This window comes from Diadema setosum, chromosome 6, assembly GCF_964275005.1.
Source record: "Diadema setosum chromosome 6, eeDiaSeto1, whole genome shotgun sequence".
Classification (NCBI taxonomy): Eukaryota; Metazoa; Echinodermata; class Echinoidea; order Diadematoida; family Diadematidae; genus Diadema; species Diadema setosum.
The window spans coordinates 36,121,529-36,193,617 of NC_092690.1; the positions used below are offsets into that span (position 1 = coordinate 36,121,529).

Genomic DNA, 72,089 nt, shown 5'->3' on the forward strand with positions numbered 1-72,089 from the left:
CTCAATGCCAGAAAAAAGGTAATGAAATCCATTTCACAGACCCAAACTCGTGTTTTAGTCTTCAATATTAATCCAAATCTTTGTATTTGTAACAATGATTGAAAACTCTTACATCAAGGGATTAAAAAAATCAACAAATTAATGATAACAAAAAAGAATGGACATTTCAATAACTACATATTGTATATGCAAATGAAGTTCAAACAAAATTTACTGTAATTGGCAGATAACAACTAAGTACATTTAATACATACTCGATAACTTTTCAGAAAGAAAAAAGATTCGAAAATGTTCAAGGGCATCAATAGTTTTGAAAGCGACTGTATTTTGATTAATTTTGATTAACTAAGTTACATTACATAGCCCCGAAACCCTCCCGCTCACATCGTGAGTGGGCTGATCGTCGCAACATTACATGTATAATAGAGTGTAGGTATTCTATTAAGTTAGACTAGGCCTAACTTTAGATGTATCATCTAGAGTGTGTTAGTCTGTATGGTTGTTGGGTCCTGGGGAAAATAGTGATTGTCAGCCTCCTTAGTGGAAGTATTTTACGTATAAATTATCTGAAATTTATCTCAAAATGTGCTAGATCTATCTTGGCTGTAGATTGACATCATGTTGTTGCACTGTCGATCATAATGATAAGGCTTATTTTACACGTTGCACGCTGCAGATACGTTGTTCTGCCTTGCTACTGCTCAGTGTGAGGTAAGATACGTTGTTCTGCCATGCTACTGCCATGGTGCGCAAAACAACTTGCGTTGTTTTGTCTAATCACACACGTGACCCGAAGTTTGGGTGTTTTGGCAAAACAACGTATCTACGCTGCACGCTGCAGATACGTTGTTCTGCCATGCTACTGCCGTGGTGCGCAGAACAACTTGCGTTGTTTTGCCTAATCACGCACGTGATCCGAAGTTTGGATGTTTTGGCAAAACAACGTATCTACAAAAATTCTTTGATATTTTGAACAAAAAATCTCTTTTTGACTTAAATTTTAGCTAGATACTAGAAGAATGATATAAGCCATATTTTAAAAAAAGTGTCTTGGAAAATTATTCGACTGGAGAGAAATGGGAACAATTCTAGTACTTTGTAGCTTCAAAATCTAAAATCGCGAATATCTCGAAAGTACCAAAACGCAGATACGTTGTTTTGCCAAATCACGGCCGCGAAACCAAGAACAGAATCCCTAAAGAAGTCTTTCAAATATCGAGGTGCGAAGGCGTACAACGCCTTACCTTCTAATATAAAATCTTCTACTACAATTGAGAATTGATATTTTCAAATCCAAAATAGCATTAAATCCGTAAGAGTTGAATTTAAATTTGTTCATATGTTTGTTTGTTTCTTTGTTATTATCCTTTCAGCCCAAGAGGTAAAATTTTCAAGCTATTCAACTACTGTGCAAATCTTCACCATAACCACTTCATATTTCCTACTAGCTAACAATTACTGTAATTCAACCCTCGTATTTGATTTTTTAATTGCGTTTTTTTTTTTCAGATTTATGTCATACTTGTTATTCAAGTTTCAGTCAATTGTTTTCGTAAAGTTATGTTTTGATTTCGATGTGTTTTTACTGTTCTTATATATATTTCGTACTTTTTATTCAAATCTCACTAAATAGTCTTTCATTAAGTTATATAAATATAATGTGATATAATTTGTTTTGGTGTTGTATTTTCTGAACTTGTTTCTTTTCATCGTAATGTTGCGATTGCATGCCCAGTATTAATTTTCAATTGTTTTATCTATTCTTTGGATTTGCTTTTGAATTTTTGTCATTTACTTATGATTTTAACCCCATGTAAATAAGTATATATGCAATCCGTATCACTTAATAATATCTTATTATTTTCGTTTTTCTAACAACTCATGACATCTGAAATTTAGAATCAGCTTTTCAACTTATTCCATATTTGAAGATATTTCTTAAAACTCTTTACAAATTGTACCTGTTTTTATCCATTGAATTATCATTCTTTGATTTCGATACAATCATTATATACCTCACATTTAATTTTCCGTGATTGACATATCACTTGCCACAAATTTTACTTTTCTTAAATTGTCATAGATTCATTTAAGCATTTTACTCAAGTCTCCAGTTACTTTTTGTTCCGTTACTACGTATTTTTATCTAAATTTATCAAAGTAATTATTTTACAACAATCTGGGTTTTTTTTTCTTTCACTGCATAGATATGTTTGAGGATTTTATTTTCAAGCACTCCATTTTATATCTAAACATATTCTGATTTGGTCATTGTTATATCTAATTGCTTTTAAGACTTTTCTATTATCGGTTGTTCTTTTTACTCTCCCTCATTTCACTGTGTTTCCACCTGCATGTTTGTATAACTCGTTTTGCACGTGTCCATATTGTACTCATTGTATGTGGACCCCATGGAAGAACAGCGTTGCCATGTTGGCAACGCTGAATGTGGGCAATCCACTCGTTGTTTGTTTGTTTGTTTTTTTTTAATACGGAAATAAATGCCATGCCATACCATATGTCACCCAATCTTTTTCTCTGTCTTGCTTTCATCTGACTGCGACTCATTTTTTTTTTTCTCTCTCTCCCTGACCTTTGACGGATGATATAGGTTACTTCGACGCTGTTTATAGCGTTGGTTGTTTTATCCCCGGACATCTAAGCGGCGACAGCCTTCCTGAGATGATTCGCCTTACGAAGTCTGGTAAGTGGAGATCGGCACCAGTCACGTGTTTAAAACGTCCATGACGCACATCCCATTATGACTGCATTCTTTAATTATCATGGATCATTAATCAATCTCAGGTGTAAAAGAACACAAAATAATCAGTGGTCATTTTGACAGTGTTATGGCCCATCTTGGAAAGCATCCCACTCAATTCTTGGTATCAGCACTCCCATTCGGATGTATAACTGGAACTACCTGTGACCGCGCATCACAAAACGAAGAAAAAGTCGCACACCTTGATTTTACGGGATGATTCAAAAAGGAAAATTGCCAATTATTAGTTCCTTATATTTCTTCAAAGAGCTATCCTTCTTCTATATTATTTCATTTTAATTTGGGATGATAATATGAATGGGAAACTGTATTTTCAGGAGTTTTTCTTCAGCCCATTTTTGGGGGAGCGAATAGAATGATCAGGTATGTCTTAAAATCCCTCTTCATTTCTTGAAATCGTTTACAAACTCTTCACTTTCAAGTCTGATAACTTTTGAAAGGACAACTCTACCACTGCTTTGAAAGTTGGCATCAATCCTGAACAGAATGTGTTAATAGAACATGTTCAATTTTAGCTTAATCTGATAATCCATTATTGTTGTTGCTTCAGTGGTTTACATCCTGTGTCTTCTCCCTTTCAAGACACAGCTAGCATGGCTTGGTAAAGATTGAGCGCTTGAATAGACCCTGTACTTTAGAGCCTCTTTTTTCAGTTCACACTTTTGAAAAGTATGTGATTTCCTTCTGGTATTTAGGTATGTTAGGAGAGTGTATTTGAATTAAGTTATGAATCATTTTAAAGCTTAGAGTCTGCTCTTTAAGAATCTGCTCTCAACTAAAGATCTACATCTGGCGACTTTTTATCGGTTTTGTTGTGCAGGATCTCATTTGTAGTTTTGAATACAAAGTGGATGAAGAATTCATTTCATGATGGAAGCTGGCTTAGATAAAAGATTTATTCTGTCAATGTTTACCTACATATTGCTTACTAGAACAAGGTCTAGAATGCGTACATTCTTCGGGAATTTATCGCAAATAACTTCACAAACGACAAGGTGACGTGCAATATTATACAAATGATGCACAGGATAGAGTGCGTTAGTGTAGGCGTAGCGCACTCGAGGGTATTTACAATTGTGAAACATGCACGAGGCGAAGCCGAGCTAGTGCATGTTGCACTACATTGTAAATACCCGAGAGTGAGCTGCGTCTCCACTAACGCCACGAAATAATCCTGTGCATCATTTGTTTTATAAAATGGGTCGAAAACTAACAGCATTTTCACGTACCTTTGTGGGTCAATAGTCCAGTCAGCTACATGTAGCACTCGCTCGAGAGAGTCGAGTCAAGCACGTCGCACTCGGAAATCCCGCACATGTAAGTACCACTGTACGTATCGAGTACTGTATACGTACGCCACATAATATGCTATGCACACAAGAAAGGCCGGCCGGCATACGCAGACCGAACTAGAAGTTGTTTACAGGTATTGGCAGCGCGTATAGTAGCGCGCGACGCACTTGTAACAACTGATTGAGTGCGCACTGGTACTGCAGTGCAATGGTACTAAAGTAATCAAAGCCCACGTGACTCATTTCAGCGCTTCCTATTGGCTACGTTCTTGAACCCATATTATAAAACATTATATGCTGCAATTTTAACTGAAGCATTCCACCGGTTCGTGTGAAGATAACAGTATCACATCACCCTCCACGCTGGATATTTTCTTATAATTTCAATGTTACATAGTGAATGTACAAAAATATTTTACAGGATCATCATGTATGCTACATAAGATTTTGTACCTTAACTGCCTTGGGTTCTTTAATGTAATGTTATGATAATGCAATATCAATGTCCTTTTGAAGGGATCACCATGAAAGGGTTAAACTGTTAAGTTAGCTATATGCTTTGGTTATTTGTTTTCATTAGGTGTTTAACTACAATTCCGTTCAACTAGTAAATTTTTGTTACTATTATTACCATCATTATCATTACAGCGGTGAGGACAACAATATTACAAAATGTTACAAATTATTCGTGGCAAAGATAAAAATAATTTTGGACATTAATTGAATAGAAAGCAGAAAGAATATCTAACAATGATCGCCTCGAAGCCAACTCTAAAAAAAATCTTTTGTCCTCTAATTTTCAGGAGGGCAAATCATCATAACATTAAGAGAGAAAGTTTTCGAACAGGAGAAAGGTGGAATGGACTTAAAGAGCGCCCTCGTCGAGTCAGAGAACAGCGGAGTGATCGTGAAAAAATCCCACCAGAAAACTTTGTCCTACAAAGAAGAAAGTGAAGAAGTCCATGATTTGAGTTTGGTATACTGTGCCTTGTAATTAGTCTGCCACACTAACATATTTGAATTCAGTTCAATTCAATTCAATTCAATTCTATGTCATTTTTCGAAAACAGCGTCTTCGCTTTTATTGGCAGCAGAGCATAAGGCGTCATAAGCAACACAAAGTAAATTGAAAAGAGTAAAAAAAAAATGTGAACCTTGTGGTAACAATACGTTGTCATGAGAACTGAAGTGATGAAGATGAAATAACAACACGCAAACTTAAAAAAAAGGAGAGACATACACAGGCATGATTACATCAAAGATGATATTTAACGCAGACATTATTTTTAATCATCATGAGCTACTTTACAAATAATTGTAGAATTCTTATTTTTGCTGTTGTTCCTTGTATCTTCTTGGGATTTGTTCAGAATTCCATTCAAAATGATTAATTAAAGTATTACCAGTTTTATTGCGTCGTAAAATAAGCCTGTATTAAAATGTTGCTGTCAATACAGACTAATGTGGTTTTCCACTTTTCTTCGACAAATGTAAAGCGTGGCTTTTGTTTATTTCATTTTCTGTTTATTTGTTTGGGTCTTTGATTTATCTTTGATTGATTTATTTTTTTTGCTGATACCTGGTATGTGTCTTATAATTATTTCCTTACATATTGAAGTTTTTGTGAGTTTGCGATTATAGAAAGAATTATTTGTTTACTTCATACTCAATAAAGATCTGGTGTAGTTTTAATTACCAGCGCGAAGAGTGAGATTGATGACTGAAGGACTTTGATAAATAAATGTGTTAAATCAGTAAACCGTCTGGGCAACAATTCAGCAACTTTATGTCCTGTCATAGTGACAATATATACCAGTAACTGCAAATAGAAAGAAAGAAGAAAATGCATGATCAGATTAATATGAAACAAGTCACTTACATGCTGTATTTCACGCTTTATCACAAGACTATCACCAACCCGTATAAGGATCATTTCCGATAGATTTTAGATTAGCATGCATTACCCTCCAAGGCCAGCGGTGTGCCATATATTGTGACTAAGTTATCTTCATTCAAAGTCATATTATATATATATTTTTTTTCCTTGATTTGCAGGCGCATGTGTTCCCTTCTCAATACATGCAATGTACAACTTTATACTAATGTCTAAACCGTATCATTGTTATTATACATTGACTCATATTGTTATTATTGCCAGAACGACAATGGTTCATCCGCTTACAGCATGTGGCTTATCCGTCCCCCAAACCTGCATTAGAAAAGAATTTGCTATATTCCTATATATTTGTATTTTTTCTTTCTTTTTTCTCTCTATGTTTCAGTCATTTGTTGAACCCGTGCTCTTAATCTCAATCTTTAGTTCGATTTTAACTGGGACTTACGCTTAACAAGCTCGCTTTTAAGTAGGTTCCTTCATATTTCTTTAGCATTCATTCTCAGATTCCAACTTTCATAGATCGACCACTATGCGCTTTATATATTTGCAATATTCTATTTGTGTCTCCTAGCTGGATATCGTGTATTTCATATAATTTCGTTAAATTTGATGTATTCTTTTTCATCGATATGAATATAAAAACTACATGTATTTTCAATCGCATGTTTGTTATCATGTGCCTTACCACATTAAAACGCTGTACTCACATTGCTCACTTTTCTCACCTGTTTCGATCTTCATGAGATATTGTCTGAACTTGTCTGACAATAATTGTCTGAAGTAAGAACAGAAGGGACGAATTACTAGGCACTTATATATATATATATATATATATATATATATATATATATATATAATAGGAATTTTGAACGATGTACAATTGTCATCTTTATGACACTCTTTCCCTTAGAACACACCAGGATGATCTTGGAAACCAGTTTCTTTCCTGTCATCTCAAAGCCTGGTAAATTTCCTTTCAGGAAATGTACGGGTTGGTTTACTTTTGATTGATATTTTGCATTTGACAAGGACTTAACGCGTAAGTATGCGGTAAAAACGCTATTTTCACAATATTTTTTTTTCAAACCAATGATGCACCTTTTTAAGGTGCGTGGCATCTATTATCTGACCCTGTTCCTCTATCTGATGTATCATGGGTATGTACCACAAAAATATAAGAACACTATGAGCACTTACTCTCTAAAAAAAAAAAAAAAAAAAAGAAGAAGATTGAGTGAAAATATTCACTCCTAAAAGAGTGAATACAAAAAAGAGTGAATTTAAAGTTAAATTGGAGTGAATTTTGATTAAAAAAATGTTCATTTTCAGCCGTTTTAGAGTGACCTCAGGGATCACTCCGAAATCTTTGAGTGATCCCTGAGGTACCTCCAAAATTAGTGAAAATGAACATTTTCACTCAAAATTTACTCCAATTTCACTCTAAATTCATTCGTTTTTGTATTCACTCTTTTAAGAGTGACTATTTTCACTCGATTTTTTAAAGAGAGTATGAAATTACAGAGAACGATTCAAAAATCAAAGTCCTAAACAGACGAACGTGCGACATGCTTCTTTCTCTAACTCTGCTCCAAAGTCTACTTTGTTGTCCCAACTGTAATGTATACGAAAATTTGTTGTTCCACCTAATGTACATTTCCAGGAAGAATTGTACGTCTGCTGGCTGTACATAGGACGTAACATTCTTTTATACAAGATTATACTCAGTTTTCGTCACGGACGTGCGTCCGCTATTTACTAGTAAAGATCAATTTTTAGACGAACCTGCGAGAAAAAAAAAGGCCCAAATGATTAAAACGTTATCGATTTGGGCACCACAAGCAGGTACATTTCAAATTTCAAATTCAAATTCAAACTCTGTTTTCACTGTATTTTTTCAACAGAATGAACAAGAAGCAATATTGCGAATTTGACATGCGAGTAGTTGAAAATATGCATAACCAGACAGGATTATATCAACATGTTCATGTCTACATGATTAGTACAAAAAAGATACAAACACTCTATATACACTCTGCCAAAAAAAAAAAAGAAAAAAAAGTGGAGGTACCCACTCAACAGGCTATGCTTGTATCATGGGGGCACCTCTAAATCTAATTTGATTTAAATCTGGCTCTCTTGCCGAGGAGGTGCATGCCATGTTTGGAGCGGACTCGGGAGTCTCTGCAGTTTTTGGACCATACGATTCACCGAAAACCAAGCAAGTAAAGAATATTTTCTCTGAAGAACCTCCCCATACTTGCTCTCTGAGCAATGCTATGTTTGAAAGGTTGTCAAATTTCTTACAATTTGCATTGAAAATACCTGTCAAATGCAGGAAGGCTGCGTACTCTCTGTCGATCAATTATGCGTCCTGGAACATGACCGTAGTGGTAGAATGAACGTCCATCAGACGTAAACAATCCGACCAATTGGGATAACGTGTTTCGAAAGTGTCCTTTATTCTTTAAACTTTCAGCTCAAATAACAAAAAGTAAAGTTGTACAAAGGAAACAATGAGCTTAGAGCAGTAGTTTCAGAATTTTTAAGGCGGTATGTGATCATGAGCAACAAACGGCTCAAAATGTACTCGCTATTTTACGCTTGTATTTCCTCTAATTATATGAATACAGCTAAACACAAAAACCAAGTTATAGGTGGAATTTTGCGTAATCTGTAATTTCTGCGCATTTACATTTCTTTCTGATGAGGTTTTGGAGACAATTTGCACTGTGATAGGTTCTGTAAGGTTCTCTCACGGACCTTCGGTCTTAGAAAGGAAATTTCTGATAATTACAATTACATATCGCTGTAAGGTAAGTTAATGTTATTTGAAAAATATTACTAAATTACTGAGTCTCTCATACCCAAAAGTGAATAACGTTCAGCATTCAATTTACCTGTAATAATAACAACAGGAAACGGTTTTGCTCACCGATGTTCGTTGGTGGAATAAGTTCATGAATTACATAGTGTATAGGAGATAGACGAACAGCGCCACTTTTTAGTGATGAATACTCCTTTGTGTATATCTTTTGAGCTGCCATCTCAAACAGAACACATCCAATTTTGGTCTCCATTACGGACGTTCACTGTAATTGTTATATGTTATATGACCTTTTTTGATATACATTCTTATTTTTCTTTTTCGCATGAATATGTTGCGACCAAAAAGGAAAAAAAAAAGAATACAAAGAAAAAAACCGAAAAGTGCTACGCTATCACATTCGGAATATACTGAAACGAAAAGAATGAAATAGCAGAAGAGGTCTGTAATGGGCATGTGGCAGGAAGAAACGTAAAAGTTTAAAAAGAACATGGAAGCAGTTGAATGAAAATGAGAAGAAACGGAAGAGGGATTGAGTTCCAACATAATACAGAGAAAATACTTGCCAAACCCTAGTGCAATTCCCTTTTACCGAATTCCTCTTGAGGGGCTGTTTTTGTTTATTTTTTTATTCATCGAAATATTACTCATATTAGTTATACGATTAAATAGTCTTCATGGTTATGGTCCACCTCGTGATTTTTTTATTGTATCATACTCCCGTCATTGAAATAATGGTCTGGTTTAAAAAGGAACCATCTCGTCTAGTAATGTCAGCGACAAACAAAATGTATTAGATTTGTCATACACTGTTCAGGAAATGGGTATGCTTTTATGACATGAATTACTAATTGTGTCTCGGAAATGTTAACATAGTGATTGATAATTCAAGGTAACGAGGTGAGTGTTTACTCTAATCCTACATTATTGTAAGAGATTTTCACGCAATTAAAGGTGAAGTACACTTTTCCCCTGAAAAAAAAGCATAAAAAGCTTACACATGTGGGGTCCTATATAGACCAAGTAGCAATCTTGTGGTCAAAATGGCTAGATTCTTCCAATCTTCAACTTTCCTTTGCTGTTACAGCTGGTAGCCGTACTTACAACATATATTACGTTTTGTGCACGTGAAATTTGTCAATTTTATCCTTCACTACAACCTCATGAAACAAGTAAAAAGAATATTCTAATTTCATAAGAATAATGTGATGAACTTTCTAGGTTTCATCGAGGCGGAATACTTCAAGAGTGTGACCATTAATGGGCTAGGTGACACTTTTAAAATCTTTTTAAGTAAGTGCACCATCAGAAACAGAAAAAAATAAAGCCTTTCCTATGACACCTATAACTTGTTGCATAACAAAGAATATTCCTGAAATCATGGTTTTAAAGATCTCCCATTTCTTATAGTTTAATCGTAAATATTTCAAATTGGCAAAAATGGAGTTAATTCGTCCTGCAATCACAGTCTGCATTTACATCCGGGGAGTTCAGTAGCAGTGATGATAACATAACAGTATACGACCTAATTATTATCCGTGAATGTTGTCATAGAGGGAGAAATTGTAATTTTTCAACATCGTAGGATCTATGCTTCTACAGCAATGTATGTATAGGAAATGATGTGTCTTTGGGACAAAACTTTGATATTAATATCATATGACGTGGTGATACAGAATCTTGTCAGCATTTAATCTCTGGTGAATTCAGTGACATTCGTCTTTCTGTTTAAAAAGGTCAACTTTTTTCAAACATATCCATGAAAACAGTCAAAATTTTGTCTGAGAAAAAGGAATGAAAATGATTGTGGTCGAGAAACTTCGAAGGAAATGGTTTAAAGAGATGATACAATTTAAGCGCATAATGTAAACTAGAAATGCCGCTATAATGCATGATTCTCCCAATGTGTATAATGTGTATGGTACGATGTCTTCACAATGTGTTATGACAGTTTTCCAAAACTGACAAAATATATTGAACGTTCACTTTCCTTGAACTATGTTTGCTATTGTCTAAGAGTGCAGGTACCTGTATTTGGGGAATTGAAAAATTTTACTTGACTTCTAATTACAGTATAATTAATATATACATATATATATATATATATATATATATATGTATATATTTGCAATTAAACCTGGCTTTTGACCCTTAACCTTTGACCTTCTGGCTGGAAATTTCCCAGAGAATCTCCATTAGGGAATACATGTATATAATCAACTATATCAAGTAAAAATGGTAATGCAAGCATTGCATATAATAGTATGTGAGGGAAATTGTAAAATTTTGCGGAGTTGGCCTTGACCTTTGACCCCCTGACAATTGACCCATGACCCCTACATTCCCTAGAAAATCCCTGCCAGTCGTACATGCGTATGTACCAAGTTCCATGAAGATACATTGAACCATTTGCAAGAAAAGTGAAATTGTGACATATTCACCTAACCTTTGACCCAATGACATGAAACTCTCTCTGCAGAATCTGTCTGCAGTAGTACATGTCTACACTAAGCTTCAAGAAAATACCTTCTGGCATTGCATGGATATGGGGGAAATAGCAACGTTTTTAGCGTTTGACCTCGACCTTTTGACCTTTGACCTCTTGCCAATGTCACCAAAATCTACTTAACTAATTGCTTCATCATACATTATCCTTGGACCATGTTTGGTGAAAGCTGCTTCATCCAGTTTTGAGTTATCACGTAAACAGATAAATCTTAGGATTTGACCTTGATCTTTCACCTTTGACCTCTGTCCAATTTCACTCAAAGACTAATCAAGTAATTGTCCCATCATACATCATCCTCAGACAAAGTTTGGTGAAATTTGCTGAATCCAGTCTTGAGTTATCGCGTAAACAAAATATACAATTTAATGATTTCATCTTGACCTTTGACCTTCGGCCAATTTCCTCCAAAATCTAATCAAGTAGTTGCCCCATCATACTTCATTAAAATTCCAGTCTATATTACTCAAGTTATCGCGTAAACGAACGCGGACGGACGTACGTACGTACGGACGGACGGACGGGTAACCCGAAAACATAATGCCTCCGGCACCACTTCGTGGCGGAGGCATAAAAATAGGCTGAACTCATAGTGGATTGGCTGCAAGCCATATACAGTTCTTATTTAGATGGGAAAAAAAAATATACAAACAAGAAATTACTTATGGCTTTCCATACTACTAATTTTGCCAAAAGAAAAAAAATCGTAGAAAAGAACCTTAGAAATAACAATCATCACACGTTGCAAATAACGCGAGCAGCGGACTGTCACAAGTCAGAGCCACGCCACCGGAGAGAGGCGCGCTGTAATGCCTATGTCAAGAGGTTCCATGACTTTACCTGGTGTCTCAGTTCTATCGGAGATGGTCTGTACGTAACATCAATGGCATTTTTCTGAAGTGTAGTTCTGAGAAGTTAATTTGAGCATGACACATTTCCAAATTAGTCCGTCATTGACATCGGTGAATATCACTTAAGTTTGCATCCAATAACCAGTGGAGCTGGTTGTTTATGAAAAGCCTATTCGCTTATTTTGTTCTACGGACCAAGGCATTGTCAAAGTCAGCCAAAGTCAAAGCTAGAGACGGAGCCAACACTTGCAAAGAGAGGAGGTCTCAGGATCAGGTGAGTGATATTATTGTCATGATGAGGTTGATTTATCGTTTTTTACCTCTTCAATTTATATACGATGAATAAATTGCGAAGTTTAAGATAAAGTCAAGACTGGTTATATTTAACTCAGCTGTGTTCTTTAGATTATGGATTTCAGTTGCAGAAATTTGAGTAACTTATCGTCAGAAAATGTAGTTGATGATGTATTATGTTTGTGCGTACTGAAAGCTCGGCATGACAAAAGACATTTTCCTGATCTGTCTTGACTCTCATTCCGCCTTTATTTTGTTGATATCGGTATCTTTATTTCTTTCTTTTCATTTCTTGAAGGTAAACAAATTGTTTATGTTATGGATTTTGCTTTAATACATGTACGTTTTCACATTTCATCTGATTAAACTTCTCAGAAAAGTTTAAACAATACAATCGAATAACTTTGCCTCCAGTATATCCCAGTAACTGGCGCCTATGCGCTCAGCATGCTCTTTTTGCAGGAACCTAACATCGTCGATTATCAATGGTGTTCATGTTTTTTTTTTTTCGCTGAATGTTATTTTGGGTTTTTCATAAACCCACGTAACCCGTGACAGTGACCAGTATAGCGTACGTGAACGTATATTTTACGAAACTTTTGGTAAATATATGCTAAAACATTGTGTAATATTTTCGACATAAAATTAGTGGACTTGTTTGACATCTTACTGATAAACTTTCCGATTTGTTATTGCAGACAGCATCATTATAAATTATCTTTAGTCACTATTTGATATCTTTTTTATAACATGTGAAGAAAGTAATATCTAAATAAGTACCATAGCGTTGTTTTTTTTTTTCCATTTTCATGTTTATTCAGGCTGCTCAAAGAAGCCTACGAAAAGACAAACAAAAAACAAACTTCCACACCAATATTCTGCTTCTAACCTAACAATTGCTAAAGTACTAATACTAGATGTCACACACACACTCACACATACACACACACACACACAAAAAAAAAACATTTCGCACAATAAACCCTTCATAGTTCAAAAATATATGTCGGATAATACTGTCATTGATGTGAGTGATAGCTCAATACTGTACAATTTAATTGAATGTGATTTGAAAACGAAAGCATAAAACAGTTTTATTAAATCCATAAGTACTTTTAAAGTTAGGTTCCAGATTCTCGTCAGATTAAAGGGACTGTACAGTACTGGTTGAGGTGGGGATTCATGTTTTGAACATTCCTAAGTGAAATAATGAAAAGCCTCTTATGAAATATGAAAAAGCATGTAATTTTAAGAAGGATTCAACGTTTATTTGATGAAAATTGGTTTGCAAATGGCTAAGATATCCAAAAAAAGTGCTAATAATAAAAGGCGACATGCCACAACTTTATTAGGATCTCTTTGTTTCACCTTGTTTTTGGATATCTCGGCCATTTCAAAACCGATTTTCATCGAATAAACTTTTGATACCCCTTAGAACTGCATGCTCTTTGACATCTCATAGAGTGGTTTCTGAATATCTCGCAAAACATTAAAAGCTAAATCCTCACCTCGACCAGAACTGTACACACCCTTTAACGGGAACCTGGTTGCCTGTGTATTAAGTCTATGGGAATTTCAGAATTCAGTACGGAACGGGATAACCCTCTATGAAAAAGTTGAACTTTACAACGAAACCATTGATGTGAATGTGAGTGTGTGCTAACATATCATGAACAATGTACATGAAATATACCACCTTTTCAGAGCTCTGTAGGCGAGGCTACTGGTCTCCTGCTCCAATGCACATCAATGCTTTATCAATAATTCTTAATGGGTTGCCCTGGGCACTGCTAGTCTGAATTCTGGTAAAGGGCAAAATGCATGCACATAAAAAAAGTAATCACTTGTGTCAATGTGAATAAAGACTAGCTTTGATAGGGGAATTCTTCATGATTAAAATGAATAACATGAGGTAAAGCATTCAAACCCATGGCATTGTTTGGGTGTTAACCTCACCCTCCCAAACGCACTGATTTACCTCTGTGCTAAGTCAAGATTTTCTACAGAGGGTTAGAAGTAGAGCTGCACAGGACAGAGTGGATCGGTGAGAAATGGATGCTCGAGTTTAACTTTGGAACTGTTTAAACCCACGTGCGCAGCGAATGGATTTAAACCACTTATTTTCAAGGCTATCATGAACCAACAGCGCAGTCAACGTATGCATTTGCACTGCATGTTATGCGTAGGTTGTTCAGTGCAATCTGCCAAGCTACATGGTTGCACTTCCCGAATTTGTATACGCAAGGGAACTTGCCAATAATGATATGCAGCGTTAGGGGATTTCGATGTAGGGAATTATGCACATACACAAAAGGCCCTATCAAGCATGGTAGAAAAGATAGTTCACTGATACAATGGTGGATCTTCTAACCTCAAAATGTTACCAAGACTAAGTAGAGAGAGAGAGAGAGAGAGGGGGGGGGGGGAGGAGAGGGACCCACCGTCGGACCAATTAAGGGGGTCGGTGCAATTATGTAGTGTTTACCTACACATTGGTGAATAATGATTTACATGCATTACACCATCCCGAATCATTGCTCTATAATCCATACAAATGTCATCTTGAAATTTAATCAATAAGTGTTTTTTTTTTTTAAATGCATGCACCTTTTTGCCCTGAAAATTAATCACATCTTATTGGCAGGAATATAGGGCTAAGCCACATTTTTCAAGATGGCGACCACCATGGTAGCAGACAGAAGGGTGTCTGAAAAAGATCTGAATGTGAACAGTGAGGAAACTTTTCATCTATAAAAATGAGTTATTCTGATTCATCATATTATGTGACCGTGCACCTCAAACCGAACAAAAATTCGCATCCCTTGATTTTACGTGAGGTCTCAAGAAAAGTGAAATGGGTCAACCGAGTCAATCTTGAGTTTTTCACATGTTCTGAAAGACCTACCCTTCTTCTAAATCATTCTTAAGTTTGGGATCATGAAATAAATGGGAAAGTGCATTTTCAGCAGTTTTTCTACAACTCTTTTTTTGTAGAGTAGTAAGATCAGGTTATGTCTTAGAGGCCTCTTTTCATTTCTTCATAACCCTTTGCACACTCTTCACTTTCAAGTCCGATAACTTTTGAAGGGATGAGGCTACTGCTTTGAAAGAATGTTTTGATAGTGTATGCTGGATTTCAACTTAATCTGACAATACCTTCATTATTGTTGCACCAGTGGTTTACATCCTGTTTTTTTTTTCCTATTCATCGCACAGTTGGTACGGTTTTGTAAAGATTAAGCGCTTGTGAGAATAAACAGATAGACCCTGTACTTCAGAGCCTCTTTTTCCGGTTCACACTTTTCCAGAGTGTGTGTTTTCTTTCCAATATTCAGACAGGTTAGAAGAGCCATTTCAATTGAGTTATACATCATTTTAAAGCTTAGAGTCTGGTCTTTCAGAATCTGCCCTTAACTAAAAATCCATATCTGGCGACTTTCTGTTTGTTTTGTGATGCAGGGTCACATATAACCTGTACTCTTCTGGCAGTTATGAAAGTGGAGATGAGATAAACATTAATGAAATGTGAAGCATTAGTATTTTATGTTATTTTTTGTACTGTTGGGGTTTGCACTATTTTCATGCTAATTCTACTGATCATGACATTTTTCGCCAGTTTTCTATTTTTGTTGAACTTAATAGGAAAATACCACAATCACTGGTTTTAGGAGTATTTTAGCATCGTGCCTTATGACCTATAAGAAAAATAGTCAACGTTCATGGTCTGTCCCAGCACCTTAAAGTTTCATTAGTGAGTTAGCACTTTATTCATGGTGACATTTTGCTTCAAAAGGAAAGCTTCCTCAAAATTGATCGGTAGTTAGATAAGTGATAAAATATATTGAAAATATATAAAAATATATAAAATATCTTTATTTGTTATGTGTAACTTTATCATCGAAAGAGCTTATTGTAATGAGTGTATTGTCTCTAAATTATTTTTTTTTTCCAACTGCGATCTGAAAACGTTCATATGGGTAAAAAAAATGTACGGATAGTTGGATATTTCGACATGTGCCTTATTACTAGTGTAACAACATCAGTAATTCTTACATGGTTAGATCACTTGTGTAACAACATTTGAAATTGTCATTTAATTTGCTACTTCTTTAAAATAAAATGCAATTTTGCTATACTTTCACCGCCATATTTAGGGGGATTAGCAATAGACAGTAGAAAATGGATGAAAACAAATGCATTTTTAGTATCGATTAATTTACCTCAAATTTTCAAACAATCCCAGCCGCTCTCAATACAGCAGTGCTTCGTTGTAGTTTCTTACATAACAGAGACATGATACTTGCATGTTTAACATCCTTTGACGAGATGTTACCCTTATGATATAACTGCAAACATGATTTTTCTAATCTGAATAAAATGTAATGCTGTCATATAGTTCCACGTTGTGGATACCTCTACGTTTTCTCAATTTAAATTGATAAACATTGAAAGTAATCAAAGCGGAATTTAAGACTTCATTGCTGATAGTACAGTGTTTGTTTTTAAATGTAGTTTAATTTTCAGTCAATAGCTCCCTTTTTTCCACTACTGAATTTACTTTTCAAACTCGGTATTTATCATGCATTTTTATGAAGAAGTTTCCATGTTGGAGAGAAAATTTCCTTGGTGTATTCTGTTACAAATGTCAGAGTTATTTTTTTCACATGGTTGTTTTCAAGACTAATCTACAAAAAGAAAGTTTCCTTTTGAGATTTGTGATTGAGGAAACTATTGAAGGCATAGATTTTTTAGTTGTTCGTGTATGATTTTTGTCATCGTGACAGCTTTGACCTGAAAACATTTTTTTTTTTGTTCCTAAACGATCTTCGTGATCCAAATGTGGTCTGAAAATGTGCATATGGGGTAAAATGTATGCGTATAAACATACCAACTGGATATAATAGGTACATTGGCAATTTCCATCTATTTTGGTGTTATCCAGCACACTGCATTTCAGCATGTATGGTCTACCTAAAAGTTATAAGTGTTCAGACTTCCAAAGAGATTTTTTTTTCTTATTTTTGGAAATATTCTTTTCATGGAATTTTTGTCATTAAGAGTTAGTCATTCATTTTGTGATAAGAACTTTCCTGCATAGTTTCACACAGCTGCATTTACCAACGAATATGGAGGAGGGAGATTCATTGAGGCATGTACATAATTCTCAAACAACACTATTCTTTTTTTGTTGTTGTAGATTCGTCGTCATACAGAGAAGGATCGTAAAGTTACTATTGGTGATTTTGATACCCTAAATAAGAAAACTAATCTACCTTAACAAGGCCTTAATGTCTACTTTATGGTATTTTGCTCCCTTTATCAAAAGACATTGTAATCTCTTAAATAATGTTCGTACCATTTTACTTAATATTCTTTTTTTTTCTCTGATCTAGATACTTTATATCTAAAATGCGTTATTATGCATAAATGCTGAAGAATGGAACCTTTCCCTGCTTTTAGGTACACGGAAGATGTAAAGTCCTCAACGAGACATACCCCCCCCCCCCCCTACTACCAATTATATTACTTGTATGACACTGAATGCTTTGTCTTTTAAAACTTGAATTGTTGAAATATTGCTTAATTTCCATATTTCAAGATGTAGTCTTTAAGCGTACATGATTGATTCTGTGTGCGTGTACGCGTCTGAAATATATGCAAAATTTGTCTTCGTAATTCACACAGATTATATGATACAAACGGTTAAAAACAAGTATATCTTGTTTTAATTTCGCATCACAAAGAAGGGAAACTCACATCGTACATCATTTTTCAATTTTGAGCAAAGAGATATTAATATTTTGTGAGTTCCACAGAATAAAGAATATTTGTATACATGATGGATTTGGCTGCAATAAAGTACTAAGGCACAAATTTGAAATGTGACTTGAAAAAATCCTCTTGAATCCACCAAAATATCAATGTAGTAAATTTCTCCAAGACACTATTCAATATTGAGTATGTACAGGTTCATCTACGAAAAAATGGCCTTCTAAAGTCATTAACCTGATTTATGGATTTTTTTTCAAACTTTCAAAAGCGATTATCTCAAAATGAACATTGTGTGGGTTAGCACTATATTGCACCGACCCTCTCAATTATCCACAGAAGGGGTTTGGGGTTATCATAGGCAACATGCTGACAAGAAAGACAAGACAAAACAAAATGAATCAGGGAAACTACAAATGGCACAATACGTCATAAGTCCATGGAATTGCTGTTGTTACAATGAAAACATGGATTACAGCTGAAGATTTTCGGCTACGTCTTGGCACATGTGACCCGCAACCACTCTATCCTTGTATTCTAGCAGACATATCATGAGCCCCCATAACTTTAACATAGGACGACTGCGGTAACATAGAAATAACCGTGATTAACCATATTCTCGCTGGACTTAAGAATCACGCTTTGAAATTCGAAACTTATTCTTTTCACTAATAAGTGTACAATTATTTCATTTCATTTTCGTTTTTACCGACTATTCTCATGCTTTCAAGCTTCTCGGTGGATTTTCTCAAAACTCTAACAACTACCTATCTCAACTTTTACATTAAACGTCTTTGCCGAATCAATGTTGCCTATACCACATTTACCTCTTTCTATAATTAAAAAAAAAAAGAGCAAAAAGAGCGGAGAGGAATATCTTTTTCATTCTTATACCACTTATTATAGGATTCAACAACAGAAAACGCCTTTAGGCAGGGGATATATGAAGAAACAGAAAGAGCTATAAAGATAGAGACCATGGAGGAAATGAAGTCAACCATGATTGAAGAAGACAACGAAGTCGACATCGAATCTGTGAAGTGGGCAGAAAGTACTATCAGACATCTTCTTGATATAAAACAGGATGAGGTGGAGTTCGCATACGATGATATTGCAGACAGTTATGACCAGGTGAATTCTGTTTGATGAAAATAATGATTTAATGACTGTGAGTTTTGTTTTCTGGGAGGGGGTGCTTCTCTTGTTTGTCATGTAATATCGCTACTACAAGCAAATGTAACTCGTCTTACGGGGTGCATTGTGTACTTTGAATTCTCTCATCAGGAATAGTCCAATTGAACCAACAATAATTGAATTTTGAGTATTTATGAAGTGCAAATAACTTTTTGAAGGGCCCATATTCATGTTGTCACATCAAACACCACATAACTTTAATGACAAAGAAGGTCAATATTCTTTGAAAAAAAATATGTATTTTTAAATCTTGAGGGTTTTTTGTGTGGGGTTGGGGAAGGAGGGATATCATTCCGATGAAAGAAGACAAAAAAAAAAATAGCAATTCTCTGCAAGCCTAATTGCTTTTCTTTATTTGCAGTAGTTTTATCAGTGTGTTTCTACTTTTTTTTAAAGTAAAATTGCTGTCATCTTTTTTCGTGGTTGTTCCTCTTTCTATTTCCCAGATTGCCAAGTGGTTGTCGTATGAATTACAGGCCACGACCGCCAAAGTGATCCTCCAGACCATACCGAACATGGACGCTAGGATTCTCGACGTCGGCTGCGGTACAGGACTCGCTGGCGAAGCGGTGGGCTCAATAACATGTCAGGAACCGTAGAACATACACTTTAATAGGAAGAGTAATGTCACATCACGTTCTGACTTGATAAATCAATTACATCACAAGAAAGGATCGGACATTTTTTTTTAATCATTGTACATAATAAGTTTCCGGGGTCATCCCACAAGACCGACACCCATGAGTCATACAGCTCTCGAGTCCTACAGCCCTCGAGTTCGACAGATACAACACGGGGTTTATATGTGTCGGTCTCGTGGGCTTAGTTTGCTTGGTGTCAAAATCATGGGCTGTCTGACTCGTTGGCTGTATAACTCGTAAGCTGTATGACTCGTTGGTGTCGGTTTCGTGAAGTGCACTCGTGTAAGACCGGTGCAATTTAAGTAATTCGATTCAAAGATGAAATTGATAGAAGTTTGTTTTGAGTTTCAAAGAATTGAATATTTCATCGGAAATCTGGATGTCCGCCCAGCCTACACATCCAAACGAGAAAAAGGCAAAGGCGTTTTGACCTCAAAACTTTCAAACTGATTTTTATCCCTGCAATGAACTACAAATATTATATCCCTTGCTAAAGGACAAAAACTGCGTATGGGCAAGCGGGTAAGGGTTATATCCTGAATTATAGAAACATTTTCCCCCTAAGATTATCTGTTTGTTTGTTTTTGGTTTTGCTTTTGCTTTTGCCCCTCAGGCAACACGTCATTTGACGTCACAGAGCCTCGTCTATACCAAAAATCCTACACTCCTATTCTATGTCACCGTCTCAGGGTCATCGTTGACAGAATATTACTTTGTTTATTACAATACATGTTAAAGAGGGAACTTCAGTTTGTGCGCAGTTGAGCCTTTAGGTTGTAAGGTGAGGTGCTGACAATAAGTAATTGTACATGATATGTGGTACACGGTTACTCCTTGGATCAGTTAAAAAAAAAGAATGTAAAACAGGAAGAGATGGGGATTCAGGTTTTAATTCTTAAATATCAACAACAACAAATACAGGACAGAATAAAAGGTGGATCCAACCGGTTATTACGACCTCTTTGTCATTTCAAAAACCTCAAATTCTTCTTTAAGAATTATATCATCTTTAATTTTTCATGTGTCTGATTTCTATTTAAATCAAATTTCTAAAATATAGAATCTGTATCCCCATCTCAACAAAGCTTTATCACCTCTTTAAGATTATATATCTCCATTTTTTGATGATGATGTTGATTTCATGAATCTTTCAAATATCTTTAAATATTAGACTCTGTCCATTTAAAGCAAAATGTTATCCATCGTTTGATATTGCGTTGTTACGTCCTGTGGCATGCATAACATTCAATGGGAAACACATGTGACCAGCAAGGAATTGTGATGTACATTAATTTGGTTTATTGCCACTTGGTCTACTATCAGATGTTCTACTTCCCAGTTCGCCTGACACCATTACGACTATCATAAACTCATTTAGTCTACTGTCAATTTTGTCTTATTCCCGCTATACAGTCCAATTCTCACTTGGTCTAAAGCCCTATTTGGCTAATTATCATTTCGTCTAATGACCAGATGGTTAATTGCAATTTTTACTCCTTGGACTTTTTCCCCAGTTTGTCTAATAAACTGTGGATATTAGACGAAATGACCATAGCCTATCTGAAAGTAGACCAACTGGTAATGAGCCTATTAAGTGGCAATTTCACTAAATGGTCATTAGACGAACTGGTTATAGACGAAACGGTATAAGACCATGTGGGCTGAGACTATAAAATGGCTTTCGGACGAAGTGGGAGTAGATAAAGTGACAGATCACCCATTACATGCCGTAGGACATTTCGGTGTGTATTGGATAGAGTTTTCAAATTCTTTACTTTTTAAAAACATTTGTTTACTTGTTATCTTTCCTTTATTAGCCTTGAAGTCAAGATGCATTTTTCCCCTCAGGACAGCAGGGCTCCCTTTTAACCTAATTTGGAACTTTCTGATGCAGGGCCATCTGAATTAGCTATTGTTTGCGTTTGTGCAGAGAAACCATGTTCAGACGTATTTGTAGTCGGAGTAAAATTTGATGGCGCAGCAATTGAAATTAAAATTTATACTTATATTACCATGACTCTGTGTCCACACGACGGTCGTAGGAAGAAACTCCGACCAATTTACCACCGTCTTCGCGGGGATCACCGTGGAGGGTCGGTGTAACTTCCGGAAGTGGTAGAGCCACGCACGTCGACCATACGATTTTTTTTTTTTTTTACCTGCGGCATTTGCCTTCTCCATTCTTGTTGATGAAAATTTCTGAGTGCTAGCTTCTTCCTCGTGATCGACTAGGTTAGAATTGCACTACACGCGCACGTGTCCTACTCGCAAAATGTCAACCTTGCGATTTGACCCCGGAAGTTTTACCTAGGTGGTAAGGTATGTAAGTTGTTTTTGTTTTGTTTGTTTATTTATTGTTCAATATTCCACATTTCAACAAATACATAAAACATAAACATCACAATACAAAAGCCTTGATTAATTGTCAAGTACAGCTTATAAGACAATAAAACATGTGAAATATGAGGAATCTACATAGAAGCATTGCTTGTAGGGTGTAGATTCCCAGATGCGGATGTGAGATTATTTCTTACTTGGTTATGTAATTAAAGGAATGACAATTTGTGAATTAGAGAAAAATAAACGCCAAAAAGTAAAAAGAAACACAAAAAACAAAAGAAAACAATGTCCGGGGCACAGACTTCTTGAGAGTTGCGTGATCACCCGAGCGAGGTACAAGTCAGATGCAGTGTACAATAGCAGAGATACCAAATGCGTACAAAGGAAGTTCAGGAGATAATACAGAAATCACGAGCGAGGCACATGTTACATAATCGATAATGTCAGTAATGTGAAGTATGAACAGAGAATATCGAGGAGGATTGAAGAATAGCTATATAGATATGAATTCAGAAAAACTAGTTTCAGTTTATGCTTAAATGAATAAAGAGAATGAGATTGGATTATTTCTCTATCCAACTCATTCCAAAATTTAGTTCCTGTAGTGGTTACTGTTTTTAAAGCAGATACGGTTCGTACAGGAGAAAGATGAAAAGAATGTTTTTGTCTAGTAGGGTAAGAATGAACTTCAGTATTTTTGACAAACATCGAAGAAAACACATCAGGGAGACCACCTGAGTTTAATTGATACATAAATGACCCGATATTAAAATGATATAAATCCTGGATCTTAAGTGTTCTACTGGAAAAGAATAAGACATTAGTGTGTTCGAAAAATGTGGCGAAGTTAATTATCCGTATAGCTCTTTTCTGTATCAATAATAAAGAATTAAGTCTAGTTGTACAGCAGTTTCCCCATGCCAGGATTCCACAACCTATATAAGGCAAAAATAGAGTAGAATACAATGAATGCAGAACATGTTTAGGAAAAAAACTGTTTTAACTTGTACATAACACCTACATTTTTTGATAATAATTTACGCAAAGAATCAACATGAACTTTCCATGTCATAGAGCAGAGAGGACGAATTGCGAAAGTCATTCATATAAAGAATAAACAATAGAGGACCTAAAAGGGATCCTTGCGGTACCCCACAAGTTATAGGCTGTGAGCTGGACACATGGCCATTCAAACTAACAAATTGAGTTCTTCCAGTAAGGTAACTTCCAAACCACTCCAAGGCCCTCCCACGAATCCCATAGTGTTGAATTTGTATAATAATATTTCATGGTTGATTGTGTCAAAGGCCTTGGAGTAGTCAAGAAAGATACCTACTGTGTGACACTTGGCATCGATTGCTTTGATAATTTTCTCTATCATGAGTAAAATAGCATGAATTGTGGAATGCTTTTTACGAAATCCAAATTGATTTTCATCTATTACATTACAGTCATTTAAGAATCGGAATACACGTGTGTACACAATCTTTTCAAGTAATTTAGAAAAAGAAGTTAATAACGATATTGGTCGATAATTTCCCAGTTCGTCCTCTCGGCCCTTTTTATATATCGGGATAACTTTAGTGATTTTCATCCTAGTAGGCACTATACCGTTCAGCAATGACAAATGAAATATATGGGCGAGAGGTACAACAATCTCATGTACAACATATTTCAGAAGATAATTAGAAATTCCATCATAACCAGTACTTTTTTTTTTTGGCTTTAAGATTATTTACAATGTCAACAATTTCGGATTCTAATACAGGCATAAAAAACAAAGATTGATTATTGCGATGACTTAAATACGTAGAAAAAAGGTATATCCGTTTTTGGAATAACATCAGTTAATTAGATCCAACCTTCACAAAATATGTATTAAACGCTTCAGAGATTTCATTATCATCTCTTAACTCGATGTCATTTACACAAATCTTATGGATATCCGATTTATTTCGTTTCTTCTGAAGAACATTATTAATAACTTTCCACGTGGATTTAATGTCCTTCTCATGGAGAAGAAACAGTGAAGAAAAATATTTCTTTTTTGCCTCACACAACACAGAAGTAAGAACATTACGATAACTGGTATATTTGCTTTTAGCAGCATCAGTTTTTTGAGACTTGAATATATAAAAGAGCTTATTTTTCCTATTGATAGACCTCAACAAAGATTTCGATATTCAGGGGGATCGTGGTATCTTTTTTATAATTTGATCTAGATTGTGATCTTATCGGAAAATGAAAAGAGAAAAGAGGAGCGATCAGATCAACAAACTTATCATATGCATCATTAGGCTCATTCGCATTGAGAACCACTGACCAATCAATATTTAACAGGCTTTCCTTAAATCTTATAATATTTTGTTCAGACATAACACGAGCTGTAGAATTCATTTCCCAAGTTTCAGGCTTAAAGCGATTAATTTTAGTATAAATGGACTGGAAGCAAACACTGGGAAATGATCAGACATATCCGAAACTATTATACGTTGATCAGTTGGATAATGAATATTAGTGAATATATTATCAATAATTGTATACGCTGAATCAAATATTCTGGTAGGTTTAGTTATACACGGCGTAAAAGCATATGAAAACATAGTGTCCACAAAATCCTGGCAACAGGGCTTTTCGTGCATGATACTGCATTAAATCAAGATTGAAATCCCCCATTAAAAAACAATGTTTATTATGCAAAGACTCAGAATTCAATACGGAATTCAGTACATCAAAAAAGCAGTATGATTACAGTTTGGTGGTCTATAAATCTCACCAATCAAAATATTCTTTCCAGCTGGTATGTCGATTTCAATAAATATGCTTTCAAAATCTTCAGTCACGTGACATAAATTCTGAATCAAATCAAAATTGAATCTTTTCTGAACATAAAGAGCGACACCCCCTCCATGTTATTTACTCTATTATTAAACACAAGAGAATATCCATCCAAATGAACTAGGGGAGATGACACGTCAGACAGCCACGTTTCGCACAAACCTATAACAGAAAAATCCACATTGTGTAAATTCAAAAATGTCTTCAGTTGATCAAGTTTCTTATACAAACTTCGTATATTGAAATGAAGCATAGAAAAGTTGTTCTCCATCTTGAAAAAATCACGTGTACATATGTCCTGAGGGGAAATATAGTCGGAACCTCTACCTCGCAGTAATGTATCATTCTCATAGATACTCCAAGTTCTAGATACTACAAGTTCATAGATACTCCGAGCGCTACTACAAGTTCATACTAGATACTACAAGTTCATAGATACTCCAAGCGCTTGTCCGCATGGGCAATTTACTCCGACTGGCTAGTCGTGGTAGCGAGACACTCCTGAAAAAAAAAAAAAAAAAACAAGCAAACAAACAAACTCAGGAGTATCGTGGTTGGAGAAAGAGGTCGTGGTAAGTTCCCGCGACCGGAGGAAGTTATCACGACCTTGTTCAGACGGGCACTACTCCGACCTTTCTTCCGACCTTCCTCCGACCAAGCCTCCTCCGACCCTTCCTCCGAAGTTACTCCGACCAAAACTGCCTCCGTCTGAACGCAGTTAATGGGGTTGTAACGCACATTGGAATGCACCTTATCCTCAACTCACCATAACTTGCATGTTTCTGTGATATCAGAGTGACTAACAAAAGACATGGCGAAGGAACATGCAAGTTATGCTCGGTCTCGGGGAGGGTGCATTCCAGTGCCATTTATTAATCATATTAATACTTTAGCAATGTTTGACAGATGAGGTCACCGACAACCACAATCATGGTTTGGAAGGTTTTTATGGGCGTATCCAAGTAATCTGAAGAAAATAGAAGAAAAAATATGACGTTGCACCACAAAACCAACAAAATGTCGCCAGACATGGATTTTTAGTTGAAAGAGCAGGCCTTCAGCTCTAAAATGACGTATATAGCTCAAATGAAATGGACTCCTCTAACCTATCTAAAGTCTAGAAAGAAAGCATACAATCTGGGAAAGTGTGAACAGAAAAAGAGGCTCTGAAGTACAACGTCTATTGAAGCGATTAATATCTTTACCAAGCCGTGCTATCGGTGTAATGAAAGGGACAAAACACAGGATGCCACCCAGCGGAGCAACAACAGTAAAGGGATTATGAGATTATACTGATATTAAGCATGTTCTATTTACCTATTTTCTCTCATTGATTAATGTCAACTTTCAAAGCAGTATAGTGTTATCCTTTCAAAACTTATTAGACTTGAAAGTGAAGAGTGTGTAAATCATTTCAAATATAAAAGGGGACTCTAAGACATACCCGATCATTCTATACTCCCCCATAAAAGGGCTGTAGAAAACTGCTGAAACACGCTTTCCCATCAATGTTATGATCCCAAACCAAAAGAATAACCTAGAAAAAGGAAAAGCTCTTTCAGAAAATATGACAAACTCAATATTGACACGGTTGACACATTTCACCTTTTTTGAGTCCTCACGTAAAATCAAGGGGTGCGACCTTTTGTTCGTTTTGTGATGAACGGTCTCAAATTATTTTAAAATATTTGGAATGTTTCTAGATATTCGTTTTACCGCGAAAGTGGTGTTGATTTTATCATGAATGAACACAATTCAACATGTATTTGTGTGTCATGAAACCTGTATGTAACATGTGTAACAAAACTTATCTATTTGTGTGAAACGTTCATATTATTTTGTTGATATTCATTCTTAAAGATGTACGCCAACGGATACCGCAACGTTTACGGCTTGGATATATCGGCGAAATGCTTAGCGATTGCATCAAAGAAAGAAGTCTATAGTAGTACGATAAAAGCCAGTTTTGACGGCGATAGTCAACTCCACTTTGCAGATGGTAAGATTGTCAGCGTTTGTCATGTGTATATTGAATGCAACAACATTAAACTTACGCTATGACAGTTTTTTATGCCTCCGCCACAAAGTGGTGCCGGAGGCATTATTTTTTCGGGTTGTCCGTCCGTAATGAATTTTGTGGACAGCGTAACTGAAAAACCTTTTGAGGTACCCTAATGAAACTTGGCATGTATGTGTACTAGGGGGTGAAATTGTACCAAGCAAATTTTGGGTGCACATGCTCAAGGTCAAAGGTCAAAAGGTCAAGGTCAAATGCTTAAAATTTCACTATTTCCCCAATATCTATGCAATGCCTGAAGATATTTTCTTGAAACTTATTGTATAAATGTATTACCCAATCAAGATTCTGTGGTGAAAGTTTGGGGTCGTGAGGTCAAAGGTGAAAAGGCAAAGTAGAAATGTTGAAATTTCACCTTTTTTTTCTCCTTATCTTTGAAATTGTTCAAGGCATCTTCATGGAGCATATTATGCATGTACTGACTGGCAGTGATTATCTAGGGAATTTGGGGTTCATGGGGTCAAAGGTCAGATGTCAAAGATAAAGAGCAGCATTTCAAAATTTTATTATTTCCCTCATACATGTATGTATGCAATGCCAGCAGGATTATGTCTTTTTTTTAACTTGGTGTATGCATGTATTACCCAATAGAGATTCTCAAGGAAGGTTTTTTTTTTTTTTTGGGGGGGGGGCCAAGAAGTTCAAAGGTAAAAGATCAGGTGAAAGTGCTGAACTTTGCTTCTTCCTCCATATCTTGGAAGTGGCTCAAGTCATCTTCAAACTATGCATGTTCTGTCTGACAGTGATTCTCTTATGAATTTTAGGGTCAAAGGCCAGATGAAAATGGTAACAATTTACTATTCAATACAGAAATTGCACTTTTTCTCCATACCTTGAAAATTACTAAATGCATAAACGTATGAAAGGGTCAAAGTCAAGTTAAAGTCCTTAAATCAACAAATACATGCTCTCCTATTCATCCAATTAAACCTAGGTCAAGGAAGGTGAACATTCAACACATTTGTGACAAACATGTCATTTTGATATTTTGCAAATTTTGTGAAAATGTATTCACACATTGTCCACATGTACTAGAGACATATTGGGAGAATCATGCATCATGGCGAAGGCATACCAGTCGCCATAGCGACATTTCTAGTTACTTTTTAAGCTCTTGCCACTCTCTTTACAAATTTAATGTGTTTGTAACATCGCGAGTTCTCATGTACGTGTTAAAGGCATTCTTTATACCATTAGTGGATTGAAAGAAAAAAACGTCAAAATGTTCATCAGTGTAATCAACGTTTAGTAATGTTAATTACACAAAATGTAAGCAATAATTGTAATGAATTTGTTTCTGGACTAAACGGTCAGCAATTATTAGTCAAGTTTACAGACAAGTCACTGTGTCCTAGACCGTGAACATGATCTGAAAAAGTGGTTAAATGTAAGGTTTTGGTTTTGTGTGTGTGTGTGTGTGTGTTTGTTTGTTTGTTGATTCGTGTTCTAGAAGAGTGTTGAAGTAAATTCAACTTGGTTGCCACCTTTGCATCCTTAGGTAACTTTTTAATTAGCCTAATTAGCATAATTATGTAATGAGCGTATACGATATATGTAATATATTGTAAATTCTAATACAGGCAGCCTGAAAACAGTGGAAAACACCACTTTCCCATTCAGAAAGATGCAAGTGTTATAGATAGCGTAATTAGCATAATAAGCTTATTTGCATATGCACCATAGTGAAGTAGATGGCTATATATACCATGTACAGCATAGGAAACGACCTGAAAATGTTGTTAAATTTGGATTGGTTGTTGATGTTGTTGTTGTTGTTGATCCATGTCTTAGAATGGTATTGAAGTAAACTGAGCTTGGTTGGTACATTGGCAACCTTAAGCAATCATTTTGTTTATTTCACTGCAGAAAGCCCCTAAACACAGGAATGATACGGCAACCAGACAGAATAATAATGATAACGATAGTAATGAAAGTCGTGATTGTCTGTTCGTATGTCACCCAATTTTTTTTTTCTCTCTCGCTTTTATCTCCTTTCGCTCTCTCTCTCTCTCTCTGACCTACAATGTATGATGTAGGATACTTCGACGCTGTTTATAGCGTTGGTTGTTTTACCCCAGGACACCTAAAAGGCGACAGCCTGCCTGAGATGATACGTCTTACGAAGTCTGGTAAGTGGAGATCGGCACCAGTCACGTGCTTAAAACGTCCATGACGCACATCCCATTATGACTGCATTCTTTAATTATCATGGATCATTAATCAATCTCAGGTGTAAAAGAACACAAAATAATCAGTGGTCATTTTGACAGTGTTATGGCCCATCTTGGAAAGCATCCCACTCAATTCTTGGTATCAGCACTCCCATTCGGATGTATAACTGGAACTACCTGTGACCGCGCATCACAAAACGAAGAAAAAGTCGCACACCTTGATTTTACGGGATGATTCAAAAAGGAAAATTGCCAATTATTAGTTCCTTATATTTCTTAAAAGAGCTATCCTTCTTCTATATTATTTCATTTTAATTTGGGATGATAATATGAATGGGAAACTGTATTTTCAGGACTTTTTCTTCAGCCCATTTTTGGGGGAGCGAATAGAATGATCAGGTATGTCTTAAAATCCCTCTTAATTTCTTGAAATCGTTTACACACTCTTCACTTTCAAGTCTGATAACTTTTGAAAGGACAACTCTACTACTGCTTTGAAAGTTGGCATCAATCCTGAACAGAATGTGTTTATAGAACATGTTCAATTTTAGCTTAATCTGATAATCCATTATTGTTGTTGCTTCAGTGGTTTACATCCTGTGTCTTCTCCCTTTCAAGACACAGCTAGCATGGCTTGGTAAAGATTGAGCGCTTGAATAGACCCTGTACTTTAGAGCCTCTTTTTTCAGTTCACACTTTTGAAGAGTATGTGATTTCCTTCTGGTATTTAGGTATGTTAGGAGAGTGCATTTGAATTAAGTTATGAATCATTTTAAAGCTTAGAGTCTGCTCTTTAAGAATCTGCTCTCAACTAAAGATCTACATCTGGCGACTTTTTATCGGTTTTGTTGTGCAGGATCTCATTTGTAGTTTTGAATACAAAGTGGATGAAGAATTCATTTCATGATGGAAGCTGGCTTAGATAAAAGATTTATTCTGTCTATGTTTACCTACATATTGCTTACCAGAACAAGGTCTAGAATGTGTACATTCTTCGGGAATTTATCGCAAATAACTTCACAAACGACAAGGTGACGTGCAATATAACATTATATGCTGCATTTTTAGCTGAAGCATTCCACCGGTTCGTGTGAAGATAACAGTATCACATCACCCTCCACGCTGGATATTTTCCTATAATTTCAATGTTACATAGTGAATGTACAAAAATATTTTAAAGGATCGTCATGTATACTACATAAGATTTTGTACCTTAACTGCCTTGGGTTCTTTAATGTAATGTTATGATAATGCAATATCAATGTCCTTTTGAAGGGATCACCATGAAAGGGTTAAACTGTTAAGTTAGCTATATGCTTTGGTTATTTGATTTCATTAGGTGTTTAACTACAATTCCGTTCCACTCGTAAATTTTTGTTACTATTATTACCATCATTATCATTACAGCGGTGAGGACAACAATATTACAAAATGTTACAAATTATTCGTGGCAAAGATAAAAATAATTTTGGACATTAATTGTATTTTGGAGATCGGCACCAGTCGTGTGCAGCTGAAAACATCCATGACGCGAATCCCATTATGGTTGGGTGATGAAAATGACCTTAGCAGGTTAGTGGTAAAAGTGACAAGACTAGGTTTGGATTAAAAAGACCATACATTGTAATTCTTCTTTTATTATTATCATTACTATTATCATTTTCATTATTATTACTTCCGCCAAGGGGGGAGGTTATGTTTTCGTTACCGTTGGTTTGCTAGTTAGTTAGATTATCCGTGTGCAAAATAACTCAAAAAGTAGTGAACGGATTGGGATGAAACTTGCAGGAAAGGTTGAGAGTGACACAAGTAACAAACGAGGAACTTTTGGCAGTGATCCGAGAATTTTGGGGGAATTTATGAAGGATGTCTGATATTTTGGCAGGTAGGGTCAATGGACTTGGGAGTTCAGGCTGCGCGTATTGGAGGTTTGCATGCGCGCACTATAAAGTGCGTGCTCCAGTTTCTGCTAGGGCGAGGCGCGCCGTGCAGCTGACGGTTTATGACGTAACAAACTAAGGCTTCTCACATATTGGGAAATCCGGCGACTTTCAGCACACAGTGCCATAAATACGTATGGGTGGAAATCACTGATATCTCTATGGGAAGAAGATCAGTGGTGGATATGAGCTGCATGCTTGGCGGAGGTCTGCGCTCTCAGAGTGCTTCTCTAGTTATCATTATTTTAATTCTCATTACAGCGGTGGGGACAAGAATATTACAAAATGGTACAAATTATTAATGACAAAGAGAAATAATTTTTCACATTAATTGGATAGAAAGTAGAGAGAACAGTTTACAATGATGGCCTCGAACCAATAAAGAAGCTCTGTATAGTACCACTGATGTCTAAAGCATTAAAAAATCATCGGGAGATTCAGACCTTGACAATCATCTTTAAATTGCTCTATAATCTCGCTGTCTTGTTTCATAGATCTCGGTCTTATTACAAACGATAATACCACTGTTGTTCTCACAAAACCACGAACCAATTTTCTAAGAAAAAAATGCACTATACTCAACTTCTAAGGTCTTTAATGATCTCCCTATAAAGTTTAGGACAATTATTGATATCAGATTATTTATGACAGAAATCAAGAAAAGAGCTTTATGATTGCAAAAATTTGCAACAGACGGGTCTGTCAATTCATTTCACCTCCCCCCCCCCCGTCTTGATAAACGCTCGTCCACCATTTTTAAACGTCTTAATCGGTTTGCACTGTGATATAGTGATTGCCCATTTTTCAACTCTTTGTATATTTATGTATAATTCTTTTCGTCATTTTGACTTCTTTTGCTTATTGTATATACTCTTCATGTTACGTATACGTTTCTGATGATTATTAAATCTGTTTGTGAAGACACGCTTTATATTAATGTTCGAGGTCTTGCTGAAAACCAGTTAACAGCTAAAAGCACGTTTTTATCCGTGATGAAATAGAGTCAATAAATCAATCAATTGTTCAATCTCTCATAAACATCTTTTGTTCGTTCTTTACATTTCAGGAGGACACATCATCATTACAGTAAGAGAGAATATTTTCGAACAGGAGATAGGTGGAATGGACTTAAAGAGCACCCTCGTCGAGTCAGTAAACAGCGGAGTGATCGCGAAAAAATACCACAAGAAAACCTTGTTTTACAAAGAGAAAAATGAAGAAGTGCTAGGTTTGATTTTGGTATACTGTGTCTTGTAATTATTCTGCACACTATTTCAATTCAATTCAAACTTTGTTTCATTATTGGAAAATAACATGGACATTCTACTTTCCTTGGCAACAGAGAATACGGTTTCATAAGCAAAACAAAGTTAACTGAGAAGAGTAACAAAAATTGTGGAACCTTGTGGTGAAAATACGTTGTCATGAGAACTGAAGTGATAAAGATGAAATAACAACATGCAAATTTTGAAATATTGAGGGACATACACATGCACACGAACACACGCGCGTTCATCCGCCCACAGCATGTGGCTTATCCGTCCCCCAAACTTGCATCAGAGAAGAATTTGCTATATCCTGTATATTTCTATTTCTTATTTTCCTTTTCTCTATGTTTCGGACGTTTGTTGTACCCGTGCTCCTCATCTCAAGCTTTATAGCTCGATTTTAATTGGGACCTACGCTCAACAAGCTCGCTTCCTTTACATTTCTTTAGCATTCGTTCTCAGATTCCAACTTTCATAGATCAACCACTATAAGCTTTATATATTTCATTTCAATATTCCATTTATGTTGGATATCATGTATTTTATTTAATTTCGTTCTATGGGATGTATTTTTTATCAAGAAATATGAAAACAAATTGAAAATTCAAATTCAAATTCAAATACTACCCTATGTAAAAAGTATTTGAACCGCATTTGTCTGCTATCATGTGCCTTACCACACTGTTAAAACGCTATTCTCATATTGCTCACTTTTCTCACCAGTTTCAATCTTCATGTCTGAACTGGTCTGACAATTGTCTGAAGCAAGAACACAAGGTACAAATCACTAGGCACTTGTATATATGTGTTTATATATATATATATATATATATATATATATATATATACATGTAATTATATGTATATTATGTTTGTATATATATATATATATATATGTGTGTGTTTATATATATATATATATACATGTAATTATATGTATATTATGTTTGTATATATATATATATATATATATATATATATATATGTGTGTGTTTATATATACCGGGTGTCCAAAAAAAAAAAAAAAAAAGAAGCGGAACCGTGGATTTTCAGTACCTTGCGTTCTACAAGTGATTTGTTTTTTTGACATCTTTAGTAAGACCACCTTCCGTAGAAGACACTGATACCAAAATCATTAAAGATAAAAAGTTTTGGTACCTCAAAAGTTTCCCTGAATTTCCGTGTTTCAGGTTAAAGTATCTATCATATAACTATCACTGTGAGACTTACTCGCCCCAAAGTGCTGTCATTTCTTAGTAATCATGCCCCATACGCATAGCGAATGGGGCTTCGCATTGTAGCATTCAGGATCATGACAGATTTAGTATCGCGGGTAAATATTAACTTAAAATCCACAAAATTCTTCAATTTGAAGACTTATCAATTAAGTTGAAGTCTTGAAAACAGGATTCGAGCAACGTTTGGTTCTGCCAATAGTCCCTTTCTTTTCGAATTGATGACTGAATGTGACTCTGTCGAGAGGACCTTGGGAGAGCTACATACACTGATTACTACGACCAGCGCATACGCACACATCACAGTAACATGCGAACAAATTTCAAATCCATGAACTGATAAGATGTTTGTGTGCGCATGCGCTGGCCGTCCATTCAGTGTAGCTCTCCCACTGTGGTCGCAGTTAGCTACACAGTATGCGTATGGGACTGCACGCTGCTGGTCGCAGTTATCTCGCACAATACGTGTACTACCTCGCCGCCGCCGTACGGCGGCAGCTCTGGTACGAAACCATTATTGAATGATTACTAAGACATGAGAGCACTTTGGGGCGAGTAAGTCTCACAGTGTTAGTTATATGAAAGGTACTTTAACCTAAAACACAAACTAAGACAAGGAAATTCAGGGAAACTTTTGAGATAATACCAAAACTTTATATTATCTTTAAATTTGGTTGAGTACTTTTTATTCTACACCAATTTCTGTATATGCAGTCATTTTCAATTTTTTGCGACTTATGATATAAAAATTTGGGTGCGACACGCGTTCCATACGGTGAATTGTGTAAGCTCGTTGATCCATGTCAATAAAAGATAACGCTTTCATATTGGGCGCGCGCACACACACACACTGTTTTTTCCTGGCCCGTGCCCAATGTGAAAGCTTTATCTTTTGTTGACATGGATCACCGAGCTTACACAATGTTCACCGTTAGGATCGCGTATCGCACTCAAATTATGATCTCATAAGTCGCAAAAATCAGGCGAAATTTGAAAATGACTGCATTTTCAGAAATTGGCGTAGAATAAAAAGTACTCAACTAAATTTGATGATTTTGGAATCATTGTCTTCTGCGGAAGATGCTCTTTCGAATTATGTCAAAAAGTATATCACTTTTAGAACACAAAGTACTGAAAATCCACCGTTCCGCTTTTTTTTTTTTTTTGGACACCCGGTATATATATATATATATATATACATGTAATTATATGTATATTATGTTTGTATTTATATGTATATATATATACACTCAGCAAAGAAAAAAGAAAGTAAACACCTTTTCTAATTAATATTTTTCATAGAAGATTTTGATAATGTCTACCAACCTGTTATGTTTATACAAAGGGAAATTTTACGCATGAGTGAACCCATTCATTTTTGCAAAAAAGTAAAAATTGCAGAATTGGACATATTGAAATTCATCTGCAAATGCCCTCCAAGATAGCAATGATAACAAAAGACCAATTTAACGCAATGAGTTACATGAATGAAACAGCAGAAATAAGTTTCCTTTCCCTTGTTTCCCTTTATATTGAAAACAAAAACAAAGTGGGGAAACTAAAGGTGGAACATAAGCATTTTCCATCAATTCAAACTTTAAATGACATAGGGAGTAAGCCGTACAGGTGATAAAATCGACAGAATTTCTTCATTTTACCTTTTAATTAAGGAATACTAATGTAAGAATGCATGAAAAAAAAGTCTGGAACAAAATCATTTCAAATGTTCGTAATTTGGAATAACGTTTCAAATTTTACTTTCTTTGTTACCATAATTATTTCTAATGTCTTTTGACTGTGGATTTGACAGAAGATTCTTCATTTTCCTCTATTATTTTTTGCCTTTTTTATTTTTGGAGGGTTACAGAGACATAACATAGGTTGATTTTTGCAAATTAATTTGCATTTCTATTGTGTTGAATGTGTCTGTTGTTCTCATTATTGTATGGAAGAGAAAACACACTTGAATAACAACTTGTTCATTTTGCAATTTTTACTTTAGTGCCTTGGAAGAGAAAAACCGAATGTGTTCACTCATGCAATAAGTTAACCTTTTCAATGACATACTAGGTTGATAGCTAGTAAATTAAATCACCTTTAACATGGTATACAAAACATAATTTTTAGCCAGATGAACTTGAAAGTGTTTACTTTCTCTCTTTTTTGCTGAGTGTAAATCGTAATGTATATGTATATTGATATATATATATATATATATATATATATAGGCGAAAACTTTGAGCAATTTCGCCATTTATTATTTGTTTCTGGTCAGTTTTCCCTCTCTTGTTTCAATATATATATATATATATATATATATATATATATATATATATATATATTCATTCTTGCTTGAAAGTGGTGATCTTTTTATAATTTTTAGTTCTTTACCACAAGACATTTCTTGGTAAAAGTGTCAAAGCTGTAAATATTTGTATTGTATAAGAGGACAGGCATTAGAATAACATTCTGCACCGACGTGCAGAAAAAAAAAGTAAAATGGATTATAAAAAGACACCTAGGTTACCATGAATTTCAAAGTCTATTTATAATACAATTGATAGAAAAATTCAATTGTATTATAAATACAAAATGAAAGAAAATGAACGAACAAAGAACAGATATACATCATATAAAAACACTGTAACCAGGATTTTACGTTTGGAAAAGAAAATGTATTATTCTCAGCAGCTGTTGAGATTCACGTCTGATATTAAGAATACCTGAAAAGTTTTAAAACAGGGTATGATTATTTCGAATAAAAAAAAAACAGAAATTGGTGAAATAAAGTGGAATGATGAAATAATTAATGACCCTGTTGATATTGCAAATGTTTGTGTGTGTGTTTTTTTTTTTTCATTCTTATTTTTCAAAAATAGGTGAAACGCTTGCTCATGGTATTCCGGCTACAGAACAAAACTTTACTGAATTCCTAGGCCAATGTAACCACAATTCTATTTTTTTAACTCCAACAAATAGATATAAGATTATCGACATTGTATCCTCTTTAAAAACAAACGTAGTTCCGGTTATTATGATATAGATAATTGTATCCTTAAAGGAGTTATATCATCAGTAGCAGATCCCTTGGCTCACATTTTTAATTTGTCAATTTCTGATGGTATGTTTCCTGATAAAATGATATTGGCTAAAGTAATTCCAATATTCAAGAAAGGTAATAATATGGCTGTCCGCAATTATCGTCCAATCTTTTGTTATCTTCATTGTCGAAAGTTTTAGAAAAAAATAATATCCACCAGAACTATTTTTTTTAATGTGCACAAGATATTCACAAATTGTCAGTTTGTTTTTCGAGAAAAAACGTGGTAACATCCACGCAGTTCTTCATTTTATTGATAAAGTTGTTAATGCAACTGACAACCATTCTATTCTTGGACTTCTCCGAGGCCTTCGATACAATCAATCACAGCATTTTACTCCACAAGTTATCGCACTATGGAATACGCGGGAAGGCCTTGGAGTGGTTCAAGAGTTATGTAGCTAACAGAAAACAGTTTGTTTCAATTAGAGATAATAACTCAGTAATAAGAGATGATAAGTGTGGCGCTCCACAGGGAAGTCTTCTAGGGCCGCTGTTATTCATACATTATATATCAATGATTTTTCCTCTGTTTCAGAGTTACTTTCTTTTATACACTTTGCTGATGATACCAGCGGTTTTCCTGCCCATAATGATATTGATGTTCTTGTTCAACAAGTTAATACATAATTGAAAAAGTGACCAACTGGGTCAGAGCTAACAAATTATCATTTAATGTTCAAAAAACAAAATATATGCTTTTCAGTAATACTGTTGATTCTTTAAATTCAGAAATAGTTCTGGATGATTGTAATTTAGAAAGTGTGTCATATTTTAAATTTCTTTGTATTTTTGTAGATAATAAACTTTCTTGGAAAATACATATTGATCATAATATCATCTACAAAATTATTTTCGTAATACAGGTGTTATGTACAGACTGAAATTTTATATTCCTGAAAAGACTTCATTAGTGTTATACTCCTCTTTGATACTCTCTTACCTTAATTATTGAATTTTAGCTTGGGGCAACACTCATCAGACGCTGCTGAATACAGTTATTACTGCAAAAGAAAGCTTTCCTATCATTTCCAATTCTCCAACACGTTCACATACAAATGCATTGTTTGACTGTTTTAAGCTGTTAAAAATCAACGAATTATTTTCATTTAATTTACGTCAATTTATGTATATTAATGATAACAGCTTACTCCCACCTATCTTTGGTTCTATGTTCAAAAAAAAAAAAAAAATCAATCATTCCATACTTACCCCACCCGACGCTCTAACGAGTTTCATTAACCATTTCTTTGAACGATTCTAGCAAAGAATACGCTTATTTACACTGAACCAAATTATTGGAATTCCCTGAATCATGATATAAAATCTTCTCCTTCTATATACTCATTTAAAAGGAGATTAAAGTTTGTTTGTTTGTTTTTTTTTACAATCTTATAATAACGACTCTCAAAAATCAGGTGAGCCTATAGGCTTAGGTAGTTACCCGTCCGCAATATCTGCATTGCCGTTCTTTTTTATTATTGTTATTATTGCCTAAGCTTTAAGGTTTGTCTGTAAGTTGAAGGGTTTGTTCTATATTCTTTTTTTTTCTTCTTCTCTTTCTTCCTCAAACCTCCGAGGATCGTTGTCTTTGTTGCATATTCCTGCCTATTCTGTTACCTCTTTATCACGCTGTAGTCTTGTTTCCTCTCGTGACGTTTAGTCACTTTTTTCCCTACAAGTAGTCTTGTTGCTGTCCCAGTCTTGTCTTATGCTCATTCTCTGTTTGTTTTTTTTGTGCGTAACTGGTTGTCCGTCTGTCTCTTAGTGGGCTGCCAAACTTGTTTTGTCACAAACTTTTTGTGCTGATTTGCTGCTTTTTTTTCAATTCAATTCAATTTTTGCACAATCTTTTGATACAAGAGGAGCATTGTCTTTTAAGTGGGTCCCTCCGTTTTTTTTTTTCTCACACAGTATACAACTATTGCAATGTATCACTACTGTTATTTTTTTTTTCATTATTGTTGCTTTCTCTGTACAAATTGTACGCATTGTTTTTTGTGACTCAAGAAAGTGAGACTTATGTTTATATATTGTGGAAAAAAACGAATAAATTTTAACTTGAACTTGAACATGCGTATTATGCATACTTTAAATGTGCATTATCAGAGAATGAACGTATGGAGATAAGATTGGGGTCATCCTACTAGACCGACACCCACAAGTCATACAGGCCACGAGTTCGACATGGAAAACAGGTCCATGAGTCATACAGCTCACGAGTCATACAGCTCATGAGTTCGACAGATACAACACGGCGCGTAGTTCGTAGTTCTCGTGGGCCTTGTTGGCTTATAGTGTCAAACTCATGGGCTGTATGACTTGTGAGCGGTATGGCTTGGAGCTGTATGACTTGTAGGCTGTATGACTCGTGGGTATCGGTCTCGTGACGTGCACGCATAAGATCATGTGGGTATCTGTTTATTGTATTTGTATTTATTCAAGGATTAGACGGAGAGTAATACAAAGAGCAGAGTAAAAATAGAAGAATAAAACAATCTTAAGATATAAAGCATGCAGATACAGTACATAACAAAGAGCAGAGTAACAATAGAAGAATAAAACAATCTTAAGATATAAAGCATGCAGATACAGTACATAACAAACATACATGAATGCGGAGGGATTACCAATTCAAATGTATCCTCAAGAATACTGCTGTTCTTCCATGGTGTCCCGAGAGAATAGAAACTACACAAGAATATCAACTTGGATAATTAAATCAATTAAAATACAATTTACATAAATAAAAATGAATCATAAAATCCTAACTATAGATCTGAAATGGAGAATAAGAAGATATCAGTAAAAAATCAGCATAAAAATTATGTCAACAAGATAAAAAGTTATCAAATAATTTTGATTTCGAAAGAACACCACTAAATAGGCCGGTTTACTAATGTATGCACAGATCTTTAATTTTGCACACGGCCGCAACCTAGACAATACACGCGTGAATGCAAAAACAGTGTGGCGCGCGCGTCCGCGCTTATTTCGCTTGCCCGACTTAGTTACAATTACTAGGGTCGCGTGGGGTTGACGTCATTATGCATATCATTAGTAAACCGGTCTATTGAAGAGCATCGCCATAAGGAAAAGGTCACTTGCAGTAATCAATGTTGATTTTTTTTTTCATTTTTTATTTACTTTTTCAGAGAAAGAGAGAGAGAGAGAGAGATGATTTGGCATTAGACCTAAGCCAGCGACTATGTTGACTGTATTTACACAACACTGTAATTGAAAACATGTTATTTAGAATGCAATCAAGTCTACAATCAAGGGATCTACATCCTAAATGAGTATGGAGTTCTTCAATTGAAGCAAGTTCATAGGGGCTCACCTCAAGAAAACTGCGAATACTAGTACCTCGATTTTACAGAGGTGTCATTTACTCAGCGGTTGCAGTTCTCCATACTATGTATATTACTTTCCGTTCATTTTTAATCATTCATATTACGTAATATTCCTTTCCGCACAATTCTCTGCGCGCAATAAACCAAACAGGATTGATAGTTCCATCTCCTCACTGTTTATGATCTGAAGATATTCTAATTTTATGTTTTATATTTTCGCCTCCATAGAAAATCAAACACTTAATTCTATTCATTATTTTCATCTTGATAGTGATTAATTACATTATTTTCTCATCCGAACACATATTCAGAGATAAAAAAAAAACTAATCTTTCCCGCGATTCACCGTTCCATGCCGTCCTTTAAATATAGCAGTGCTTGAGGTTATTTTTTTCGTCTTATATGGCTTGTGTTTTGCTTGAATACAATCGATTTGTATCTTCGTTTCAACTTCAAAGTTCTGGATTTTACTTTAGATCTTTATTGCAGGTAGATCTGATAACCTCTCATTGACTTAAGTTCAACAATGTCAGATTCTTCCTAAGCATCGTTATCGCTGTCAACATCTTTCCCTTATGTTTCTCTTTCTTCTATCGGAAACCCAAAACATTGAAATAGCAAAACTGACAAAGCCAAATATTGTCCGCATCACAGTATATGTTATTGATTTATCAGGTAAAATGAAGAAATTGTCCCTAGACTAATAACAATTGAGTATGTGAATATATGAACGACCCAAGTCCATGGAAGACCATTTCGAATAAACTAAAAAAAACTTCATATCTTTTATATTTTGTCGATTAATATTCTATTTAACTGTGATGGGAAGGCAACATTGTATATACAAATTAGAACATATATTATTATGACAATTAACATTTACATTAATTGTGGAGAGGCCATTTTGTGTGGTGGACTTGGGTCGTTCTTTGATTCATATACATGATATTCTGCTATAGAGATGAGAGAAGGATGAGAGAAGGCGCTATATTATGAATGTAAGAATGACCCAAGTCCTTCATTCTTACAATAATATAAGATTTAACTCATTCATTTCAGGCGCTTCCGGGGGTAATTAGGATTTATCATTTATACACAAGATGAGTCCATGCATAAGCTACAATTTCCCATGTCAAACTGAATTTGGCCAAAAATTGGACTTGGGTCGTCCTTATATTCAGGTCTTCAATTCTTATCTAGGTCTGGTAAATTGTAATACGGAGCTGGTATATAGACTAGTTTGCATGTCTGCTATACTGCAGATTTCATTTATGGGCAACACATTGCACACAGTGAGCCAACAGCGACGTATGGTTCTGATGCTGTGCAAATCACTTTGTTTTCTATCCTAAATTTGGACTTCTTAATTCCGCTGAATACCAAGGTTATTTCTGTTGGCCATCTGGGGTTTCAATTAATATTTCAGAGGAAAATATTAGTGGTGGATTATTTTCTCTATGATTATGCTTACCATAGTGAAGTAACGTTGTAACACATTACTGAACTAAATTACTGTATATATTCCATACAGCTGCGTGTGCGACGAACCGAATAGTAACCATTACCTTTCAAAATGGCATCAAAAAGAGATAAGAGCAGTGTTTTGGCCGTAGCCCTAGATGTGATCTTCTTGTTGGCCATCGTCGTGGCTGACTCGACCGACCACCCTACTGTCCAGACTTCCAAAGCCACGATAGTTGGAAGAAGAATCAACATTCGGCCTTACCAGCTCCCGGATTTTCGCAAGACGGTGCTAGCTTACACACGTCTCCCCTATGCCGAACCTCCGGTTGGGCCTCTCCGCTTTAGCCTGCCCGTTCCGATGTCTCTTGCTGGAAGAGTGGACGGAACCAGGCAGTCAGTGGCATGCCCGCAGCTTCAAAGTTTATTCTTCCAGGTGGATTTAGAGCAATCGGAAGATTGCCTCTACCTAGACATTTTTTCACCTGATCCTAAGGTAAGTTTTTTGTGATGCCATCAAAACGACTTTCATGATTGCAGAAAGGTTGACACAGGTTTCCTATTAAGCAGAGACAATGGATAACATTATAAATGTTAGCAGCTGATGCTGATTTTGAAATCATTCTTACCGTATTGCCTTTACTTGAGTATATGGCAATGGCAATAGCTACAGTGACTACAAGGAACGCTGATTAATATTTTTGATACCTACAAATGAATGTGGTGCTTTTAAATCCTAGTCATTAAAAGTTCATTTAACCAAATGGCCAAATTCCGGCTTTTATTGCGTATATTTATTATTATTATTATTATTATTATTATTATTATTATTATTATTATTATTATTATTATTATCATTAATATTATTATTATTATTACTATTATTGTTATTTAGATTCTGAGCTTCACAGTAATTGTGTAAACTGCCTCATGTATTTCAAAAATATGCCACAGATATTATGGTGGATGAACAAGGTGTCAGAAACAAGCAAACCAGCGATCAAACCTTCTGAAAAATAAGTACCAAGCAGGTGCATGCAGCAGAACAGGCCTTGCTAACGTTCTATTTCGTCAGCAAATTACTCGCTTTTGTAGTATTCACGCGGCTTCAGTAAATCAGACATGTCAGGATAGGCCCTATAAAAATGATTAGTATAGTTTATAAAGAACCATGATTATTAGGGCACGTAAAATAGGCCGGTTTTTATAAGCAGTCGTAAGTATTGGAGATTTCAATTATTTCCATCTGTATAAGCGTCAGCCAGTATTATATACACTGCACGTATTCCAGTTCTGCCATGCATGTCACTGAACAAGCTCCTATCGCGGTATGAATCCAAAGGGGTGGGGTGGGGGTAAAATGATGTTAGGTATTTTTCCAGTCGCTCCCTTTGTCAAAGCCAACTGATCTATTTAGTGGGGTGGAATTTGGCTCAGGTTTCTATTGTACAAAACTGTTCCGGTCAAAGGTCAAGAGCGTTTGGTGTCATGCACACTGATCACTCCTGTTAATTTTTTTTTCTTTTCGATCTTCTGAAAGAAAGAAAGGAACCTTTATATGAGATACTACCCCATAGAATCTCCTAACGTTCTCCTTTATCTGATCATCTGTTTACAACGTTTGTGTTGTGGCTGTCTGAAGCTCACGCACATCCATTGTATATGACACTATAGTTTAGTATATCATAGGTTCACTCCCATAGTCATTATGGTTCCTAGATTTGTAAGAATTTGATACTGCGTATTGTTCTTCTTTGCATTCTAATATCCTTCATTACCAATTTCCAAATAAGTCTGGATAAGGCTTTTGTTTTTTATGTAGCTTAGGGAGAAGTCATTTATATTTTGTCCTCTCTTTCATAAACTGAGTGTCATTAGGATCTGCGTCCCAACGTCGTTAAAGGTCCAGTTTACCTTTGGGAGCAGTGATTTTAAAAATGTTCAAGATATCACATTTGATGCATATGTGTAGGTCTGTTGTATCACAAAACGACCTACCATATAAAATTTGTGCAATAAAGCCTAAAATATATGGAGATATCAGTATTTTTCTCAATAAACCGTAACTGTAGACGGTTTAATCTGGAAGTATTCTTATTATAACTATTGTTCACATTTTGTGTATTTAACAATACTTAACATCGATTATACGGATTCAGTTTTTTACAGTGGTTGTTTCTTTCCCTAACTCGCATTTTAGAACTAGTTTAAAGCACCAATGCTGGGTTTTTGTTTCATCTGCAAATGGTAAACTATGCCTTTAACGTCCAAAACGCACGCACGCACACACCCACACCCTCCCATCCACACACACATACATACATACATTCACACTTTTTGTAGAAATCCAAACCCAAGAGATTTCGTCAAATCCCCCCCCCCCCATCCCCCTTCCGTCCGGATGTCACCTTTACTACACCCCATGGCCTGAGAGGAGTAGTTGAAGCTAAGTGACCAGCCCAGTCCACCACACTTTCTCTCGTACTACAGTCTTTGAGGCCACCTCCGCACACACATTTTAAAAGACTACGATAACTCGACGTGCCCTGCCATTGCTGCAGGGTCATATTATATTGGCACTTGGAGTAATTTGGTCTTTATTCGCAAGCAGTAATCCCGAAAATCACAACGTTGCAGTTCCTTTCATCATACACAGTCAAACCTGTCTTAGTGGCCACCCGTGTTTAACGGTCTTCTCTTCAATTTCTACCCGCTGTATCTATTAGGCATATACTAATAATATGTGTCCATTCTTCTTTGTATGAATAGCCTACTTCTGCTCCTGTAATGGTATGGATTCATGGAGGAGGATACCATTTCGGTTCTGGGTCGCTACCAGAATCAATACCAACTGTTCTCTCCGCGTTTGGAGAAGTCATCGTGGTGACAATTAACTACAGACTTGGACCTCTAGGTTTTCTGACAACGGGTAAGTCTGATTTCTCTATATGTCTTTTTAAACATTTTGATTAAAAGAAATGAATAGATTATCGAAATGTTGCGACGTTCTGACATTTCTTGGCATCTTCACAAGCTGTCAGTGGATCAGAGATCGATCCTCAAACAACCGGAGCATTATGTCTTATACCTAATCGCTGCGTCGTCACCCCTCAGTCTGTAAGTTCGACAATTTCTTAATTAGCCAACACAGTAATCATTTCGATTACATCAGTCGTATCAATGATCCTTAACTTTCTTGCCTTGAAATGTTTTGTAGGCTTTGTTTCTATCTGTATTCATTTTCATTTCTTTCTTCTTTTTTTTTTCTTTCTTTCATAGGCGACGACACCATACCAGCCAATCTCGGTCTTTGGGACCAGCGTCAGGCTCTTGTCTGGGTACAGACTTACATCCAAGGTACACTCATAGGTTTTGACACACTGATCACCTGTTGATTTGGAAATCTGGATATTTCATAGGTCAATCGCTTTGAAGCCTCCATGGCGCCATCTTGCCACACACATCTCACATGCACCTGTGAACGGAGCTCACGACATCGCGTGATCTTGGTGACGGCCTCCTCTTCTAGAAAATTAATGTATGCAAGTCGGCACAGAGTGTAACTTGTAACATGGCGGCGCTGCGACGTCAATTTATTGTTCGTAACGGTGAACGGGCCAATGAAATACTCAGGTACTTCCAATGATATCAGCTGTTTGACAGTGGTGTTGGAGAGGTGTGGGGCCATCAAAGACGGTAATGAGGCCTAATTCACACTTGGCTGTTAGACATCATTAACGGCAATTGGTTTCATAGATAACATGGAATCTCTTTTCCAGTGTCGCAAGAGAAAAGGCCATGCAAAGCTTCGACTCCCTTTCAGAAATAGTACAGCCTATTATGAAGACGTTTTCAAGGTGCGAAAGCAGATAAAGCAGAAAAAATACAATGACTCTGTGATGGGCTTGATATTCTCGTCAAATATCAAAGAACAAAACAAAGTAGGTCCCATACAAGAACAAACCTCTTTGTGAGTTTCATTGTTTAATTTGTTTGGTTTGCTTGTTTTTACAAAAATGTCATGTAGACCATGGTCAGGTGGTTGTTCTATGGTATGCGTTGTATGAATTTGCCTTTCACACTCTTTGAAGTGTGTATGTGTTTAAATGTTATTACGACATTAGTTACCTGTGTTTATATCTTTATGCGTATATCGCTTTCTCGTAGCTTTTGGTGGCGATCCGACCCAAGTGACCATCTTTGGCGAGAGTGCAGGCTCGGCCAGTGTCAATATGCATCTCATATCGGCCATGAGCGCTGGACTATTCTCACGAGCAATCATGCAGGTGTGTCATCAATTTATTCTCTCCTTTATCAAATTTATCATAATGGTGTAATAAGATCATGACTATTATATTATTCACTGCTTGAGTCATCATAAACATTGTTTGGGGCCTTACATGGATTTCTAGTTATTACTTAGCAGGTCGTTACTTTTAAGATAACCTTACAGAAACTGAGTACATCTTTCTTGAAGTGCTTATCAGATATTCACTGGCGATTCACAAAACATATTGACATTTGTTGCTGGAATTCTGACATTATACAGAGGTGTTTGAAATCTTTCCACTGAATCATGTTACTTTTTATATTGTTAATAATCATGTAAATTTTACTTGTCAATTTCATCCGCATTTTAAAAGGCCAGCTACCTATTGTATATACAGCTGCTAGAGAGTCTTATTTGCATAATTATGTCTCAAGATATACAATGTTACCCGACACCGTCTTTCGCTTGGACAAAAACGTATGTGGATAACGGACTTAAGCCAACCCATGTCGTCAGTGCAATTAGTTTGTTAAGTTGAGCTACATGCCTGAAATGTTAATCGATTTCTTCATAATCTGGAACGTTTTATCGATATTCCTTGCCGAAATCCCCTTTTCCATACAGAGCGGTGCATTAAATACTGTATGGACTCATCACCTAGATAAGAAGGAGGCAGTAGATGCGGCATTTGAGTTCGGAAAGGAAATGGGCTGCTCGACTGCTCGCTCTGAGGATCTATTGCAATGTCTTCGTAAGACGTCACTGGAAAACTTCTTTGCGGCATATAAGGGAGTAAGATATCTGCAGCGTTGGTATATTTATTTTGGTTTTTTTTTCCTTTTCTTTTTATCAAATGTAGGAGCTCCACCCATCTTTAGGCCTATTCGCTTTTTGTAACGAGAATTTACTTGGCTGTTAAAGTGTAATTCGGTCATATTTCTGTCACGACATTAGTTAGCCTAGTTTTAAAGCAGTTTGAACATGTCCTGAATAACATTATTTATCGATTTTTATCTTGGTAATGTGTCTCAAATTTGAAGAAAACAAAACGGACTCACCAACAGCAAGGAAAGTTAAAAAAAATAGAATAAGCATTGTATACTACACGTACATTGTAGGCCTACATCCTCACAATAAAATTAATACATACAGAAGATGGTGACTGAACTTGGAATTTACTCGCAATTCCTGTGAGGATCATCCCTTCTTAATAGTCAATCACCACATGAAATCCAAGCTACCATTGACAGGAATGGAATCGCAAGAAACGCTTTCATTGTACAGTCGTGTTACAGTTTCATCTCTTCTTCTTCTTCTTCTTCTCCTCCTCCTTCTCCTGCTTAAGACTGCCTCCTTCAATAAGCTGAAGATTCTCGCAGACATTTGGCGATTTATTGATTGTTTTGGGCGAGTGTGTGCATTTGAGCAGAATATGCGATTAAGTTGGCACACCGTCGATTGAGTCGGGCGTGCGAACGTAGCCCATGATGAAGGTAGAAGTCTATAAGTTCTGACTACATGCTGTATTATTAATCTCTCCCTCCCTCTCTCCCTCTCTCTACACAGACCTTCCCACTGTTTTCAAAGTACTTCTTTCGTCCCGTTGCCGATGACCATTTCTTGCCAGGCGACCCACTTCAGCTGACCAGAGAAGGAAAATTCAATCCTGCCAGTGTTATCATCGGCTGTCTCGAAAGTGAAGGGTCTTTACACCTCATTCCTGGTATTACCGGTATCCAGGGCACAGGGCGTCCATTTGTGAACTCCTCCCTTTTCCCACGGATTATGATGTCACAGACGGGAATCCAAGATTCTCTGCTACTGGACATGATTGCTAGTGTTTTTATGTCCGATGAAGAGGTATTAAAGTCATTTGGGGGGGGGGGGGGGTGGTCTTCCCAGTATTTTGATCGTAATTATAATCGCTATCGTTTTATTACTTTCAACATCGTAATCATCAATGTCACTATATACGAGGACTATCTAAACATTCGTTTTTCACTTTATTCTAAATAGAGATACGCCATTATATCACAATATTGTTTTATATGCTCTAAAGAACTAAACTGTCTGGCCAGGTCTTCCTTACGTGTATTAAAAAAAAAATACCACGGGTGATTACACCCCGTACGTACCTGGAAAAAGGTTGAAGCCTTAGGCCTACATAAGTTACGCAGGAAATACTAATTAGAAAAAATAATAATGTGTATTCATGAAAACAAGTTTATGTGACTTTGAATATTATACATCGCAAACTTCCTATGATTCTCTTTGATTTTTGCGTAGTTGCAAAGCCAAGAACCGGACTACGCGCCTGCAATCATCCGGTACATAGGCGACAGCTTCCACAAATGCCCCACTATTACTCTGAGCAATCGACTATCTGAGACGGGTAGGGATGTCTATGCTTTCGTCATGGATCACGTGCCATCTCATTCTCGATGGGGGAAGAACCTCACGTGGTTGGGAGCAACGCACATGGAGGATATCCCTTACGTGTTCGGCTCATCGCTCAGACTTAACGTCAAGCCTGATGCGAACGAAGACTACCACATGATTGGTCGATTCAACGACGGAGAGGTCGCCCTTTCACTCCAAATAATGCGATACTGGACGAACTTCACTAAAAGCGGGTATGATAAACTTTACACTATAATGGGTTTGCAGCGCAACCTGCAGGGCGGGGATTCCAGATTCCAACTGCCAAATGAGCAGTGAGATTTGATCATAGAACCACTCCCAATAAAGCCACTCATAACGCTTTCCCCATTCCCAATGTCTGCTTATATCGTATTGAACATTATACCAAAACTGTTGCCACGATTCTTCCACAGGAACAACATATCGAAATTGTATAAACATTTGAAGATTTAAGTCCTTAGTATATGTATTACTTATTTTCTTTAAATCATTTTTCCTTATTTTCGAAAGGGTGTCTTTCTAAGCGTGACTTGCCATAATGTTGTTTACATTCTTTCATTTCTAATGTCTGTTCGTCACCGAGAACCTATGCAAATAAGATCCATTTGATATTTGACGTTACTGAAAAAAAAAAAAAAATGAAACCGTTTATACAGAATTTAAAGTTAGACACAGCGATTTGATGTAAACCGCCCTCTACGTTAAGGTAGCCATCTCATTCTAGACGAACATTAATTACTATACACGTGACTGTATCTGGTATCTTTTCCACATGAATGCAGAGATCCCAATAAACCATCTAAAGGATTTGGGAGTTCCCATTTTCCAGTCTGGCGTCCGTACACATCAAGTGAGCCTAACGTCAAGAAACTTTCTGAAAGTTTCCAGAATCAACTTGGCTACCAAGAGGCAAGGGAGTGCTATTTCATTGATAAAATCCAGCCAGCTCTAATGGACAGCTCAGGTATACAACCAAAACGAAAGTAAATACATAATGATTCCATGTGCCTATTTGATACATGTGCGTATAATGTTTATGCACATGACATGAATAGCTCATTAACATGTATCTAGGTCCTTTGCCTAATGTTATAAAGATCAGATAAGTTTAACGTTTGAATTATTGTATTATATATATATATATATATATATATATATATTAATTTACTTATTTATCTATTTATTTATTTGTGATGGGACTAGTCTGTAAAGTAGGCCCATAACTTCAAATTTACTATGATAACATATTCTCTATGTTCTCAGTGGAATTTCAAAAGTTACCCATAAAAGATGTAGGCGCAGTAACTGTAGGTTTATGTACCAGAAAGAATTCCTCCCTTCGTTTATTCACCACTGCTGTTGTCAAATTTAAATGGATACGATGATATGATAATAGTGAAAATAGTAATAACAATTAATGATAATCATAATAATAACCGGCACTAATAAAGCCATTAATAACGGCGTTTCTAATTGCATTAATACGGAAAATGACACTCGAACATGCGGTACTGAACGGACGTGTCTGCTGCAGAGCTCCCAAACTCTACACATCAGCTCTCATTCCACAACATATTGGTAGGAAATAACTCCATTGTTTGATATCCTTCACCATGAGCACGAAGTCAAAAACAATGACATCGAAAACAACAGGGACTGGTGGCATGGCTACACGAAGAACTGCAAATTTAACTCAAAAAAGTGTCAGTGAAACCAACGCAGACTCGGATCACGACCGCTCCACATCTTCTAACGCCAGTCCCGCACCGCAGGAGTCCGCACCGTCAGCATTCCAGCAAGCGCCGGGCCGTGACCCGCTGTTGACCATCAATGATATAGCATCCATGATATCGGACCTTAAAAACACAACCGAGGCAAATAACCGCCAGCTAAACGGTAAAATCGACGGGCTCATCACCGACGTAACGTCACTGAGACAGGAGTTAACAACAACAAAACAAACTGTCACAGCATTGGAAACCAGTGCAACCGACATGTCTTGCCGTCTTGATGATATCGAATCCACCAAACTACCGGACCTGCTCGACAAAATAGAGAAAGCAAAATCTGAACTGGACGAAAAACTAATGCTCTTCGAAATCCATGAACGTAAACAGAACTTATTGATATACGGTATCCCAAAGGTTTCCAATGAAAATGTAGTAAAACTTTGCACCGACACATTCGCAGAGATCCTCAACATTTCCCCTGAGGAATCGGCCAGAATTCCACTCATGAACGCCCATCGACTTCCTCGCAGACTACCGGCACAACAGGTAGACGCAGCCGCGTCTTCACCAACCAGCCACACCGTCGCCCCAGACCCGATCATCGTTCGATTCGGCCGCATGAGCGACCGAGACCAGATTCTGCAGGCATCTACACGTACTCGACAACGCGCATCCCTTCAACCAGCAACAACCACCGACGCAGCCAGCACTACCCACCGCAGAATCACCGTACGGACCGATCTTCCAGCTTCGATGAAGCGAGAGCGTGGACGACTTGCCAACATAGCGTACGGCCTGAGAACCAAGGACAAGCTAGCCACGCGAATCATTGTAAGGGGCACCCGTGTCATATTGCAGACGAGAAAGAACGACACAAATCTCTCTTCACAAGCAGCCTGGACGGCATGGAAGGGCTGAAGAAAGCTAAACTTCATTTCAAAGTAAGGAAAATGCACATTTCTATTCTTTACGATAAAGAATTAGCTGATGTTCATCCGAAATGTGTGTGTGTGTTGTTTTTTTTTTTTGTTCTCTCATAATGAATCCATTATATGAGTGATACAAATTGAAAGTATAACAGCCAATAGAGAAGGCACTTTATGATTGTACAGTGTTAGAGTAAAATGTCGAAAATAGAAAAGCCTGAAAGAAGGTACCTTGTGATTATACAGTATTATATTCCAGTTAGGGGAAGTGTGAGACAAGCTGTTTGCCCTACAACACAAATTGTATTATATATAGTTGTTTTTGTTTTGTTTTTTGCTCGCCGCCTAGTACGACGGGTAATGCCGCCAGTCTCAACTGCTGCTCATCTTTTTAACTGCCTCATTCTGCTCTGTAACTCGCGGCCTTTGATACGTAAACTTTATCTAGTCTCTCACATAGTTTCCCAATCCACTGAACACAATTACGTCATTTTGATTTCAACACTGACAGCACTACAGTGCATGATAAATAATGTTTCTGAATTGGATTATGAACCCAGGTTCCTCATAAGACAAAAATCAGAAGAAGTGTTAATGACACTTTACGCGACTGATGAGAATAATGTTGATAAAACAGAGGGTATGAGGATATAAGCTTTATGGTAATTCACCATTATTTTTTACTTTAAGAAATGTACAAAAACTAGGTTATATTATCTAAGAACGTGCTCCTTGTTCATATGGAGAATATATATTCTACCTTTCCAACGTCTGTATTAGAAATGTGAGAAATTTCCCCCTCGATCGTTACAATCGAACGCAATCTTCTTCTTTCGGAGAAAATATTTAGACGAAAGGAATTGTTCGATTCTTAAGATTGTGAAGTGATATGAAATTTTGGAATTCAAGCCTGAATTTCAGTTAGCCTGTCAGTTATGAACCGTTACTAGGTTTAATTAATTTGTATATTCCATAGATATGGCGACAACTGGGAAATGAAGTCCCACATAACGCATATTATTCTTAGAGATGACGGGTCTTTGGTCCGCCGTCTGGTCTAAAACACACATGGTTGCTGATATCAAACATCTTGTCAATTTGTTTGTTTGGTTTTTCTTTTCTTTTTTTTTTTGGTACTTTTTACATCTATTGGCAACGAAGTCTTGCGTAACGCAACATCGTCGTCCATATAGTCGGTTGGTCGTTGCCCTAGCTGCCTGATTAAACTTTTACATATTATTGTATAAAGCATGGGTTTTGCACATGAACTCTCGATACCTTGCAAGTCAGGTTGTTTGGCCTGCCCCTTGTCTTTTGCAGTGCTATTTTTTCATTTGCTACTCTGAAACACATGTCGTTGAAACGAAACAATTTGTCACCTTTATCACGCCAGGTGTTCACATAGGCCACTTTCGTTTGAGGCGTAATGTATGTACCATCCTGGCCTTAGTGAGAAAGATTATCAGCCATTCACAAGTCAATTTGAAAAGTGAGAGTCAATGTGTATTAAATGTTTCATACGGTATCTTCTGGCGACGAAGCCTTGCGTAACACTCCATCGTCATTCACAGTCGGCTGGTCGTTGCCCCAGCTGCATCATTAGACTGTTAACATAGATTTGCAGTATGAAGTCCTCGACTTTGCACATGAACTCTAAATGCCTTGCACGTCATAAATTTTGGTATATTAATTTTTGATGATGTAGGTCCAATGTGCTTGTGTTTGCATACACAGTGACATGACTCATGATAAGGAAATCCTATATAACAATAGAACAATCTTTTATGTTACTGTTGTTAAACAACTGTTATTAAAAGCGGGTTTTAAGGCTACTTTAAAACTTGGCAGTGAATTACGTTAGCTATAACAGAAGTCAATGGTTTTCGCCCCAACCGTCCTCCATACACTGTATAGCATCTTCCGACGCTCACATTCCTTGAAATTCTTTTTTTGTTGATGTTTGTACATCCAATTGCTTTATTTTCTTTTCTTTTCTTTTCCCGTCACCCACAAACGATAGCCTCCAAGCCGTTTAAACTGTTGGCTACATCCACACACATTATGAAGACGCTCATCGTAATTTACGTAAAAATAGACTCAATGATTTAGAGCTCGCGGGTCATTGCTCTACTCCCCTCGTTAATTTCAATGCTGTTTATTAGTTCTAAAACCTGAAGTAACAACTGGCGTGAGCACTATGAAGAATCCCTTACGTCACATTCTTTTGAGTTTTGCCACCCCGGCTCCAAGAGTGAAAAGTTTGTAATTTAAAGGTGAATTTTATTCTTTGGAACATTACTATTGTGTGTTGAAATGGGGACACGTGTCATCGTAATATTATGTAACGCATTATTGTTGTATGATAGCTAACAGGTTCTTTTGCCTGCTCCTTGGCTTCTGCTGTTACACTATTTTGTTCTTTTGTTACTCTGCATAACACATGGTCGTTGATACGAACCATTTTATCATCTTTGTCATGTCACGTGCTACAGGTCTGTATTCTTTTGGGGCATTATGTACGTACAATATCTTGGCCTCGATAGAAAAGCTTAAATCAAGGACTCTCGTTACTTATAAATCTATTTGGAAAGTGAGAGTCAATGTGTACAACAATACCTCATAGTATCTTTTGGCAATAAAGTCTTACGTAAGACACCATCGTCGCTCACAGTCAGGTTGATCGTTGCCATATAGCTACTATTACTCATAATATAAAGTCTTTGATTTTGTGAATGAATTCTATTATATATGTATATATATATATATATATATATATATACATCGAAATGAACTATGATAAGGAAATTTTGCAGTAGAACAGTTTTTTTTTCTCCAATGCTACTCCTGTTAAACAATTGAATGTTTGTTTTATAAAAGAAACAATTATTTTTTATTAGCCACTCAAAATCATTTCATTTCAGCCATTTCATTAAGTAATTCTATGTGGGTTATTCTGAAACTTGCTACTGAATCACGATATATAGCATAGCTATTATAGAAGTTAATGGTCTTCGCCCCAACCGTCCTCCATAGACTGTATTGCTTCTTTCGACGGTCACGTTCCTTGAAGTCGTTGTTTTGTTTTGTTTTGTTTTGTTTTCATCTGATCCCTTTATTTTCATTTCCCGCCACTCATAAATAATAGCCTCTAAGCTGTAAAAGCTGTTGGCTATTTTTCCACAAACATTATAAAGACGCTCACTGTAATTTACGTAAAAATAGACTCAATGACTTAGAGTTGACGGGTTATTGCTCCACTTCCATCGTTAATTTCAATGCTGTTTATTCGTTCTGAAACGTGTAAAAACTGGCTTGAACACCACGAAGAGTCTTTTACGTAACAATCTTTTGAGTTTTGCTACCCCGGCTCCAAGAGCGAAACGTTTGCGATTCAAACGTGAATTTCGTTTATTGTAACATTACTATTGTGTGCTCAAATGGGGACACGTGTCATCGTAATATTACGTAACAAAGCATTGTTGTTTGATAGCTAACAAGTTGTTTGGCCAGCTCCCTGGTTTTAGCTGTTATATTACATTATTCTTTTGCTACTCCGAACACACGGTCGTCGACACGAAACATTTTTCATCTTTGTCATACCACGTGCAACAGGCCAGTTTTCGTTTGGGGCATTTTGTACGTAACATCCTGGCCTCGATAGAAAAACTCAAATCAATGACTCGCGCCATTTACAAATCTGTTCGAAAAGTGAGAGTCAACGTGCCAAACATATTTTATACGGTATATCTTTTGGCAACGAAGTCTTACGTAAAACACATCATTGTTATTCATTTATGGTTGGCTGGTCATTGCCTTACTATTCAAAGTTGCTCAGTTCAATCTTTTGCACATGCGGCTGCAAAGTTTCACCCTTTCAGAGGGTGCTCACCTCTTATGAGGTATCCGACTGGTATTTATCCCTAGGTTAATTTTAATATACCAAGTTGCGTCTCAGTTAGCTGTATCTTAGCTTGTCTCTTTGCTCTTGTTTTCCATGAGGGAAATTAAAAACCAGAGATTGTTGTACTTTCCGAAACGTATGAAATGACTATGGGCTACTGCCGCCCCCCCCCCCCCTTTGGGATTTCTGTGACGTAGGAGACCGGAGGTGTTTAGTGATTATTGATTGCGAGATAATTATATATGCATATATACATGTAAATGTTTGATATGTTTGAAGAATAATTCAGTGATATGGATGATTTCTTTTCCTGCCAAACAAATGTATATCGGTAAATAGCTGATTGTTTACATTTTTTTTCTTGTCAGTGGGAGCTCTGTCCACTTCCACTCTCCACTGCCTAGTACGTGTAGCACACGTCCTTGCTTGTTGAATAAGTTCATGTTAGGCATTGTACACGAGGCAATGGCCTTGTGTACCATCCGCAACGATGTTGATTCTGTGTCATCTGTGTTCATGTTCGTTTCCCTGTTTTGTGTGTGTTTCATGTTTCTCTGTACGCATTTCGATTTCCTTTCTTCTTTTAGGTCTGCATACCCCCACGTAGCTGCTGAGCTAGGACCAGACGGGAAGCCAGCTATTAATTCCCGAATGTTTTATATTTTAACCCATGGCTAACGCAACAAATTTTGCTTTTAATTCTTTGAATAGTGATGAATTCTATAACACAGTAAGGCACTCTGAATCTGATCATGTAAATATTATTTCCAGTGTATATGAAGATTACATATCCGATAAATACAATACCTCAGCACAAGAATTTGAATATAACTTTGACTCTAATGATCCAGTCCAGAGTCCATCGTGTGTTTATTTGACCGAAAATCAGTATAAAAATCGGATCACGAATACAGTTGGTGAAAAATTTTTGTTAGCTCACTTTAACATACGCAGTATCAACAAAAATTTTGATAAGTTGCGCTTACTCTTAGAAAACCCAGATCATAAATCTTGCTCCATCATAGGGTTAACAGAAACATGGCTGAACTCTAATATCAGTCATTTATTTTCTTTACCCGGATTCGAATTTGTATTTAGAAATAGAAGCGAGAGAGTTGGTGGTGGAGTTGGTTTGTACATCTCGAAAAAATGTAAATATATCATACATGAGGAGATTAGTGTTATGAGCGATGTACTTGAATCCCTTTTTATTGAATTGATAAATCCACATGGAAAAAATATTATGATTGGCGTAATTTACAGGCCCCCTCGTTCGAATTTAAATGATTTTTTGACTGTTTTGCAGGATTTAGTACAAAATCCCATGATACTTAATAAAGATACATTTTTGATGGGCGATTTTAATATCGATCTCATGAAATGTAACTCCCAAAACACTTCAAAAGAATTTGTAGAAACATTAATGTCTGCTTCGTTTTTACCATTAATCTCCAAGCCTACCCGTGTCGCCAGCCAATCGGCTACCCTCATAGACAACATCTTTTGTAATGTTTTTCCACTTCCTGAGTCTGGTATCGTCCTCTCAGACATCACTGACCATTTTCCTATATTTGCTCAGGTACCAATCAAACTGAATAAACAAAATAATTATTATAAGCGTCGTAAGATTACTGCAGATAATCTTATAAGTCTTCAAAACAGTTTAAAAGAAATCGACTGGTCTTCTGTATACAACACTACAGATGTCAACTTGTCTTATGACTATTTCATATCTACTCTTACCTTCGAAATTGATAACCATATTCCCCTGCGTAATATAAAAAATAGATATAAGCAAATTCCAAGACTCCCGTGGATAACCCAGTCTATATTACGATCTATAAACAGGAAAAATAATTTGTTTTATAAATATAGATGTAATCCCACTGAAAAAAATAAGAAAAAATATGTTTCATACAAAAACACACTCACTAAATTATTACGTACGCAGAAGAAAATGTTCTATGTGAATCAGATAAGCAAATACAAAAATGATATTAAAAACACATGGAAAACATTAAAGAATGCTATGAATATATCTAACAATTCATCTAATATTTCTGAAATTCGGTGGGGCAATGCCTCCAACAACACTCCCGCTGGCATGGCGGAAATTTTCAATGACTTTTTCTCTTCAATTGGAAAAAATCTTTCTCAAAATATTCCTCTTTCTAGTAAATCTTTTAATGATTTTTTAGATACACCTAACTCCAAAACTATATTTTTTGACCCAACATATAAAGAAGAAATAATAAAGATTGTTGCTAATTTGAAAGAAGGAAAAAGTCCTGGCCATGACGGAATTGACAACTATTTGATAAAAAACATAATTCCTCAAATAGTGGATCCCTTAGTACACATTATCAACTCATCACTTACAACTGGCCATGTGCCAAATAGCATGAAAATTGCGAAAGTAATTCCTATTTACAAGAAAGGGGAGAAGGATGATGTCAATAACTATAGACCCATATCTTTATTATCTTCTATTTCTAAGATTCTTGAAAGAATAGTTTATATCAGGACAGTACGTTTTCTTAAAACCTGCGACATATTCTCAAACTTTCAATTTGGATTCAGGGAAAATCACAGCACAACACACGCACTACTTGCCCTCATCGACAAAGTCACACAAGCACTCGACACACATTCACACACAATAGGTATCTTCTTGGACTTCTCCAAGGCCTTTGACACGATTAACCACGGAATACTTCTCGCCAAACTGTCTCATTATGGAATACGTGGAAAGGCCTTGGAGTGGTTCACGAGTTACCTATCAGAAAGATCCCAATTTGTATATGTTAACGGCTTTGACTCTCAAAGTAAAACAATTGCATCTGGTGTTCCACAAGGGAGTTTATTAGGCCCATTGTTATTCATTATTTATATTAATGATTTTCATAGATCCTCGGAGAAACTATCATTCATATTATTCGCGGATGACTCTAACCTTTTTTTTTCTCACCCTGACCCAAACATTTTAATAAGAACAGTCAATGAAGAACTCAAAAAGGTTATACAATGGATATACGCAAATAAATTGTCATTAAATATTCAAAAAACAAAAGTTGTGCTTTTTAGTAATTCTTTAGATAGCCTCCCAGGCAAAATAACATTTGATACTACTCCCTTAGAAGAAGTTTCTTCCTTTAAATTTCTTGGTGTTTGCGTCGATAACAAGCTTTCATGGAGGAATCATATTGATAACATATGTACAATTATATCACGTAACATTGGCGTAATGAATAGATTAAAATATTATCTTCCTTCATCTGCATTATTAACTCTTTATTCTAGTTTGATACTACCTTATTTAAACTACGGGATTCTTGCTTGGGGTAATACATATCAGATGTTACTTGATAAACTTCTTTTACTGCAAAAGAAAGCGCTTAGAATTGTTTTTAATTTACATACCCGAGAACATACAGATGCTTTGTTTTCTGACCATAAAATATTAAAAGTAAATGATTTGTATGTGTTTCAACTTGGCCAGTTTATGTTTAATTACAACAGTAATTTTTTACCTAAAATATTCCATGATTCATTTCATCGAAATAGTCATGTTCATAACTATCCCACGCGACGATCCGACGAATTTCATCTTCCACTAATGAGAACCGCACATGCCCAAAATACATTTCTTTATACCGGACCCAGACTTTGGAATAACTTAGATAATAGTTTAAAAGATTCCCCCAAATTTGTTACATTTAAATACAAACTCAGAAAATATTTACTTTCTACCTATAATCTTAGATAATTTAAATTGTTTTGATTCATGCTTGAGCCTTCACCTGTCCTGATGTCGCAGCACTTGGCGTGTTCTGTGTGCAGACTTCTCTTCTTTCTTCTCTCCTCTTCCTTTCCTGTCTTTTGTTCCTCGTAGACTTGTATTGTTACCGTCTTCTCTCCTCTCGGTACTGTCTCGCGTCTTACAGTGTATACGTGTGGGTAATCGAATGTGTGTACGAACGTGTTGTCCTTGTCATATTTTCCCGGTACACGTGGTTCAGTGAGCAGTGTCCGGGCACTAGCATTGGTATTCTATATTTTTTTTTCCCAACCGGTGTATCTCAAAATAATTACATGTATATTGTTATAGAATAGTATATAATTTACTCATTATTTGTCTAGCGATCCACGTCCGACAAGCTATGCTTTTTAGTGGATCACTATTTTCCATAATCGAATTCATTTTCCGCTCTCCCACGAAGTATTTATACAGTGTTTTTCTAAATATTGTACATGTTATATGTTGTTCTATAACTTGTCTCGTATATATATTACATGAATCTTTTGCAAACGTTTGAACAATATTTCATCACATGTATACTTTGTACTATGTTTTTTTTTTTTTTTTTGATTTTCGTTGATTGGAAATAAACTATGATTGAATTGAATTGAATTGAATGCTAAATTGCCAACCAGCACATCATTATAATAATGAACATAATATGTACATATCTTTATATTTTATGTTTGCGGGTATATATTTTCATTTCATTTTCATTTTTTTTTTACCAAAAAATAGAAATCACTTTTTTTCACACCAAAAGAGGCGAGTTAAACTATGTGAGATTTTGTGCTATACAAAAAAGGGATGTCTACTTATAAATCATATATTATGTTTTATACATTATTATTGTAAATTATATATATTCTTAAATATCATATATTGTATATCATATATATTATCATATATATATATATATATATATATATATATATATCATTAACGTTTACTTTTATCCCATGTTGATTGTACTGTTTTTGTTTTTTGTTTTCCCAGCTGAACTTGCCCGTCTGAAGGCGGTCCTCTCGGAGAGAGTGTCGGCAGACAGCGGGAAGCAATGCAGTGACGACGAGGCTTGCCCTTAATACAATATGTAGTTCAATTGGCGAGTTCATCCCACATTGAAGACGATTGAAATCCATCTTTTTATTATGTGTGTTTTTGTATATCTATGCAAAGCTTCAAAGTATTCAAGAAGTTTTGATATGGCATGGAACACTGGAGCATATTAAAACTAAGCTGTTGAAATTGTAGTCACGTTCTTCCTTTGACAAGAGTCTTCCTACGTTACCAAATTATAAGTATCTGAGGTGTGGTATTCGATTTCCGTCTACTTCTTCGCTTACTCTGGCGTTGATATTTACTTCTCTATGTCGTTTTGATTTTTTGTTTGGTTCTATCTATCTCACGATGTAATGGTTTTCAGTGTCTGTAATTGTTTTTGTCTTATAGATGGTCGTTGTTTTTCTTATTAACGTCCTTTACTCTGCATGGAGCATCGTTCACAGTTTTCACATTTTCTGTTTCCTCTGAAAATCGCACTTTCGCAAAACTAGGTATGTAGCATCCCTATGAGGTCCAAATGGAGTATGCTATCGTTGTTTAATATTTTACAATCGTGGTAAACTGGAAATATAGTGTTCAATAGATGAAAGAATGGAAGATTCTGACTTTTTTTTTCATTTAGGATGGTATCAATCACTTGTTAATTATCCTTTTGTCAGCTACTTTGTGATAAATGAAGTATTGTTTTAAGAGGCTGGGATACTTTACTCTTTCAAGTTTCCCTGCCTCACGAGCAGGTCGGTATTATTTGCCGAGAAATAAATACTTTACTTTAGCAAACTTTTGTTGCATGCAAGAAGAGAATACTCATTGACATTAGTTCAAGTCCTTTTATTATAATATGTCTCCTGCTTCCAAATAACCAGCAGTTGTAAACATTCAATAATTGAAGAAAGAAACATAGATCTCTGCTCTTTGTTCTAGATTGTGATTTTTTTTTACAAAGTATATGTATATATTATATATATATATATATATATATATATATATATATACATGTATATGTACTTGTATATGCATAGTTGTCGAGTAAATTGTAGTCCACGTGTTGGTATAGCAATATCAAATATAGAACAGAACTCAAGCTCATGCCGTCAATACCAACAGTTTATTTTTTGACGAACAAATTTTCGGGCACCCTATATTAACATTTGATATTTACAGCATGAGTTTGAGTTCTATTGTACCTCTCTTGGTATCTGCGCTGTAAAAGACGTTATGTTATTCTGCGATCTTCAAGAGATGTTCAGGCAATGGTCACCATCGGCCATCGAGCACCATAATTATCGAGTAGGCCTACATCATTCTGTATATGGAGCGCGATGCTCAATCGCTAGGAATTTCTACAATACATTACATTTATGCTCTCAAACAATCAGTGGCGTATCTAGGGGGTTGGAGCAAGGGGGGCACGTGCCCCGGGCGCCACTCCTTGGGGGCGCAAAAAAAAACGAAAAAAAAAAACGAAGAAGAAAAAAAAAGAAGAAGAAAGAAGAAAAAAAAAGAAAAGAAGAAGAAAAAACAAAATGATGATGACGCGGAAAAAATGACAATGTTTATTGTGTTCACACAAAAATTCCATGTTCTGTGAGCTGATAAACAGAAGTTTTCGGCTCGCTCGTTGCGCTCGCTCGCCAAAATTTATATAAAAAAGAAGGTAAGAACAAAACGTGATGATGACAAAATAACAGTGTCTATTGTGTTCACACATGTCATTTCATATTTAGCAGGCAAAATATTTCACGGAGCAGCGGCTGCAATTTCATTCGTTCTGAAGCGATCGCCAATTGGATCAAAAGAGGGCGTCAACGGTTTCGAACATACGGGGGGGGGGCGCAAAAAACAACAACAAATCAAACAAGATAAGAACAAAACGTAATGATGACGCGGAAATATACAAATTTTTGCTCACTCGCTCGTACTAATTTAGAGTATTTTTTCAAGTCCGCAGTTTGTTGGTATAAATCGTTATCTATAAGGCCGTCACTATATCTTGATTAGAATTGTAAGATTTAATAAGCAAAACATGACAAGAGTTTCATGATTTGTAAGCTGAAATACGAACATTTTCGGCTCGCTCGCCAAAATTTGTATAAAAAAATAGAAGAAGATAAGAACAAAACGTGACGATGACGCGGACAAAATGATAAATGTCTATTGTGTTCACTCATGTCATTTTATATTTAGCAGGAAAAATGTTACACGGAGCAGCGACTGCAATTTCATTCGTTCTGAAGCAATCGCCGATTGGATCAAAAGAGGACGCCAACGGTTTCGAACATACGGGGGAGGGGGGCGCAAAAAAATATAAAAAAGATAAGAAAAAAACGTAATGATGACGCAGAAATAATATACAAATTTCGGCTCACTCGCTCGTACTAATTTAGAGTATTTTTTCAAGTCCAGAGTTTGTTTGTATAAATCGTTATCTATAAGGTTGTCACTATAATTGTGAGATTTAATAAGCAAAACATGACAAGAATTCCATGTTTTGTAAGCTGAAATACAAAAATTTTCGGCTCGCTCGCTGCGCTCGCTCGCCAAAATTTATACAAAAAAAGATAAGAACAATACGTGATGATGACGAGGACATTTACAAATTTCAGCTCACTCGTGCGCACTAACTTAGAGTATCTTTTTAAAGTCCTCAGTTGTTTTTTTTTTTTTTGTATAAAATCGATATATATAAGGCTGTCACTATATCTTGATTACAATTGTAAGATTTGGTAAGCAAAAAATGACAAGAATTCCATGTTTTGTAAACTGAAATACAAAGATTTTCGGGTCGCTCGCTCCGCTCGCTCGCCAAAATCTATCAAAATTCATTACATTTAAATCACCCTCAAAAGATCCCTTTTAAGTGCTTGAAAAAGCATCATGTGGACTTTGTTTAAAGTCCCTACCGGGATGGGGTTGGGGTTGAACACTTTTTCAGAAATTAGGGGCGCGATTTTCGTGCTTGCCCCGGGCGCCGTTTTCCATAGATACGCCACTGCAAACAATACTCCGTTTAGTTTGTAGTGCATTCCACTTGGCGCACTAACATGGACATATCAATCCACCCCTGTACAGTAAAGCTGCACCCTCTTTCCCACTGACTCCCAATACATTATGACGTCATCACTCCTCATTCCGTCACAGTCCAACACATCAAAATAAACGAACACGTCCGACGAGCAGGTAATGAGGCATTCTACCATAATCATTGCTTATTCATTTCTTATTTATTTGTTAGGTCTGCTTCTTCTACACCACTATGATATCTACTGTTTTGAATGCTAAGCCTACAAATGCGCTATAATGGGCATAGTTCAAAGATTTTGCTCCTGATTAAATAGGCTTTCAGCTGGCCAGGTCAAACTGGCTGTTTACCAGGTCCTCATAATGGCTAAACTTGTTACGGTGCAAAGTTTATTGTATCACAAATGTATCGCTAGGTACAGGTCAACAGTATATCTCTTCGAGATTAATACACTAAGCTGTTTATGCCCCCTTAAATGAATGTAAGAGCAATGGAAACGATTAGGGATATTTTGTTACTTTGTACATTAATATATGTTTCATTTTATGTGTTTACAGTGTATAAATGGTTCAATAAAATGGTAGTATATCAGGGAAAAGTTAATGCACAAGCGTGTATACAGTCCTATGTTCACACTTTGATTAGAAAACTGATGTACTGTGCAATATTTATAGATATTGATTTGCAAAAGAAGAGGTATCAAACAATAGACTTGGGTAAGTACATTGGTGACTGCCATTTCAAATTGTCCATCATTGATCTGTTGTGGCCCCCTCGTTGCCTGGGATGGAGGGGGGGGGGGGGGGGAATCGAATCAGGCCACCGGACCGGGCTCAATTATTTCACATTATAATCGTGCAAATTCTTCGACGAATTTTTACCAAACGTGGCAGGTGGCATCCCTCGGGTGATATGATCTGGATTTTTTGTTTTAATAGAACCATCAAGGGATGATAGTTCATAAACTTAGATGTTTTCCTAGCCTTTTAATACTCATACCCATTGTGACCATCAATCATCAAGTAATGATGATGTTGTCGAACTTTTTAGGAATACCAACGTAGTGGGTTATGGACAGAGCCTCAATTTTAAGGATTACGAAGAGTGCAGTAAAATACATCAGTATAGAATTGTAGCTTTATTCTATATCAAATGCTTTTAACTGATTTGTCTTGGAAATAGGATGAGCGACATCATCACACATTGTATCGTGTTGGGCTAGAGTTGATGTAGGTCCATTCTTCTAGCATGTCTATGACCTAAAATCTTCAAACATGATATATTGGTGGCCCGAAATAATATGAAATATGATTATATATATATATATATATATATATATATATACATATATATGATTATGTATATATATATATATATATTTATATATATATGTATATATATATATATATATATATATATATTAAATTAAATTAAAAATTAAATTAAAAAGAAGGACATTTGGTGGCCCGACATCAACACTTAGAGGCCCTGAGCACCTGGTCCACCTGTAATGTCGAACTCTGACTATAGTATTCCTAGAAGTGAGAGAAAATATTACCGGCCACTGTGGCTACTCTCCACAAGCAACATACTTTAATTTTGATAATTTCCGGCTTCAACATCTCAAGTGCTGAGAGGAAATAATTGGCATATCTTTATCTAACATACCACTGGAAGAGGAAGCAGCTCTTGACGTGTACATCACCAGCATGCAGGACGACATGTTATTGAATGGGCCAATAATAGCAAAATGTAATTATTTCACCTTTTTTTTTTTTTTTAGTGTCAAGCATCAATGATATAATGTAGAGGTCTTTCTAGTTTCTGTATCTTTTCATATGATTGATTACACGGATGTATTAGAATAAATGCGAAATAATACAATGCGGTGACATCATTGGATAAATTTTTCATATACTTTTCGTTTGACAAATTTCAGTTATTGTTATGGAAACTTCAAGTTGACGAATTCATGTACGTCGTAAATTTAACCTGTCGCACTTCCACAAATTTCACAGTAGTTAGAAGATGACAATAAACAAGTATTAATTTGGTACACATATTTTGATTCAGAAGCAAAGTTCTAGTGGAATTTAGTAGATAAATCCATTCAGGCTCAAAATTATAGATCATCAGTTCTGAAACGTGTGTCAGTCAGATGGAATACACGTGACGGATGAAACAGAAACATACGAAAGGCAAAGCTTGAGTGATTAAAGGTCACCGCACTTCAACCATACAACAACCATGACAACGAATGAGAAATATAAAGTGTAAACATAATCATTATGACTGCTCCCTTCGAAAACGCATACCCATACGCGCACGCACACATACACATGCACACAAACACAAACACACACGCTCACCCTCACACACACCCATACACACATACTTGATAAAACCTCTGAGGGAACACTTTAACGAGCTAGTATGCCAGAACTTCGATGTTTGCAAATGTGAAATGCTCCCGAGATGGAACAACATAGGTACGCGTGTATACCATGCCCTGGAGATTTCGGGGCTTCGCCCGATTTTGGCTTCGTAGAACCGAATCCATGTGTAAGTATCGCATTCCTTACTTTACAGATAGGCATGCTCCGTTTTTCATCAGGTGTTGGAAGGTCCCGTCATATTATATGATTCATTTTCTGACTTAAAAGGGGAATTCTTGGCCAGATACAAGATACAATTTGTGACAGTGCACCTCAAAACGAACATAAAGTCGCACACACTGATTTTGCGTGAGGACTGAAAATAAGTGAAATGGGTCAACCTAGCCGAACTTGACTTTTTCATATTTTCTGAAAGAGCGGGTCTTCTTTTACATTATGCTAAAATTTGGTATCATAAAACGGGCAGGAAAATGTGTTCTTTAGCAGTTTATCTCGAGCATTTTTGGTAGAATAGTGTGATTAGGTGTGTCTTTAGAATCCATTTTTCATTTCTGAAAAACCTTGTTCACACTCTTCACTTTCAACTCTAATAACTTTGGAAAGGATAGTGCTACTGCTTTGAAAGTTGGCATTAATTATGGACAGAATGTGTTAATGAGGCATGCTTAATTTCAATTTAATCTGATAATCCCTTTATTGTTGTTGCTCTGGTGGTTTACTTCCTGTTTTTTGTCCCATTCATCGCACAGCCAGCACGGATTGGTAAAGATTAAGTGCTTGAATAGACACTGTACTTCAGAGCCTCTTTTCTCAGTTCACACTTTTCCTGAGTTTGTGCTTTCTTTCCAATATTTAGATAGGTTAGGAGAGTCCATTTGATTTGAGTTATACATCATTTTAAAGCTTAGAAACTGCTCTTTCAGAGTATGGTCTTAACTAAAAATTCATATCTGGCGACTTTTTGTTTGTTTTGAGGTGCAGGGTCACATTTAGTCTTAATATAGAAGAGCCAAAATGTTACAAGCGCAATAGTGAAAATTTGACCAAAGTGGGATTAAAAGTAAAGAAGCTGTGAAAGACTATCTTTTGTTTTGTTTTGTTTTGTTTTTTCTTTCTTTTTTGCAAAACGATTCTCGAACAGTTTGTCATCAGAAGAAAATCGGTGGTGAGGTTTACGACGTTTCGCTCGCTACTGCTGAGCTTCGTCAGTTACACCTCACCTACAATTTTCGTCGTGAGACAAACCATGATCTGTAACCATATTGTCATAGAACTCACGGCGATGGTCAACATCTTCAGAAGTTATTCTCGAAAACTTTATAGGAATGTGAAAATAAGTGAACTTATAAGTTATTGTCACCACCTTTCAAATTTCCATAGAGAGTGTACAATAAAGATATACATTAAAATCAAATTTGCTGCCATAAAAGTGTTATATTATGTTCTTCCTGGTTGACAAACTTCAAGATATTGACCAGTCAGATATCTTAGGATTTGAGACTGTGACCTAATGCATGGTGTTTGAACACCAACACCAAACAAACAAACCAAAAATAGAGAAACCTGAAAATTTCGAGATTGTATGTACAAACTAAATGGCACCTTGTACGGCAATGACGTCATCAGCTCACTATTTGCATATTCATATTGACTGTTCAGGAACTGTTTTCGTAAGAAAACCCTGGAAATTCCAAATTTCATAACTTCCGTATTTTTATCCATTTTTTCCCCAAATTTTCAATGTTGTACTTGTAGAATTCTACTCTGTTTTTTCAGTGTTGATTTAAAGTGATCTCGGTTTCCCTTTCCGTTCACTCACTATTTACTTTAGCTTTCTTATCAGGCCCGTAACTATATTTTTTTAGTAAGGGGGATAAAGTTTAAATTACTACTCCTTTCAGGAGGAGTGAGGTGACGGAACGGAGTAGGGTCTGGGAGGGCCTGGCAGTAAGCAGGGGTATGGGGTGCAAAATTGTGCTATTTAGGGGGAAAAATTCAAGTGCACCGAGGCGCGGGAAGAGGAAGTATTTTTTTTTTCCAATAAAAAAGTAAAACAACATAATCATGTCGGTCTCTCATTAAAGGCACAATTTATCATTTGCAGATGAAACAAAAACCCAGTTTAGTGCTTCAAAATAGTTTTAAAATGTGAGTTAGGTGTAGAAACAACCTATGTAAAACTTGAATCAGTATGATAAGTGATAAGTATTGTTAAATCTAGAATAAACCGTCTACAGTTGTGGTTTATTGAGGAAAATAGTGATACTGTATCTCCTTATATTTCACACTTTATGGCAAAGTTTTTACATGATAGGATGTTTTGTGATATACAACTGACCTAAACATAGTATGTATCAAATGTGATATCTCGAACATTTTTTTTTAATCACTGTTCCCAAAGGTAAACTGTACCTTTAATCTACTAAAAGCAAGAGAGAAAAAAAACAACAACAACATCGCCTAACAGCTGAATTCTATTATGATCCCTGCTTGTTTTTGGATTGAATTTAGAGAATACGATCACATTAATCTAAAATCTGATATTCATAAGCGACCAAGCAGGAGGAGGGTGTGTGTGTCTGTTGGGTGGGTTTGGGGGTAAGAGGAGCTTTAAATTATATAACTGAAGTTCTCCTTCACACCATGGGTGAAATATTCAGAAAAGTTTTAAATCCAGAACAAGACCAAATACGTTGGTTATTACTTAAGCATTTCCTTTACTTTGTTGCGTAATAAAAATAATCAAGGCTGTTCAAGTGGACCCTGATCGATAACGAACCTTATAAAGGTCTACTTCTCAGACAATTACTCCCTTTATTTCTCGGAGTAATGACGACTAGGTTTATAGAAATGTGATAGCCTAATTTCTGTGTTTGCAGATAGATCTTCCCGATTATTTCAAGCCATGGATCGACCTCGGCACGCACACCAGGGATTTGATAGAAGGTGATGAGGCCAGAGACATTATTCGGAAGGTAAGGGGTGTTTTCATGCAGATTTCAATGCTTTAATACAACACAAACATATTGATAGTTTTGTGTTAAGATTATATATATATATATATATATATATATATATATATATATATATATATATATATATATATATATATTATATATCATATATATATATAAAATACTATATATATATATATATATATATATATATATATATATATATATTATTATGATACATATAAAATACTATATATACAATGTATAAATACATATTTAATTTATGTTTATATATATTACACAAATACATCATAATCATTATATGGCCCTGCATCACAAAACCACCAAAGAATCGCCAAACATACAATTTGATTGTTAAGGATAGATTCTGAAAGAGCACCCTCTAACCTTTTAAAAAAATGCATAACTGAATAGTAATACAAATGGATATTTCTGGAAAGAAAATAAATATTCTGGGGAAAGTGTTCACTAACAAAATGAGGGTTTGAAATTTACTTTAGTGTTTAACGCGCTGTGCGCAGCATGATGAAGGGAACAAGAAAGTAGGATAGCGCCGCAGTACCTACAATGAAGGGATTATCAGGTTAAGCTGAACTTTTCCACACTCTATTCGTTTCATTCTTTACGACAAATAACTTTTAGATCCCTAGCATCATCTTTTCGAACGTCATTAGAGTAGAAAGTGAACTGTGTGTAGAGGGTTTTCAAGAAATTAAAAGGGGCCATTACAATTCGTTATCACAGTACTCTACAATGACATGTTGTCAAAAAACTACATAAATAACAATGATATTCTATTCATTTTATGATCCCAAACTTACAAATAATGTAAGAGAAAGGTTGCTCCTGAGAAAAAAATCTAAACATTGACAGTAGGTGAGGCCATTTCCCCTATTTTGAGTGCTTGTGTAAAATCAGTTTTGTTGGTTTTGTGTTGCACGGTCATATGCATAATGAATTATGATATATAATCAGAAACATATTCAAAGATCAATTAAGACATTGCAAATGTTGTTGTTGTTTTAAAGAAAGAAGAGAAAGAGAGAAAAATATGTAACCTTTTTAATTTTGCTCCATTCTAAAGATCTGGTAACTTATAATATGTATGATACGAAGGAATCTGAAGGCTGGCCAGAGTCAGATATGATATTCGAGAATTTCCGTAACGAATTGTGCACAGCTTTATCACCAATTTCTACATGAATTACACTCACAGTCAAAAAATCTCGAGTGGAGTCGACCGTTACCAATGAGTGTGCGCTTCGATGCACATGTTCACTGACGAGCGATATTCCTGGTTTTAGAATGTACCCTGATCGGGCCACCTCGAGTATCATCACGCTACCTGCTCTTTAAGTAAAGGTATCTGAACTTGGAGTCAGTGAGGTGCGCAGTTGAACAGTTCTTTAAAATAAAATAGAAAAAAAAGCAAACCCAAAGCGGTGCACGTGTTCTTGCACATGATTATTGTTGAGAAGAAAAGAGAGAGAATGTGTGTGTGTGTGTGTGTGTGTGTGTGTGTGTGTTTAACTCTAACTGCGCGTGCGCATGAATGGCATTTGTACCGTTCTTATGTTCATGTTACACCCAGAATGGGTTGATTTATGATTGATTTGAATGAAATCAATAAAATATCATTGAAAAACAAAAAAAAAAATGTCCAAAAGCATGAAAACCCCTACATAATAGTCATATGTTGTCATTTAAACAATAACAAAATGATAATAATAAACACCTGCTCTGTCTTAAGAGTCGCCATCAAAATCGATGAAAATCGAAAGCCCCTGCTGCAGTTACATTATGCTACGGTCACAAAGGTTCGTTTGTACGAAGGTCACTGTTCGTACGAATTCTGGAGTTCGTAGTGATTCGTACGGCCGCCTTACGAAGAGAGGGTTTCGTACGAAGTTAAAAAAGAAAATCTTGGACAAGACCATCGACCAGGCTACGAACTTACGAACGGTCTACGAACGCTGGTTTAGTACGGCCTTATAAGATCTTACGAAATTGTCTAAAAATCGTTCGTACGGCGCGGCGTTCGTAGCAGTTCTTAATGGTATTTGTGACCGAGCCATAACTAGAATGGTGTAGCATAGACTTCATGCTATTAAAAGATAAGGAAAACGCCAAGATCTTGGCAGTCCACACAAGACACAGCCTGGTCTTGGCAAGTACAGAATATCAGAATGCCAAAGCTAGGCCGAGTGGGCGGTTTGGAGGAACAAACCGTGGAGACTAGATACACGTACATGTACACAGTCATGTGGGAGTAGCCTATGTGGTCAGAAAACGTGATAAATATGAAGGGCAAATTGTCCATTGAAATTGACAAGCATTATTGGCCTGTCCCTTTTCCAAATATCACTGATAACCTTTAGCTTTTCTGCGCAGAAAAGTAATGGTATTTAAAATCTTTTAGGTCCTTTTCCTGGACCCCGTTGCAAAAAGAAAAGAGAAAAAAGTTTAGATCAAACATTAATCAGAAAATAAGATATTAGTAGGTATCTAAATACTCAATTCTGATACTAGACCTAATGTATGAATTTCTAACTATTGTTCGACTGCATCTTCATCTTTTTTTTTATGCCACAGGGCCCTGTTGCTTGATCTTCTGTTAGCCATCTGTGTGCCAAATTAATTTCCTGCCCATAGAAATTCATATGAAATTTGTGCACATTTGACTGGTTGGCACAAAAACGGTAAATCGTCAACTGCACCATATTGAGACGAGAAACCATGATGATAGCCTAGGGCAATGATACTTTATGGTAGTGGCAGTGCCTTTTCAGTCATGCATATAAAGTCACTGTATGCCTCATTGATATTGTGCATGTCAGACATTGTAGGGTTACTGTGGCTGATACCTTTCGGATTTTAATCGTTAACACAAGTCACGCATACTATACTGCTCGAAAATCTAAACGCTCTACGCGACTCCATAATAGGCGAATGTATCAATTTCTCCACTTCAGTGAATGTGTTGGATTGCTGCTTGAATACCGCGTCGCATCTATGAACACGTTTTGAAAGTTGATGACTAATAGTCAGATTGCATTTTAAGAAGAAAGAAAAATAAATCGACTTTGCCATCTGAATCAACCTTTTGTCATGGCTCGGAATTCAACCGCAGAATACTACAACTGTATGTAGAAAATACTTATACCAATGCTCACACAAAGTGCAAGACGATATGGTCATTTCCTGCCTTTCAGCTGATCGAAATCATATCATAACATGGTTTATCAGTGCGATAAGAATGGCTCTTCATGAGATATCTTGTACATATTATACTAAAAACAACAACAACTACTACCAATACTAGTTTCAAGATTAAGTTTTGTTTCAGCTCTTTAAAAATATACAGAAACAAACATACCACATATCAATATCCTGATGTGAAAGGAATACAAAAATGCCCCCAAAACATCTAGTATACAGTTTGAAATACAACTTAAGGCCGTGTCAAACCTTTCCGGGCAAGCCTTGCGTGCGACTTGCGAAGAACAATTTTTACTACCCGGAGGTCCCCGCAGATTACCCGCACATGACAGTACCTAGCACGTATCTCACCCGTAGTGGCCCGGAGGTGTGCACGCAAATCTCTTTACCCGCAACCATGTTTAGGCCCTGTCACACCTTTCCGGGCAAGCTACGCGGGCTTGTTGCGTGTAGGGATTTTCCAGCATACCGGAAAATTTCTGAGGGAGGACATGGATTTGGGCGAGTCAGTGCATGTGTCTTACTTGCTGGA

At 36.1% G+C, this 72,089-nt stretch overlaps 1 protein-coding gene across 1 annotated transcript; it reads left to right on the top strand.

Annotated features, from left to right (window-relative positions):
- The first annotated feature begins 42,179 nt into the window (after positions 1-42,179).
- Positions 42,180-60,559, top strand: LOC140230167 (cholinesterase 1-like). Its single transcript, XM_072310354.1, has 9 exons — positions 42,180-42,329; positions 44,603-44,762; positions 45,113-45,190; positions 46,001-46,119; positions 46,728-46,895; positions 47,670-47,963; positions 48,390-48,736; positions 49,307-49,488; positions 59,877-60,559. Exons 1-9 carry the CDS (start codon positions 42,195-42,197, stop codon positions 59,963-59,965), a joined length of 1,572 nt encoding a protein of 523 aa, XP_072166455.1. The 5' UTR covers positions 42,180-42,194; the 3' UTR covers positions 59,966-60,559.
- The last annotated feature ends 11,530 nt before the right edge of the window (positions 60,560-72,089 follow it).

Coding starts and splice junctions, on each gene's coding strand:
- LOC140230167 (XM_072310354.1), top strand. CDS start 42,195: ATGTCTCTTGCTGGAAGAGTGGACGGAACCAGGCAGTCAGTGGCATGC. Junction 42,330..44,602: donor TTTTTTCACCTGATCCTAAG/GTAAGTTTTTTG, acceptor TTGTATGAATAG/CCTACTTCTGCTCCTGTAAT. Junction 48,737..49,306: donor ACGAACTTCACTAAAAGCGG/GTATGATAAACT, acceptor ACATGAATGCAG/AGATCCCAATAAACCATCTA.